This window comes from Ascaphus truei, chromosome 6, assembly GCF_040206685.1.
Source record: "Ascaphus truei isolate aAscTru1 chromosome 6, aAscTru1.hap1, whole genome shotgun sequence".
NCBI classification, from domain to species: Eukaryota; Metazoa; Chordata; class Amphibia; order Anura; family Ascaphidae; genus Ascaphus; species Ascaphus truei.
The window spans coordinates 53,530,616-53,602,704 of NC_134488.1; the positions used below are offsets into that span (position 1 = coordinate 53,530,616).

General features: G+C 43.1%; 1 protein-coding gene across 4 annotated transcripts; it reads right to left on the minus strand.

The window, feature by feature from the left end:
- Positions 1-2,887: 2,887 nt before the first annotated feature.
- On the minus strand, positions 2,888-38,127 carry MSANTD2 (Myb/SANT DNA binding domain containing 2). Of its 4 annotated transcripts, XR_012802168.1 has the most exons (7): positions 37,676-38,127; positions 22,044-22,296; positions 20,256-20,303; positions 16,986-17,102; positions 12,802-12,859; positions 11,091-12,182; positions 2,888-4,607 (listed from the first exon to the last, which is right to left on the minus strand). XR_012802168.1 is itself a non-coding variant. In XM_075604300.1 (6 exons), the coding sequence occupies exons 1-6, from the start codon at positions 38,114-38,116 to the stop codon at positions 11,342-11,344; spliced, it is 1,758 nt and encodes a 585-aa protein (XP_075460415.1). In that variant the 5' UTR covers positions 38,117-38,127; the 3' UTR covers positions 9,880-11,341. The 4 variants fall into 4 exon arrangements, 2 of the variants coding, with proteins under 2 accessions (XP_075460415.1, XP_075460416.1); XM_075604300.1 differs by lacking the exon at positions 2,888-4,607 and having other exon boundaries at positions 9,880-12,182; XM_075604301.1 differs by lacking the exons at positions 2,888-4,607; positions 16,986-17,102 and having other exon boundaries at positions 9,880-12,182.
- Between the last annotated feature and the right edge of the window lie 33,962 nt (positions 38,128-72,089).

Here is a 72,089-nt window from a genome sequence, read left to right on the forward strand (position 1 = left end):
AATCCCTTGTGTCCAAATACAGGACAATCCGGTTCAATACAGGACACCTGGCAACTGTACCTGCAACCACTGAACTGTGTGTGTGAGTTGCAGTCTGGTTCTAGTGCAGTTGGATTAAGTGTGGAATTATAACCAGGAGTTAAAATAAAAAAAGGTTTTAAACAAGTTATACTTAAGTACAGCAAATTGTAAGAACTTAATACTCTATAGTTGCAACAATGAGCAGGAATGAGAATGGAAAACAGCGCAAAATCTCATAGTGTAGTAACTATTAAATTGTATTGAAATATTCAGTCAGCAGGTGAGTATTGCACATACATCAGGGTAAGGATAAAAGAGCATGACATGTTAGGGACATGTTACCACAACGGCATCTACAGCAAACTCCCACATCGATCATCCGATCTCATGGGCAGTACCAGATGAAATGTCCAGAATCCCCTCTCCACGAACCACCGACTTTTGCTGGAAATGCTGTGGGTCCTGGTCTGCTAGGCTTCCTGCGGTGTGAGCGCTATTGCGTGGTCCTCCACACTGTCGGCGAATGCCGATGACACGTGCCAGAGTTTCAGCGACTGCCGATGACGTCACTGGTTCAGTCGCTGGTTATTGCGACCCGCTGGATGAAATGATCAAAACATCCTGTATAGCCGTACACTCAATGTAATAACAGTGTTCCTGGTATGTCCAATAAATGCAAAAGCATGCACTATATTGCTACAATTCCTATGTGTTTCATAGTTCTACTATTACTTCTTCAGGGGTTGGTGATTTCAAGTTCAAAAGCAATATATCTATACCCCGCAGAGTCTTATGATTGGATCAGCAGAGGAAGGCGTACTAACCCAATCACAGCAATGATTCCGTAGCTGATCTTAATAGAACAAACAAATTATACGATAATAAAATACATATATAAATATACCAACATTTTTAATGGCAATTTAAAAAAAGGGGGGTGGGGTGGAGGGCGTCACAGGAGACCAGGGGTTTACACCTTTATACCAGAATCATATAACTGAGCAAAACCAAGAAGTAAAAAAAATTCTGATTTATTCCTTCGAAACACGTACACACAAAGGATTAAAATATACAGAAGAAAACACACTTACTGGGGGTCTGGGCTACAAAACTAACCTTTCCTACTGTAGTTGAAATAGCACAGAAAACAAAGTCTTTAGGTTGACCGGGGGTTACCTGCAAAAGTCCTGGAAATCAATTTGACATGAGTACCAGTTGCCACCGCTGTATCTCTTCCGGAGCTGCCGAAATCCCTTGACCAGGAGAAAGTACCAAACGTCCTAGTACTCATTTTGGCGTGTAGTTCCAGCCGCGACCGCTACGTTCTCTTTTCAGAACTTGGCACCAAAAAGTGGGAATTTCTTGGCTTGAAATTTCTGAAGCCGGCTTGCGTTTATTTCTCCAAGAGCATCTTTTGGTGAGTTCGAATTTGCCGCAATTGTTTTGGCGCTTAGAATCTGAGGACCGGATTGGCTGCTGGCTTTCTTATAGTATTTCAGTCCCATTCATGAAATACTCCTGCCAATTGGAGCATGGGATAATTCTTACCAGCCAATCAGCGATCTGCCAGTCTCCTGAAGTCGGGCAAGGATGGATTAGACATGACAGGGGCATGCGCCAACTTGGCACCTCTGCCACCCGTGGAGTTAGGCATCTCAAGGTCTGGGCAAATGGTCGCCCGATGGCTTCCATTCAGCCCAGGACGAGGATACTAAAGTCTAACTCCTCCGCCCAAATGGTTTTCACACCGTGGCAATCTCTGTGGCCTTGAAGTCCGGGACCCAAGCAGACTTAGTGGCACCAACTTGGTAGCCAACTGGTCTCTCGGAACCCCAGCTCATATACAGTGCATAAAACATATACCATTATACACAATGTTAAAATAAAAATATTTCACACTTTCTTGAAGTCCATTGTTTACTAGGTTTGATTGAAAAGACACGCACGTTCAGTTTCAGCAATCCTAGACCTTCTATAAGAAAATGTTTTAAAAGTTGAACGAAATAATGCTTAGGTTCAGTTTCAGAGTTACATTTTTAAACACACAGGAATTTGGACTTAGACATGAAATCACCTTGCAACCTTATCGATGGTTGAAGCATCCCAAAACCTTTATACTTGGTTCTGGTGATCTGGGCATATACTGGGGAACCCTCACTAACTTAGGGAACCTCGACTGTACCCGGGATACACATATCTCTTTGCCCCATTTACCTTTCTGGTTTGTGCTCAAGCAGGGAAACTTGGTGGTGAGTCGCGCAACTGCTTTCCAGGGAAGACTTTGACCGGAGTGATGTGTCTATATGTCTCCGGAATATGACCTGATTCCCGGATACATTTTTGGGGTGACCAGCAACTCTGGATCCCTCCTACCTAGACACATTCTGAAAACACTTTTACCGCAAAGTCCCCCATGAAACTCATAGCCTGAGAATCTCCACTGGTTAGCACTCCTGGAAAGGGAAAACACACAAAAATCTTTATTGTCATTCAATACATTGATTGCAGGTACAATACACAGGTTGAAGAGCTGACACTCTAAAACAGGGCCCAGAGGTAATCAGCTGGGCATAATACCCTTATTGATGGCCTGGTTACCCCTTCACCGTCACAGGGGGGGGGGGTTTAGAAACAAAAATATATGTCAAACAATGTATAAAAAAATGGATACAAGTTAATTAAAATGCACAAAGCTCTAAAATGAAAGAAAACAGTTAGATACTATTTAAAGTATTTACTTCTGCAATATTGTATCAACCTATGAATAGGCTTGGGGGATTTATGAAAATCAATTAAACAAATTGGATTAAATCAGATTACAATGTTATTCAAATAGAATTTTTTTTTATTACATTATGGAGGTAAGAAATGAGTTAGAGCACAGAATAAGGATTAATGCATGCCACTAATAAAAGTTAAAACAATAATTATAATAGATTAAAAATAAATTAATATTCATGTTTAACGTTGGGAAAATAATGAGAATAGACACTGATCGGCTCAAAGTGATGGGTCTAACAAAATACATCTGACATTTAATATAGTGACTACACGTCAATCTTCATTTAGGCCCAATGAAGCCAAGGTTTTCAATTTATAAAGCCATAGGCTTTCTTGTTTTGATAAAGATTTAACTATCACCTCCTCGTCTCACTAGTGGGACTATTTGGATGCCCATATATTTAAGTTGGGAGGGATCACTATTATGTTTCATTTTGAAGTGTCTAGACACACTGTGTTTGTCAAAACCAAGTCTGATGCTCCTGCTATGCTCTAGGATTGTGTTTTTTAAATATCTCTTCGTGCGAACGATGTATTGATATCAGCACGGACATTGTAAGAGATATACCACATAAGTGGATTTACATGATATACAATCCTTTACCACATATTGTTCTTTTGTAATATTAGAGTGAAAGGGTTTCCTGTCAGGAAATATTTAATTACAGACTTTCCAGGGCAAGACGCAGTGTGGCGTGTGCCTTTGGTATTATGATAGCAAAATGGCGATTACTGTTAAAAGCGATCGAAACGTCTATGCCAAATGCAGTGAGAATAGTGCAATGTGTGGCTGTACGGCATAATAGTTATCCATTTAGAAGGCACTATTGATGGTGGGTCTATGTTTGAAATTGGGCCTGTTTCTACTACCAAGCTTCATAGAGCTAAGGAAAATAATGTGCCTGGAAACTTGGCAAATAGGTCCGTGATTCATTCAAAGATTATTTTAATGCCGAAGGTGCTGTCCCATGGTAATAGTGTTTAATAATTGTTAAAAACAAGTAATCAATAACTGTGTTAAATCTGAAGTCGTGATCCTGAATTTTATTTAATTGCCGTTTTAAATGAGAGATTGTACTGTGGCACCGATTATTCCTTTTATATTACAAAAATGATGTTGCATACTATTTTTCCTTGAGAGTAAATACATAGACATGGGGTTCAACAGCGCAAAAATGTATTACAAAAGTGCAATGGTAAAAAGTGAGAAACCGTACAAACAATATAAATTAACAAGTTCAACAATTTTAAATAACTTTTTTTTTTTTTTATATAAACTGTACATTGACGTTTTTGACGTTGGGCCCTTTTCTTCAAATTTTTCTACCGCCCTCAACACTATGTCTTGGATTTACTGCCGCACCTTCAATTTGGAGACCTGGTACAATTGTGTTTAGGTAACAAGGCTATTTAAGAATTCTGTCGCCTCGTTCACAGGGTCATCCTGGAACGCATGGGTCATGATTTGGAACTTTTTCTCTTCCAAATTTACTAACCGTCTTTTCAATTCTGTTGAGCCCTTTGCTCTTTTGGGCAGAGGTTCAGGGAATGTCGCTACACACCGATGTATTCCTCATCCAAGGTGAAGTCCTCGGATGCTCCATGTGTTTACTGGTGGCTCCAGATTTGAGATTGTCTTCGCCGGCATCATCTGGTCTTTCAGAAAGAACATAATCTTAAAGAACGGCCATGATGGGGTTGATTCTGGCACTCTGGGTCCGACGTCAGAGCGTGGTTGTTTCACTTTTTTTTAACTCTCCGGAAAGAGAGTCTCAAATTCTTTCACTCTGTCTGTGCTAATTTACCTTAAAAAAAAAAAAAAAAAAGTTATCAAATGGCTAATTGACAATTACTCAAAAACAAATGCACAATGCCATGCGATAACAGGAATCTAAAAACATAAATATACACTAAATCATGCAGGAGAAAGAACAAGCCATAAGCAAATAAAAAACAATGCACAATGCCATGCTGTATCAGGGACTTCTAACAGTGAGAAAAACTGCCTCTAAATCCAGCAGGGAGCTGCTTAATTGCTCAGGCAATTAACTATACTCCACCTGGCTAAATTAGAGCTCTAAGAAAAGCCTCCTGGTTGAAACAGGAGAGAGATTTCCTTAGCACAGTTACAACTGGGCTGACAGAAGGAGAGGAGAGTCTTGAGAGCACAAGAGTGCTGTCTTCTAAGATCAATACACCCAGACACGCAAAGATCTATATTTCCTGGACACAGAGGACCCAGGAACCTGCCAGGGACTGACATTAAGGGCCACCTGCTTTAAGGTACCGCTGACACTTTGGGGTGGTATTCTGGTAAGGGGCTTCCCCCCCCCCAGTATTACAGGTAGGGACTCGGGAGTGAGTTAGCCTGTACACAGGGATAGGTGTTTGTTGTTTTTGGATATTTTTGTTTGCTGTGCTGTTTAAAGGGAAAGGCTCAATAAAGCCATATGTTAAGCTGAGCACATACTTCAGAACCAGCTGCAAGGTCTGCATACACACCTACAGAATGCCGAGAAGCAGTGAACGCTGCAGGAAGAAAATCTGCAGGCTGCTAAAGAAGTAAAATTGCTACGGCAACATCTGAGAACAAAGTGTGTCCTTGCAGAGCAGCATGAAAAACTGAAGGCTACCCTAAGCATCACCAGAGCATCGCTGGAGGCCAAGCATAGCGACCAGGTGATCCAAAATATAGTGAAGGAGCCATTGATGCACCACACCAAGAGCAAGCTCCAGAAACATGATTCTCTCGCTGAGGAGCTAAACTTGTTAAAAAGGGAGAAAAGCAGCAGAGATTAAGAAATACTACAAAGCTCTTGTCCAAGTGAGGTTGGAGAGCGAAAGGTATCTGCGCAAACGCTCTGCAGCGCTCACCATACCGGCTGCCTACAGAGAAATGAAAACTAGTCAGCTAAATCGCCAGAATAAAGCAGCCTGCCTTCTCCAATTCATATGAAGAATGAAACGACAAAGAGAGAACTATGAACATTTGAAGCAGTGTGCAATTTTGCTCCAGTCAAAATGTTAGGAAGTATCTGCAGCAAAGATGCTTAAAAAAATAATTTAAAAAAAATAATAATAATAATAATACTAATATGAAGGCAGCTGCTTGTGTGATTCAATTCAGATCTAAGTCCTACGTCACGACCAAGCAAGCAGTGCATTGCGATAAGCGCACTCACAATGCCATCTCCGTACTACAATCGACTTTCCATACAATTCAGGAAAGAACAACCGAATTACGACTGAGAAACGCAATACCAGTACAGTCATGCTACTGTGGCCCCATGGCCCAAACCAGATTCCTCAGAAGGAAAATAGCCACAAGAAAGATTCAGTCTTTGGCTAGAATGAGGCAGAACTGTTTCGGTGAGCACACCTCTACAGCCAAAACATTTTTGTAGTCAACTAAAAGAGAGACCACGGAGGTCAATCAAAAGGGATAAAATCTCTGCCCACCTTGAACCACTCAGGAGTATGGATATGGAACCCGATGCAGGTGGTCACCCTAAACTCAGGGAAGAAAAGATCGCCCGACACAAGGGAAAACTCGTGACAAAGCAGTCAGAAGAAAGACTGTGCTTGGAAAAAGTCCTCCTCGAGCGACTGAAGGGTGCTGATCTAAAGCACCTTCTTGAGGAGACACTAATCACCTGGAGAAAGGGCTACAATCCCAGCGGGACTGAGGGTTCTCGTTCTCCATCCACTCTTATTTGAGCCGCAAGGATATCGAGTGAGAGTGGGAGGATGGGCTTTGGCCATGGTAAGCCTGAGCTTCCCACAAACAGGGGAGGTATGTAAAAGGAACTTATCACTGTTGGAGAGAAACTGCCTCTAAATCCAGCAGGGAACTGGTTAATTGCAGACAGGCAATTAACTAGACTCTACCTGGCTAAATTGAAGATCTAAGAAAAGCACCCTGGTGGAAACAGGAGAGAGATTTCCTTAGCACAGTTACAACTGGGCTGACAGAAGGAGAGGAGAGTCTTGAGAGCACAGGAGTACTGTATTCTGAGATCAAGACACCCAAAGACCTATATTTCCTGGACACAGAAGACCCAGGAACCTGCCAGAGTCTGAGATTAAGGGCCACCTGCTTTAAGGTACCGCTGAGACTTGAGTGGTTTGCTGTTGAGGGGCTTTCCCCCCCCCCCAGTCTTACAGATAGGGACTGGGGAGTGAGTTAGCCCTTACATAGGGATAGGTGTTTGTTGTTTTTGTATATTTTTTATTTGCTGTGCTATTTAAAGGGAAAGGCTCAATAAAGCCATGTCAATTTCATTTGAAATGGTCTCTGTTGTGCATACATCTTACACATGCAATAACAGGAGTCTGCAAAAATATATACTATGTCATGCAGAACACGCCTTGAGCAAATAAAAAAATAAAAAAGTACAATACCATGCAATAACAGGAGTCTGCAAACAAATATATACTATGTCATGCAAGAGAACACGCCTTGAGCAAATATATATAATAAAAAAAAAAAAAAAAAAAAGCACAATACCATGCAATAACAGGAGCCTGCAAAGATAAATATACACTGTCATGCAAGAGAACACGCTTTGAACTATTAAAAAACAGGATGCATTGAAATAAACATCCGACAAGCAAAAAATAAATAAAACTAAATACAGTATAACACGACTTGAACTACTAAAAAAAATGATACAATGGGATGCATTGAAATAAGCATTCTGCAAGCCAAAAAATAAGTTAATTAAAACTTATTTAACAAATTTACTTGCATGTAATGTACAACAAATCTGAAATGTCTCTCCTTAATTTTTCATGAACATTGCGATCATGATAGGACTAGAAACGTTGGTTCCATAATGGTTCTCTTTTGAAAACCTCTGAAATAAGGTTTTCTATGGTAGAGAATAGCACCACTTTTTAATTTTGCAAAAGTTATGTCTAAAAGCAGTTACCAGGCAGAATAGGTGAACTTATTTTTCATTGACTGCTGCTCACGTGACATGGCCACCGCACGGCAAATACAAACAATTTTGTCTCCTATTTTCAGTAGCGCTGCCTCTCATGCACTGTAGACATGTGCATTGGAGTTCCTGTGCTTGTGTTCAGCATGAGCGAAGTCGCACGTGCCGTTTGAGGTACTATGGACGTGGCCTTAGAAGGGGAAGAGGCAGGCAAGTGCTGAACTGACCCATCCCAATAATTTGCCAGATTGAGTGATATTGGCGTTGTCAGGGCAGGATTGGCAATGCTGGGGGTGACCGATTCTTCTAGCAGCAAGGGGAATAGCTCCTCCAGCACAGAGGGGACTCGGGATACTCTGAGACCAAAAAATGTTGTGGTGGTACGGGATTCCATTATTAGGTCAGAATGGGGCAATCTGTTGCTGTGATTGCATGAACCAAACACAGTTTGTTGTTTCCCAGAGGGGAGGGGGGAGCAAGGCTAAAGCGAACAAGAGTTAGAGAGGGGTGGGGTTGCAGAGCGAACAAGAGCTAGTGGGGGCAGCAGAGAGCAGACAAGGGCGTGAAAGGGGGCGAAAGCAAGAGGGAGCGACAGAGAAAAGAGGAGAGGGGGGCAAACTGGAGGCGAGAGAGGGCGAGCACGAAAAATATAAATCTATAACATTTTGTCTCTTGGTCTAAAGTTTGTATTTATGTGCTATATTGAAAAGGTAGTTTGCTATATATGCATTGCATACCTGTATATTATTTGGGTCTCAGACTAAACATATAATAGTGCCTAATTTACAAAATCCTAACTGTATGACAAAATTTTGAAAATACTTTCGGATTCTCAGCAATCTCATTTGTATGGATATAGGGAGAACATGGCACGGGTATTTTAATTATGTTGTATAATGCAAGACTATCATGATAGTTCTTTGCCATTTCAGATAACCAACTTTATTGCCCCCCTTGTCTGCCCATCAATAAAAATTATTCACCCTCATTATAGGAAGAACCTACAATTATAAAGTGTTTCTTTTTTTATATCGGGTGTATGCATTTTCTGGATGATTTTAATTGGAATTTTTTTCTTTTTTTTTCTGAACGATTCATTTAAACCTATTTTTCCAACCTCAGAGGTGTTCTTACAAAATAAAAGAATTATGTTTTTCCAGTGCTAAAAGATCTACTGAACAGTTCAAACGTGTTCACACCAAACTTAAGTAGAAGTTAAAAGCCATAAGACCATATGACGAAGTGCTGCTATGCCATAAGACACCAGGCATAAGTGAATGGTGTTACCTAGTGCAAGGTGTTAAGGTAGAGCACTGCTTCGTAAGTTTGGACCATAGTATTTTTGTTCCAAACCACACACAGCTCTGAGGGACATGTGGCTTAATTATATCTGGTCTGCAATTTTGGAAATAGCCAAATGATGTAGAGATGTAGCAGATGTTATTGCACCTGCTGGTGTGTTAGCCATGCTCCCATTCCATACACAGCTAATGCACGTTCAATAGTGCTGGCTCTCGCTAGCACATTGTTTGTCCTGCTGCAACACGTCAGTGGGAGCAATAATGGCTACTACATCTTTAATTTGGAAACAATAGATAGCTCTGGTGCATATCTACAGTACTGTATATGGCATTAAAAAGCTGCATTTTGCTGACATTTAAAGTAAATGCTTCAAAGGGTTCACATATTCAATACTCTACAACTTTATCAATCTAACTGTAAAATACTGTACCCACCTACACATAAGAGATCATCACTACATTAACCAAAATTCTTGACTTTATTTTGAACCACATTTTTATACATCAGCACTTAAAGTGAAGACTAGGTTACATAGCAACCCATGAAGCCTGTAGTGCTGAAAGTAGAAGTGCTCCTTGGTGACATATTGGAGATGCAATAAAGTGAAAACTCAGCCATGTAACATTTTCTCCATCATTGCTTTTGATTTTAATATTAAAACATGTTTAAAAGCCTTGGCCCAACGGCTTAGCTCAGACAGAACACATGAAATATACAATGCATACTGCTTTTGTTTGGGGATAATTAGGGAATAAACTTAAATATGGTATGTAGCAGCTACTCAAACACTGTAATACTCAGGACTGTGCAAGAAGCCAGTTCTTTATATAGATATATATTTAAAAAAAAAAAACCCCCATTAAAAATCGATATTAAAAAAAAAAAAAGGGCAGAAAGAAAAATAAAATACAAAATTGTGTTTAAAACAATCAAAAATACTGAAGGATTCTACAATAAAATGTCCCTACAATGTGAAATGGTAAAGATATATAACTTTTTGGTCATATACAGATTTCCATATTTTACAAAGGGAAACTGAACATGTCATTTTCATTGTGAGACAAGCATGCATCATTGAGCAACACACCTACACATTGTCCCACGAATCAAAATGTTTGGTGTAACCGAACCTCAAAAAGCCTTTGAATCACAGGTGTACTAACCTGACAAATTTGGCCTATACATCAACTTTTGTGCATTATTATTAAAAAAAAAAAAAAAAAAACCCGGAGAAATTGGCTTGAGTTCTTGGCTTTTTGTGGGTAGCCCGAGTACTTTAATTTTTTGTATCAGAGGCAGTAAAAAGGCACTGGAAACCTTTGCTGGCCTATAAGCTGTACTTGAAGGTGCCATGCACAAAGTACGGTACATGTCAAAGCCAATGTACTGTGTTCAAATAGGGCAAACAAAATAAAAACAACATTAGGAGCAGTTTATCGAAACTGAAAAGTTTATGGCATGTCACAATCTTTACGTTCAAGTTTATAAAACAAGTGCCAGCAGCTCATGGTGATTCTGAGATAGGTAGATCAGAATTTAGTTTACACCAGACAGGATAGCTACTTTTATAGCCAGGATAACTTTTAAACTACAAGTATTAATTTGAATGCACTTCTCTTGGATGGGTTTTAATGCCATAAGAATGCCAACTAGCAAACAAACCAATACTTGCTTTAATGATTTATAAAAAATTAAAAAAATGATATGGCAACACAGCTAATGGAGTGGATACAGTACGTCACAGAAACAAAAGTCTTTGCAGGCAACACTGGCTGGAAATAGTAAAAACACTTAAATGGGTAAAAAAAAGTGATTATCTAAATTATATACAATATTAGCTAATTGGGTTAGGCAGAGACAACTTTTTTAATGCGTCTCAAGACTGAATGTCATCATTCATTACTCGTTCCCCAAGGCGTGTTTTAACACAAAGACAGATACATGTATGTAAAAATGAAACATTGTGAAAAAGAGCTAAAAACAAAAAATACAGTATTTCCTTTGAAAATGAAATTATAAGCTATGTCCAATGTGGAATGTACTTACAGCAATTTATATCAGGGCTCTACAATAAAATTATCTTTTATAAAAACACTATTTGACCACCCATACACATAATGTCCCACTTGCTCAGGACACAATCTTCAAACACATAGTTGAAGTTCAAAAGGTTTTGGACGATTTCTTCAATTATGAGACAGTCAATTTAAAAAAAAATCCATTCACAGTTCAAGAGCAAACCCTGGTGAAATGGGAAGCTTTATCTGTAGAGCCCTAATCCTTATAAAGGATAAGATTCATTTGTTGAACTTTAAAGGGTACCCAATGGCTTTTTCCAGGCACTCAACTAGAGATCCAGCGGACAGGAAATCTCTTTCCACTTCAACAAATTTGATGTAGATAGTCTTGGGTGACACTCCAGGTTCTACTTTGCAGTTTTGTGCCAAAAATCCATTGATACTAGCCCACTCTTTGCTTTGGTTCTTGATGGTGGACTGGAAATGAAAAAATAAGCACTGCTGTAGAGTTATGCTCTCTGCAATGCCAAGATAACAATAGTTAATTTTGGTAGTTATTGTATCAGATTTCGAGGCATGCCCCAGAGCATTTTCACAATTACCATGACTCTCATTAACTAAATCGACAATTCCATGGTCTACAACTGATTTGCCACGTATTTCTTCGTAACCAATGGCATAAAGCCCAGGACTTTTCGGAATACCGCCAGGTAACAAATATTGGACAATATCACCTCCAATCGGCTTGGAATGAGCTATGGGTATCCAGTCAATCTCCATGTTTAGCTCAAGGCATCGTGCTTCACTAATTGTAATTTCCAAAAACTTATAATACACATTTTTCCAGTTCATTTTCTGTACTCTGGTCATGACGACTCTGCCCTCTGGCTTCTCAGGATTGAAGTACTCTCTAAGCCGTTTTCCAAGAGGGACCTGTGAACTTATTTCAGCATAATGATACCGAATATCTTCTTTCCACCGAGTATTGTAACCAATGCCAAAGATTGCCAGTTTGTTAGAGAGATGAAGTCTAGAAAAATCTGTCCAGCTTTGAAAAAGCTCCCACTTTAGCTGCACAGACTCCAAAATGTGCATAATAGTTTGCAATGTATCTCTCTTCCTAAAAGAAGAAAACAGTCGTTTAACACAGATTAATAAACTTGATTAAATATTCAATATAAAATAGTTATCACACTAATTTAAATGAGAACAAAATGATTACAAAGGATTAGCACAAAATATACTTTCCAAAACATAAATGAGTTAACAAAAAAACCATGTTAAATGTTATGCAAAACAAAAAGCAAAAATCAGTTTTAAATTATTTATGCAAAAGGTTGGACATCTTTTTAGAAAGGAAAGGTATACAGGGATATACCAAATAAGAATACACGGGAAGGATGTTGATCAAGGGATTAATCTGATTGCCAATTCATGGAGTCGGGAAAGAATTTATTTTTCCCCTTATGAGATATCATGGATGATATGACACTGGGCGTTTTGTTTGCCTTCCTCTGGATCAATAAGCAAGTATAGATATAGGATAAAGTATCTGTTGTCTAAATTTAGCATAGGTTGAACGAATGTCTTTTTTTCAAATCTCATCTACTATTTTACTATTCCCCTGCCCTCCCCCCCCCCCAATCTCTTACTGAAGGACCAGAAAACACAAACAATAACCAGCTAAAATTTATATACATGATATTCTCTCTCAAAAGAAAAACAAAACAGCAACTTACTGCATCTCTTCTGAAGACTCTTTATTCTTCTGTGGTCTCTTTGGAATACTTATTTCATCTAAAACAAAAATAAGAATGTTACCTTTGAAAGTAAGATAAAAAGTAATTTTAAACCTAGAATTCAAACAGCATATTACAAAATAAAAAACAAGGCAATTCCACTTCCCCTTGTAGGGTTACTTTTGTGAAAATCCGGGTAGAATGCCTAAATTTGCTGAAATAAAAATGTTATATACAGCATGGATTTCCATTGCTTGAGAATAAAAAGGGGCGACCCGCGTAGCACAGGGTGACGTCCATTTGAACATTTTCTTTTGTCGTCAACTATATATGATTTCTTCTAATAATTTCCATTCTAGGTGTATAAAAAAAAAATATATAAACAAATAATCACTGGACGTGTTGGGGAACTGTACAAGGTTAGCCTGTAGAGAAGACAAAAAGGCTTTGTAATAACTGGTGCTTAAAGAGAGTGCTAGGTTTTTTAAGACCACTCTTGTTCCTTCTTCAGGCTTATTACAATAGAATAGTGGTGGCCAATCAGTGGCATACGGCAGCATTTGGAATGGCCCGCATCGATCACCCTGTGCACCTGGCCGGTGCTGGAAGTCAGGCCCGACTTTAGCATCCACTCGCAGGGCCCCAGCACTATCGCGGGGACAGTGTAGCACTATAGCAATACAACACATATATAAAAGTGTATTAAAAGGGACCACATGTAGTAATAGTAGTAGTAGTAGTAGTAGTACCCAAATATTAAGAAGCAAGATTGCTAAAGTCAACATATACTTATATCCACTCCTGTGCATCACACTGTGGGGCAACCAGCCAAGGGATGTGCAACTCTCAAATTGTTCACCATGCTTTGCCTTTCAAGTCAGTTAAGATGGACCCTCGCTGCAGTACCCATCACTTGAGCTTAAAGATGCAATCACTGGTATTTATTTTTGTTACTTTTTTTGCCGCTTCTCTTCCACCGTCTCAGGGACCTACATGGAGGTCCCTTTAAGAATAAGTATTAACCAATCACACATCCCCTATTGTTGGGGGGTGCAGGGCAGATGCGACACACTCAAGGTTTGCGATGGAATTTAATATATATTTTCCTTTTTCACCTACATGGCAGGGGGCACACTTGGGTTTAGCTCCAGCTCTGGCCAGAATAGGACAGAAAAGCTTTCCTGCAGATAGTACTTACTGTAAGTATCTTCCTCCTCTACCTGCAGGCAGTCTTTTTCTGTCCTACCTGGCCAATGGGTGTTATTTTTTGGCTTGCCCAACTACCTCCCTCTTTTTTGGGGTGGGAGGGGGGGGGGAAGAGAGAAGAGAGTAAGTCAATACCAGGGGGGAGGTGGGGGGGGGGGGGGGGAAAGAGAGAGAAGAGAGTAAGTCAATACCAGGGGGGGGGGTCAGTTTTTCTCCCACACTTCTGCCCTATGAAGCTCCTGATGTCGCACTCCGAGTGGCAATTCAGAGGGCCTTCTGAGACCAGGGCTTCCTGCAGAAGCACTTTGCTCAGCGGTGGCAATTCTCTTTATCCTCTGGAAAAGCAGCATGGAGCAGTGTTTGCTGCTCTCCAGTCTTAATTATGGTACTGTATTCTAACCCAGACGCAAAAGGTGACATATTAGGGCTTCCCCTCTGATACCTTCCAGATTAAGAGTGGTACTAGACATGGGTGTCCTCTTTCGCCCTATGCATGGAACCATTAGCACCCCAAATTAAAGATCAATCGCATAAATTAGCTTTATATGCAGATGATGTCATACTGGTACTGTGAAGACCTCTAACCTTCCTGCCCAAACTCTTCAATTTACAAGGTAAATGTAATAGAATATCAGGCTTAAAAATAAGCCAGGAGGAGAAGGAGGGGGGCTTGGAGCACAGCAAATAAAATGACAGGCTGGCGGCAGTAGCAGCGTGCAAAAACTTTAATGCGGCAACATAGCCATAATAAAACAGGACAATTCTCTGACGCATTTCGTCTAAGAGACTTTTTCAACTCTTTGAAAAAGTCTCTTAGACGAAACGCGTCAGATAATTGTCCTGTTTTATTATGGCTATGTTGCCGCATTAAAATTTTTGCACGCTGCTACTGCCGCCAGCCTGTCATTTTATTTGCTGTGCTCCAAGCCCCCCTCCTTCCCCTCCTGCTTACTCACCTGCTCTGGGACGGATGCACGCCTTAAGGAGAGCAGAGGTGAGGTCCCCTTCTCTGGAACGGACAGCCTGCAGGCACCACCGAGCCAGCTACACGAGTCTCTGTACTCCCTGCTCGAGGACCCGCCGGGAACACGTGACCCGCCACAGAAGGAACCGCCGGATGGGACAAGCACTCCGGTCAGGTTAGAGGTCACTTTCCCTTTTTAGCGGCTATCCCAATTATGGATCATTGTGTCTGAATGAAGTGATTTGAACTGTTCCTATACATAGGGGTACATATCTCACTGCTCTCACTCATTACCAATTTGGCAAATCTGCCTTACCATGGCTACACTGAGGATTTAACAGTCCTCAAACCAACACCAATTTGAAGCACCCTCTTAGGGGTTCACTCCCTTAACTACCTTAAAAATAAGCCAAGCTAAATCAGAAGCCCTAAATGTGAATCTGCCCAAGGAAAAACTGATTTCTATTAACTTTAACTGGCAACCAGTTGACATTAAGTATTTAGGTATCAACATCACTAGTAGCTACAATACTCTATACAGGGAGAACTACCCCAGTCTATTACAAAAAGCTGAAAGGAGATGTAGGGGAGTGGTCCTCATATAGCATCTCTTAGTTTTTAAGGATGTGCTGTATCAAGATAAATCTGCTTCCCCGACTTCTCTATTTATTCCAAACCCTGCCAGTACCAGTTGTGCTGAGGGATATACGTATGGTACAGAAGTCAGTATCTAAATTTATTTGGAAAGGCAAGACCCCGAGAGTTAAGAGTAACATTTTAAGGAGACAATTCTGGGAGAGGGAGGTTTGGGGGGAGCATGCAGTACCTTGCCTGTTGCTGCCACCAACTATAGGACATCCCAATTATGTCAAATTTCACAATGGCATACAAACTCATCACAGAAACGTTGGGTGGAGCTGGAAGGCGAGATGTGCTCTCCTTTAGCATTACATAATATGATTTGGTCCCCAAAAAAGATGCATAGATCTATAGCCGCTTTCCTCGATGACCAATTCGCTAGCAGTTTGGGAGGCCCCCAAATTTAGGTGCTCCAAGACCTCAAAAACACACTAAATGACTCCAATACTTGATAACCTTGACTTTGCTCTTGCGCTGAATAGTGGGGATTTTAACATTTGGAATCAAAAAGGGTATTGTAGACGCAAGGATCTGGAAGGTAGAATAGGTATCAAACCTTCAGCCAAATTAAGTAAAACAAAGACATCCCTAACTCAATTTTTTAGGTCCCTCCAGATCCGGGCTTTTTATAACAAAATGACTCCCTGCCCTCCTTTGACGAATTTCAAAAAGCTCTGTATATTTGTGACGGTGAAGGGGTACCCAGACCATGAAATAAAGGCATTCTGCTCGGCTGGGTTCCCCAGAGTCAGATAAATTGACTGTAGAGTGTCAGTTCTGCAGCCCAGGGCTGGCTGCAGTTCTATTAATATGTAATGATATGTCTAAAATGCACCCGCTAGGAATAAGGGGCCTCTAGCACTGTTTAAAGGGTTAATTGGATAAACGTGCCTGTGGTTATGTGGTCGAGGCTGGCATTACAACACTATCACTGTGTAACCGCGGACAAGCAAGGGAAGCCTTAACCGCAAGCTAAATCGGTTAAGTGGTCTGCGGTCACGAAAGGATGCCGGATTGCAACAATTTATATGTGGTCTCATTCAATTAAGGTCAATTGGTAAAGTGCATCTGCGGTTATTGATTGAGGCCAAGCATTGCAACATTGCATCCCGACCCCAAACCGGGGAAAAGTTTAACCACAAACCACATCATAGCCCTCACATAATTAAGCAGCTAACTTGATAGGAAGGTCCTACCTTTCTAATTTTTGGTATGCAGAGTGCTAGGGGGTAGACATAATCTAGTATAGTTCTGAGACTAACATTTATTTAAAGGCATACATGAGAAGTAGCTTGGAGTTTAGTATTTTAAAGTTATAGGAAACGGGACATTTACATTTCAGTCAGGCAAGACAGCAGATACATTAAGCATTCACCATTGTCATTTATGATCAGGGATGAGTCATGTATAATGTCCGGGCTTCTGAGACTCCCTGTGGAGCCGACTCCAGTGTGTCTGCAAAAGTCCGGGGCTTCAAAAGACACCGACCGACCTGGGGAAAGTGCTAAATGTCAGGAGATAGATATATATATATTTTATTATTCCCCCACTGTCTGTTTATTGTTCACTCCCTATCCCAGTGTTCCCTGTCCCCTACCACCCTCACTGTAGGGTTTTTGTCTACCCACTAGTGCCACATCACTCCAGGTTTAACTTTATTATCTTGTGCCTACATTAAATTATTTACTTTGGCATTTACCGTGTTGGATCTATTATTCTCTAGTCAGTGAGTGCTAGAACCTTAGTTTGTATTTACAATATTAGAAACAGATACAAGTGGACTAACCTCTCAATTATACATGGAAGTGATCAGTTCTGGCACTGGGTACTAAGGGAAGCTCTCTTATATAGCTAAGTGGGATGCAGACCTAGGGGAAGTACTTGAATTGGAAGATTAGGAAGCAATCTTACTTGCAGCTTCGAAAAGCTCAATCTGCACGACCTTAAAGGAAACGCATATAAAAAGGTCATAATGAGGTGGTATCTTACTCCAATTAAATTATAAAAATTCATCCTGGGTTACTCCCCATTGTGCCCGAGACAGTGTGGAGAGCTAGCGGACTTGTTGCACATGCTGTGGTCTTGCCCTCGTTTGACTCCCTTATGGGAACAAACTAAGGATTGGCTGCAGAGGATTTTGAGCCTCGTAATCCCCATGGACCCGTGGCTATTCCTACTGAACAGACCTTTACAGGGTGCATCAAGAGCAAGTTCTAATCGCCCACTTTTCGTTGGCAACAAGGTGTGAGATTGCGACATTGTGGAAACAGAAGGAAATTCCAACTGTGGCCAAAATTAGGAGCAAAATTTGGTTTGTGTGCCAGATGGAGAAATTGAAAAGCTTGGTGAATGATTATGGCAATAAATTCCAAAAAGTCTGGCTGCCTTGGCTGGCCCAGACTGACATCCCAGGAGTGAATGCCACAACGATATTGCTTTGATAACTCTAGGTGCGTTCTCCTTTGACTTGCGATACGGGTCTCAAGACCAAAAAGCTCAGGATTGGAACCGGAAAGAAATAACCAAAACAAGAGGACTAGACCAAATACTGGAGACAACACAAGTTAGGTTAACGAAAATAGAATAGACCTTCAACACAAACCCCCCCATCCTCCCTCATTTCCCACTGGTTATTTATCTATGATTTGTATATGATTTTCATGTTGATCAATAATGCCGATTGCATCTTGATTGAATGTATAGAATATGTTTAAACCAAGAATACTAATAAAATGTAAGTTACAAAAAAAAATAAAAAAATGATAGGGTTCAAGATCCATGCCATCTTTGCATGTATTTGTGTGTGTGCCTAGTTCACCTTTGGTGGATTTCTTGTACTGGTTTTACCCGATAAATAAATTGCCTTATTTTTTTTAAAATAAATAAAAGTGAAGTTGAAAAGAACATATTCCTTATAAAAATCGGGGCCTGCCCACTATGCGAGCCAATCAGCAGTTGGCTGTATGAGGTAGGAGGGTAAAAAGAAAAACTTGCCATTTGGCTTGTGGCAGGAAGGTCAGAGAGACAGAGAGGCAGCCCAACTTAAATTGCAACTGCATCTGAAATTCAGGAAACACCTCCAAGTATACAGGAGTATATCAAACAGTGCATGCCGGGCTGAACTAGCCACTTTCCTGTACTGCCCACTGTAAACAAGAGAGCTCACCTAAACGGCCATCAACAGTCTTAATGTTACAGAGCAATGAAAAACTAGGAGCTCCTCACTAAACCCTGTGCCATCAAACAACTTGTCCGCTCACTGACAGAACAAAACCACACACAGATCAACAGCCTGCCAACAAAACAAAATCAACTCAAAAATCGGCAGCGAAATTAAGGAGCAGTATGCGACTACGTGGAAAATTATATCCAGCGATCAAAAGAAGCTTGAGACCTATCACAGCCAACAGAGAGAGAGCGAGAGAGCACACAACCTACTGAAGGTCAATGACCCTAAGCAGAGACAGACCTTGTGCCAGCACAGAATGGGCGCCCACAGCTTGGAAATAGAAACACAGAGAGAGAAACTGGAAGCCCAGGGTGATAAGACTGTGCCAGCGATCTGAGCTAGGAGAGATAGAAGTTGAAACACTGCCTGCTGCGCTGTATAAAATACTCTGAAGTGAGGTGTGTCCACTTTAATAAACTTCTGGATAAGATCTGTTAGTTTCTCATAGTCTTTTCTCTTTTCATTGTTTTTCCGTGCAAAACAATGTCATTTACAAATACATACATACAGCTGAACCCCGTTATAACGCGGACCTTGGGGGCCACAGAATGAGACCGCGTTATAACCAGATTCGTGTTAAAAATTTAGCCGCGTGATACCGGCATCTAGATCTCTCTCCTCTTTGCAGCTGTCAGCCCTCTTGCGCGGCGTTGCAGAGGAGGGTCACAAGTCACATCCCCTACACTTTTTTTTTAAACATTCAATTCAATGCTTTATTGATAACGGACACACACACCTACACCATGTTGGAATTGAACATTAATACATTTTAAATAATACACATGCAGGGATCGAACTCAGGACCTTCCATATACTGGTATCAATGCTTTGTGACAAGACAGACCGTATAAATATATTTATCCTCTACAGCACATTGTCAAGCTCCAGAGTTGAACTGCATTCATTTCAGCACCAGTGACCCCGTGCTTCCTAAGATACTAACCTCAGTAGGGGGTGCTGATAGCAAGTTCAGCTGTACTAGTTGGGGTTATGATGGCCGTTTAAATGTCCCGCGGGCCAATAGGAAGCCGTGACATAATAAGTTTCAGCTTCCTATTGGGCTACCAGCACCCGGAGTTATGTATCTGGGGAACAAGGGATCCTCCAAGCTGAAATTAACGTGGTTCAGCTCCGGACATATCGTGCTTCCCATCTAGGGAGGAATTTCTTTTGGAGGGCATATGCTCCTTTAAGTAGTAATTCTTTGATTACACTCCATTTAGAATAAAGGCATTGACCAATATTAGATTAGGTACCCCTTTGCCAGCGCCCACACATCACCCTTTTCATGTAGATACTTAGTAAGAGTATAAAAGGGATTACAGACATACAAAAATATTCTATTGCTCAATTCTTTGCCAAAATATGGACCAGCTTGAAGTGCACTCAAGAGAGAAGGAAGTAGTAATACAGTACCGTTGTTTGGGGCACTCTGTACTGCAGGCTTCTGGACCACCCACGGTGCTAGAAAAAAATAAAACAACAACTTGTTTGCGGTCTCGTGTTCCGATTACAATTTGGATCTTTAACTTTTTGTTTAATATTCAACTTACCCTTCATTAAGTAATTGTGTGAAGTTTATAATTTAACATTATTCCTGACCAAGTGATGCCACATGTTCCAACACCAGATAACGATACAGTAAGGTGATGCAGGCACACAACGTGTTTGAAGTCAGTACTTAGCTGCCGGTGCACTGTAAAACAGTGAATCCACAGGTCCCAGAATAGGACTTTGTCAAGGGGAGGGCACTCACCTTGACAAGGCAGTGTAACCATGCCGTAATGTTGGAATTTTGGCTAAATAAATTGTGGTGAAAAAGTCTGTGTGTCTGCATTTTCCCGATCCCCAACACAAGATAACACCTTGAGTGGGTAGTGGTTTACCTTTAGAGATATGAGAATACTACAGGGAAAGAGCCTAGTTATTTCCAGTTCCACAAAACATATATTCAGTACCAAAATCTATTTTAGTTTTTTTCTGCCATACCAAAATCAAAGTAATCCAGCAACCGTGAAGGTCGCCTCTTGGGTGCTGGATTAGACTTCAATTCTGGTTTGAGACTGTGTTTTGGAATTTTATTGTACTGCTGTCATTTGGTGTGTAAAATTCTCATGTTTATTCTCTTCGGTCCCATTCTCTGCAGTAGATCCCCAGCGCACACCGGCTCCTTACGTTTAGATTTACTGGTGCCGATTTATCCCCCAATTTGGACAAGTGCTCTCACATACATTGTGCTCCATTAGTAATGTTGCATTTGTGTACGTTTAACACCATACTGTATTTCACTATAGACCACTCTACTGTGGTTAATTGTTCCATCCTCTTATTCTGCACTGTGGCCCCTTGAGCACAGCCACATCCCCCCTCACCCTAATATATATCTGGTTTTGCCTATCGGTTTTTATTGCTCGTGAAAGGCTCAAGTTGGAGCCGAAATGTTGAGCTAATAAAATTCATTTTTTTGAGTGCCTGTTTTTTTTTTTTTGCTTACTGTACGGCATGCACCCAGATTAAGCAATTTGCTATAGTGAGTTGAGATATATAGATATATAGATATATATACACACACAGTGTTCGACAAATCCATTCACCTACAGGCCCGTGGCGACCTCCTCATGGCCGCCCAAGCATGGCGGGATTGGGGGCGGGTAGATTTTTTGGTGATTTGGCAGTGTGTGTGTGTGTGTGTGTGTGTGTGTGTGTGTGTGTGTGTGTGTGTGTGTGTGTGTGTGTGTGTGTGTGTGTGTGTGTGTGTGTGTGTGTGTGTGTGTGTGTATATATATATATATATATATATATATATATATATATATATATATATATATATATATATATATATATATATATATATATATTTATATATTTATATATATATATATATATATATTTATATTCTAGGTTTATTTTGAGAATATTACAGTTATTGTGGTCTAAACATTGAAAGAACATTGCTAGCACAAAACATTTTTTCAAAATATATTCAGTACTATTGGACAAAAACACCCTCAGCACTCAAACATACACAATAAAATGCCAACTAATTCAGTGTATAATGCATAGAATTGGGTGAGATATACAAGGAAACAGTTATTGTAAATAAATATAAAATACTGCTTAAAATCAGGAAGAACAATCTACCCAATTTACGATAAACTCACTAAAGAACTATCACTGGTTAGAATTTCAAATGACAGTTCTTACCCAAATCTTCTCCAGGAAAGCTCTGAATATCTTGACTGTGATTTGCCCAGTCATCCTGTGAATAATCCTCCATGGTACTTCCATCTGATTCCATCTCTTGATACAAGCCACTGCTGTTGATTAGCACAGGCTGGCATTGTTGCGTGTCCCATCCTCCTTGCCCAAACACCTGCTCCAACTGTTCAAAGGTGTAGCTGCTTTTTCTTTTGCCAACACCGTGTTCTTTCACTCGACTGTAACACCTGCGAAGAGTCTGAGACAAGGTAAAAGGTTTTAACATTCGGAATGGAAGGTCATAAAATTAAAATTCAAGATATTAAGGTGATGCTGTGTGTCATTTGCATGTAATTTCCCAGAATGCCTGGCTGCTGTGAAAGCATTGTATGCAAAGAGTTAATGAGGAAAGACAGGGTTGCAGCCCTGTCAGACGTGTATGTGCTCAAGTGTGGTATTTTTAATTTGCAGTACACAAGATATTAAGAGAATAATTGGCTCCTTGCGAAGAGCAGGACATAGTGCAAGATCAGAAAATAAATATTTAACGCTTACTTCTTGAACAAATTAAGATGCTATTATTTTATTACCACAAAATGTGCAATTCTCTTGTATTTTACATCATTGCAATACTGAACTATTTTGTCATACTGAACAGCTAAACAAGACAGTTAATTATGAAAATGTTTTCTAAGTAATTGGTGCCTTTTCCCCCACATTGAATAGGTAAAGATAGTTTTTGTAATATTATCTTATTAGCATTATTGTAGAGATCTTTTCGTTGCTGTAAACATTCCAACAGTCGCACATGTTTAGCAAGTTAAGTTTTGCTAATTTTACACATCACAAAAGCTACAATTACTCTAAATTGGGTAAAATTGTTTAAGCTTTTGCCATACATTCACTTTAATTTGCAGTATATGCAAGGTCATGTGACCTTGCATATTTTGATCACCTAAAATCCTAGATTATTTGCCACCTCTTTCCAAATTAAATTCTACAGCACCCACCTTATTTGTTACCTGACTTGGCAGTGTACCCTTGGCTTGTCAACGGACTGCTTACTGCAGCCAAAAGGACGGACACTTTCTCTTAACTTCCATTTACTACTAACCTCTCTATATTTCCCCTTTCTGACAATCACATTATTCCATTTAGGATCCATTCTAACACAGCAAGCAATTGACACACACACACAAAAAAAACCACACTATTAAGGATGTTTGCAGATTTGTCCGGGCTGTTATTCCTGGTAAATTAGCTTACATTTTTTATTATAGGCAGGAAATTCAAAAATTCTCAGGTTGCAAAATAGAAGCTTTACAGTCGCAAGAAACCTTTTCTGCTTTAATTTCTCAGCTAAAATATTTGTCACTGATGGATAGTTTAACTTTAAAGTATAGGGTATTACCAGCAAAATGTTTTAAGGATTTTACTCGTTACCACACTGCCCATTCCTCGACTCATCCACTAGTGCCATACATATTATAAATAGTCAAGGTAGAACACACAACCTTAACTAGTTTAATAGAATTAAAAACATAGAATTAAGCCTCAGTCTAATGGATTTTTGGGGGATACAAGCAGCCCAGACTACTAATGAAGATCATAAAACATGAAGTACAGAGACCACTAATGCAAAAAGTAGCAATCCCTCCCAATTTTTTTTTTTATTACCTGAATTTAGGGATTGAAAAATTCCAGACGCCTGGTCACCGGGCACTTAAAATGTCCATCCAGTCACATGTATGTTGCAGTGCTGACTGATGTCAGTCACTGCAGAGACAGGCAACAGTGCTCCACATCATGCTTTGCTAGCGCAACATCAAAGCAGGATAGGGCGCGCTATGACTGACTGGTCAGTCAGTACTGCGTCACTTAGTCTGGCAGGGGGGCGAGGTGGTGGGGAAGGGGGGTCTGTCACAGATACACACAGCCCAGGAGAGGCTTGAGTGCCATGACAAACTTTGGCTCCTAAAAATTAAATCTATCTCCAACATTTGTAAATATAGTTATAGTAAGCTCAGAACCCAAACCGACTACACATACATGTGTGTTATTTGGAGTGCTACTGGGTTTTTGACCGTAGGTATACAAGAGACAAAAAGGCCCCAAAGCTACATCGAACGTGACAAATCATTTAGTACATTAATATATATTTTATCTATATTCCTTTCTTCAGAAATATAGGTCCTGTAGTGCAATAATACTTTGGCCAAAATATTGTTTATGGCGAAATGTAAATTAGTAACGCTTTTGGGAGGTCTTATAGCCCCTCCTCCTAAGTTTAAGCTCACACATCCTAATTAAATCAGGGGGTCCTGGAACACACATCCCTTCTTCCTCCCCCCCAGTAGGGAGGGGAGGTGCTGCCGTCACCGCCGTTATGGGAAGTCTACACAGTGCGAGAAATAGTTTACGAACCCCAATGATAATTAGGAAAAATCCATTGTTTTTCCATAACCTTCTTGATTCAAAACCAGTCTTTTCTTAAAATATTCAATAAGGTTTATAGTAACCAATTCCATGTCTTTTGAAACAAAACTATGAATAAATTAGACAAACTATGAGTAATAAAGAGTCGGGGTATGTGCAAAGTAAGTTAAACCCTTGTTTTTCCAGCTAAATGAAAGGGGATAATTAGAATCAGGTAGATCTTCAAGGGTGTGTTTTGGAGGAGCCCCACCCTATATAAAAAGGATCAACTTTGCGAGTTTGGTCTTCACCATACAGACGTGTGGGAAACCATCATGTCGTGATCAAAATAAATCTGAGGGCCTCAGAAAAGCAGTTATTGATGTTTAGTTTAGAAAGAGTTACAAAACCATTTCTAAGGATTTGGGGCTCCACCAATCTACTGGTCAGACAAATGGAGAAAGTTCAAGACCAAAGTCACTCTACCCAGGAGTGGTCGTCCTACCAAAATCTACCCAAGAACCAACCGGCAAATCATCCAGAAAGTCACAAGGAACCCCAAAGTAATATCCAAGGATCTGCAGGCAACTCTTGCCATGGCCAATTTGAGTGTTCATGACTCAACTACCAGAAAACAAAATGCTATTCATGGAAGGATAGCCAGGAGGAAACCACTGCTCTCCGAAAAAAAACATTGCTGCCAGTTTAAAGTTTGCCAAATAGCACAGGATGAGCCACAAGACTTCTGGAACAAAGCTCTTTGGACAGACAAGTCAAAAGGTAGAACTTTTTGGCCTCAATGAGAAATGTTATTTTTGGCGAAAACCAAAACACTGCACAAGAGGCCATCAACGACGTCAGTGTTGCCAGCTTGCAACAGCACCAGTCACCGGAGAGGAGAAAGTCAGTGAGGGATTCCGCAGAGGACTCCCACGCACGGTACGCATGTGCTGAGGGAGCTCGGCGCATGCGGAGGGCTCCGGCGAGCATGGAAAGCATGCACAGAGGATTCCACCGCAGCAGCATAGGGACAGACACACACACAGTTAGTATAAATATAGAAGTGCAAATAGCTCAAATGGAGAATATATACACACACACACACACACACACACACACACAGTAGAGGTAAATATGGCTGCTGTTAGTACAGGTCAAGCCTGCCATTACCCATACCTGTCAATAATACAATGTATTATATGTATTATGTCTGTATCTTGTCTGGTTCCAGCAGTTCAGGGACCAGGGGTTGATTGTTTTTAGTTGGAAAGTTGCCAAGATTGTCTGCAATCTTTCCAAGTAACCATTTGTATGTTGCATTTCTACCCACCAATCAGGGTGCGGGCATGTAGCCAGCACCCGGCCCCGAATGTTGCAACATGGTGGGTTAAGGGTATAAACAGATGGGGAGGGAGACACCTAGCTAGCTTCAGTTCCAGCTCAGCTTTGGCTGTTAGCTCTCTCTCCTGGCTTCAAGGATTCCAGCTGCAGTGCCAGCTCCTATACGGGTCCCAGGCAGGAGGTCCAGTCTAGTCAGATCCAAGACCAGTTCATGCAAGCACTGCAGTGGAGGGTAACAGGGAAAATCTCTTTAGGGAGGTCCCTGCAACTAGGCCTGCAGGGTATCCCCAGTTGGGTGTATGTGTATAGTTGTGGATACTTGTGAGGGAAGGGGGTAACCAGGTTATCTAATTAGGTTAAGCCCTCTGGTTACACCTGAATCTGTGGGATCTCTGGTAGCTACATAAGCACCATAAGCCAGTGACCAGGGATAATACATGGTGAAAATAAAGTGATCCCTGCTTTTTTCTGTGTTCATGTTCCCTTGGCCCTAGAACTGTGAGATTTATTGTGTGTCAGTTTTAGGGGGGGGGGGGGGAGGAGATATTTGGGGAGAAATACAATTATTTTGTTTGCAGGAGTGTGGGGGACGAGTTACCGGTCGGTAGTCCTTTAATTCTCCCCAGTGAGCAGGCATGATTTGCCGGTATGCGGGGTGAAATACACCTGGGTGAATTACACAGGGCAACCGAGTGTCCCACAGACGCCTGGATTTCGATCCCAAATCCATTTCCCTTATGAAGTACAGCTCAACCCCGTTATAGCGCGATCCACTTATAAACGCAGACTAATCGTGGCTCCCGTTTTTAAAAAGTTAGGCTGCATTTTCCCCCCCCAAAGCTTTATTGCTAACGGACACACACACACACACTCACTCCCCTGCACATCACATACCATCCGCCTGCAAATCACGCCCCCTGCACATCCCATCCCCCCTTCCTGTACATCACATAACGCAATACTCCCTTGCACATCATCTTTGGTGGAGCTCCGTCCAGCTGCCGAAACGCCCGCCTGGCCCCGCTCCCGCAATGAAGGCCGCAACAGCAGTTAAGAGGTGTCTGCTACAGGGGGGAAAGCTGGGGTCCGGCAGTCTGACACGGAGTTGTCGGCCTCGGGACAGCTAGAGCCTGGCCAGAGGTCAGGCCCAACTGCCAGCGCTGGCGGGGCCCCCCACAGCCTCCGTGCCAATTGTCTCAGTCCTCCCTCCCCCCCATCAGCAGCCCTGCATTGGGGTTAGGTAGAGGAGAAAGCTGGTTTAAGTCACTATCCAGTGGAACCGGAACAAACTAGATGCACTTTTTTTATATGCTATGGGAGACACACACACACACACACACACACACACACACACACACACACACACACACTATCCAGTTATATTGCTTTAGTTTGTCTTCCTGTGAACGTCCTTATCAACTGGTTTTGGTAAACTGTGATTTGTTTATGACCAGACGTCTACTTGGGAAAGGATCGCATGAAGTCGCTGGTTCCCTGGCCAAGTCTGCTGCTGCTTTTGGAGGTTAGGAGAAGTGGAGCGGTTGGAAAGGAATAGGAGCTAAATTAAAAGATGCCGACTTTGCTACGGAGCCACACAGCTTAAATTAGGGTTCTTACTGCCATCTGTGGATCTATTTTAGCTCTCCCATTTCGTCCCTACAGAAAGGAAGGAAAGAAACGGAAATAATCATTTTATCATTCCTTTATTCTTAGACTGTGATTGAGCAAGCTTTAAAAATAGAGTTGTCACACACACACACACACACACACACACACACACAAACCACAACCCCATCGCCCACTCCCCGCGATGGCTGACCCGTGGTGTCGGATACCCTGCTCCCGGAAAGTCCTGATTGCGGTGGCCATTTTTTCCCCGCGATCCCGGTTATAACGCGGTCTCATTATGTGGACCTCGAACAGTGTTATAATGGGGTTCAGCTACATAAGGTTCCCCAGTGTGTATACTTTATAATGTTTTAAGACATTTGCTGTAAGACTCTATACAGTCAGCCAAGGCATCAGCATAGACGCCAGCATGTCTGTATAGAGTCAGAAGTTCAAAGAGCAGAGAATGTCCAGAGGTGAGAAGACCGTTTGGTGGGCGAGGAAGGGCGAACTGCCAGGTCCGCAGAACAAAGGACATCCTGTGGGGACACCTTTTGTATCTGCCAGACTTGGTGGAGCCTGTACAGTAGGTGGCAATGATTTAGCCGGGTGAGATACAGCTAGTAGGTGCTTCATCCATTGGCTAAATCATATTTCCTGCTCACCCGGCTTGGCACGCCTCCTCTTCTGACGTCAGCCAAAGGACGATCCCCTATTCATATTGGCTTGCGGGGAGGAATTCCCATGCTCTGATTGGTCGCTCCTCCTAACTCCATGCTAAGGATACCATAGCGGAGTGTATGTAAGGAGATGGCCGAGTCAGGCAACCAAACCATCCTGTGACTTGAGTCGAAGCAAGGGCAGGTTTTGCAAAGTTGCTCTGTTCGAAATAGCCGAGCAACAGGCTTCGTTTTAAAGCTAGAAAAGCCTGCCTCGCAGAGACTAAGGCCCGTCTTTTGCAGCCACGTTCTACAAATCGAACTAGCGGTCGAGACCAGAAATTTTTGCCGAAATCAGTTCCAGGAGCACCGGGACTAGGTCCCGGTCAGGAGTTTCTGTGGAATCTCGGTCCAGGACAACCGGAACAAGTTCCGATAAGGGTAAGCCCTTGCAAGCTGGCGCTCTGCACCTAGGAAAGGCTAGAACTCAAGTAAGTGTGTATATTTCTGTATTTTGTGTTTTGTTTTATTTCCGAGGATTTATCCAAATAAACCCCATTTTATTTCATTGCCCTGTTTTACCCATTGAATGATCCCAAAAATATAAAGTGTTAAAAGACCTGATCTACCATGACAATATTTTTCAATAAATGCATTTTTATAAACTCTTGTTTCGATCTGGCGATATTGATCCTTGGTATTAGTACTGGTCTCCTGTGACAGGCTATTTTCTGGTGGGAAAGAGGTGGGATTGCCAGGCTCAGCACCGATATTCTTTAGGGAATATCTGTCCTGATTGAGGTCTCCATTTTGAAGACCACAGAACTCAGAGTTACAACTGTACAGTACTCAGACACACATTCTTACCAGTCTCTGTAGCTTAGTCAATGTATAGACAAGACAACAAGGATGTTGGCCAAGTATCGGTCCTTGACCAAAGGACTGTATTGTACTTGTGTAAGGAGTGCAGAATAGCTACAGGGAACTGTGACAAGGAACAGCTTATCATGGCCTGGTAGCGTATGAGGCACAGTGCTCAGAGCTGAGGCACTGGCCAGCCCTGAGGTAGTTCCGGGCCCCCCCGGACTACAGGAAATCACCCGCCGGCTTCAGCGAGGATTCGGTGGGGCCGCCTGCAGAAGAGATGGACATCCAGCATGTGCTGGATGATTTTGGCAGCAAGACTGCCGCTGCTGAATGAGTCGCTATGCTCCAGCTCCCGAGTCCTCGCACCTACCTCGGATCGAGGTCCAGATCGTCCTCTGGATGTCAGAGGTCCCAGGCCAGTAGGGCACCCCGACTCACGTATGGCAGCTTCGCAACGTTCAGCGAGGACATGGACGGATATCTGCGGTCCTTTGAGAACTATTGCAAAATGCATGCCTTAGCCGAGGAAGACTGGGTCAAATACCTGGTCCCTCAGGTACGCGGCAAAGCAGCCATGGCACACCATGAGAAGGAGGAAGATACAAGGGGCTACCCGGTTAAGGAGGTTCATCTGGCACGGTATGCTGACTTGGGTTGACTCCGATGCAGCTACGAGGAGGACGATGCCCTAGCTGTGGCCTCGGGGCAAAAGTCGCCGTGATCCCGACCCAACATCAGCTGTTGTTCAGAGTCCCAATCCTGAACTTATCACTTCCCAGATCTTGCAGCCTGCAGTCCTGGACACAGCAGAGAAGGCAGACCGGGTAAGACGAGTAGAGCCTACCTTGACTTAGACCGATATCCCCGACTGTGAGACTAGGGCCAATGGGCCGGAGAAGTCAGATGTTCCGGGATGCCTTACGGACGGACCCGAGCTTGGAGGGCATGAAACAGTGTTCCGCTTAACCGTCCGAGTCCAGATCAGATCCTGTGGCGCCATGGACTCGCCGGAAAAAAGCCCCGGACAGCAAAATGTCAGGTGCTGGTACAAAGTCAGTATTGGGCACAGTTGTTACACCTAGCATATGCGATTCCCGCTGGCAGGGCATCAGGGGGTTACCCGTATGAGAGCCAGGTTGACCCAGAGTTTCTACTGGCCAGGGGTATCATGGGAGGCATAGGCGTTCTGCCAAACCTAGGATGTCTGCCAGCGTGTGGGGAGGCAAGGCGAGCGGGCGAAAGCCCCCCTGAGGCACAGGAGTCTACCGGCTTCTCAACCCTCAAGCTTCTATATGGGCGCCAGGTCCCTGGACCTGTTCCAAGAGGGATGGGAGGGGGGGGGGGGGAAATCACCACAACGGATGCGACAGTGCTCCAGTATGTGGTGGAGCTCCGAGATGGGTTGGCAGATATGATAGGATTAGCGCAGGCTGACCTCAAGGGCGCTCAGACTAGGCAGAAGCGCTGGTAAGAGAAATACCCGTAGTAGAGAGTTCATCCTGGGGCAGCAGGTGCTTTTTCTGTAGCCGACTCGCCATTACAAACTCCTAGCTGCCTGGTCCAGCCCTTATGCAGTAATCCAGCGGGTGAACGAGTCAAATTACATGGTAGCTCTGGATCAGGAGTTAGGTAGACATCAGAGCTACCACATCAACATGTTAAAAGAATAATCATGAGTGGGCTGGTGGGGAGTAGCCCACAATTGGGAGATGCAGCAAGCAGAGCTCTGCCCGATCCCCTATTAGAGACTAAGCAGGGAGGCTCTGTAGAGGATGTGGGGGATAGAGTCCCAGCTTGTGGCTTCCCAACGGAAGCAGGCTCGAGAGTTTCTAGGAAGGTATGGGAGTCTGTTCACGGACAAGCCAGGATGGACTCACCTCACTGATCATCCGGTCAACACTGGTTATCAGAGACCGCTCCGTAAGACCGCGTACAGAGTATCTTTGGAGGTAAAGCGGAGCATGGAGGAAGAGAGATTGAGATGTTAGAGATGGGGTGATCTCCAGGTCGCAGAGTCCCTGGGCCTCCCCAGTGGTCCTTGTTCCCAAAAAAGACAGAACCACCCAGTCCTGTGAAGACTACCGGCAGTTAAATGACCAGACTGTGTCAGAAGCCTATCCCATGCCTCAGATGGATGACCTGTTAGACGAGCTTGCCGGGGCAAGGTGTCTGACCACCATGGATCTGAGCCGTGGGTACTGGCAGATCCAATTGACACAGGAGGCGCGGGAGAAGTCGGTCTTCATCACCCCAAGTGGCTTGTACGAATTTTCCGTCATGCCATTTGGGATGAAGAACGCATCGGCTACCTTCCAGCATCTGGTCAATCGCCTACTGGACGGAATGTAGGGGTATGCCAGGGATTAGACGACTTGGTAGTCTTTAGTAATTCCTGGGCTGACCATCTTACCCACCTAGCGGCGTTCCTAACCCGCATCCAGGAGGCCGGGCTCACACTAAAGCCAGCCAAATAGGGATGGCAGAACTTGTATACCTCAGGCACAGGGTAGGCAGTGGGGCATCTCAAACCGAGCCCACCAAGGTGGAAGTCATTGTGGGGTGGCCAGTTCCCAAAACCAAGAAACAGGTGCTAGCCTTTCTGGGAACTACAACTCAGGCCAAACCCTTGACCGAAAAACAGACAAAGATGCCCAAAGATACTTCCAATGTGACAAAAATACACAGTGCAATACCTATATACCAAGTTGGCAGGTCAGTTTCATTTTGCCAGGTTACAACAGATCCAATGTGATCATTCTTCCTTTAATTATACAGGTTAATAAGAATTTTAAACCAGGGAGTGTTAGGACCTGCTACGGTCATGCCTTGAAAGTGGCAGCAGGCTTAAGACACTTTGGCCAAAGGGTTAAACTAAATGACCCTTTTATCAAGAGAATATATAGGTATTGCACTGTGTATTTTTGTTACATTGGAAGTAGCTTTGGGCATCTGTGTGTGTTTTTTGTTGTATACATTTAGCCACACCCACTAGCACTCCTTTTGACACAAATACATATATACAGTGGTTGATCCATCCAAAAATCTACTCGCCAAACCAAAAAAAATCTACTCGCCACCTAGTCCCGCTCCCAATCCCGCCCTGCTTGGTGTCGGCCATGAGGAGGTCGCCACAGGGTAAAATCCAGTCGCCATGGGCCTGTATTTTAATGGATTTGTCGAACACTGCATATTATATAACACTCTGATGACAAGGTTACCGTGCAAGGGAGCCTCTTTTTAGTCAGGTCGGTCAAGGGTTTGAACACACAGATACCCAACAAGCTCTGAGAAACCCCTAATTAATTATATATATATATATATATATATATATATATATATATATATATATTATGTGGTAATGGTAGGGGTTTCTCAGAGCTTGTTGGGTATCTGTGTATTCAAACCCTTGACCGACCTGACTAAAAAGAGGCTCCCTTGCACGGTAACCTTGTCATCAGAGTGTTAGGGAGCCTTCTAGGCTCTCAAAGCTACCGTGGCAATGCAAATGGACTTTCCTGGCAGAACCATGCAAAGCCAGCCTAACCTTGACCTTGAGGCGTCACGCTTGCAGATGAACACATTGGAGACGCTACCCCAGAGCTCTCCACTTAAGGAGGGGGGGGGGGTAAGTAAGCCTGCCATTACCCATACCTTTCAATAATACAGTGTATTATGTTATATATGTATTGTCTGTATCTTGCCTGGTTCCAGCAGTTCAGGGACCAGGGGTTAATTGTTTTTCAGTTGGAAAGTTGCAAAGATTGTCTGACACCTTTCCAAGTAACCATTTGTATGTTGCATTTCTACCCACCAATCAGGGTGCGGGCATGTAGCCAGCACCTGACCCTGAATGTTGCAACATGGTGGGTTAAGGGGATAAACAGGTGGGAAGGGAGACCCCTCGCCAGCTTCAGTTCCAGCTCAGCTTTGGCTGTCAGCTCTCTCCTGGCTGCAAGGATTCCAGCTGCAGTGCCAGTTCCTATACGGGTCCCAGACAGGAGGTCCAGTCTGGTCAGATCCAAGACCAGTTCATGTAAGTACTGCAGTGGAGGGTAACAGGGGAAATCTCTCTAGGGATGTCCCTGCAACTAGACCTGCAGGGTATCCCCAGTTGGGCATGCGTCTGTGTATATTTATAGTTGTGGACAGTGTTTTCCAATAAATTATTCATTTAAATTTGCACTTATTGAGTAGTGGGTGTGGAGGTCTCGCTCAGCTGCAACCCGCCGTTGCAAGATTTCACCACTACCACTTTTTAGAAATGTGTTAGCAACAGGAAACAAGCGCAAGAGACAATAGTGTAATATTGATATATTTGCTGGTAAAACTCACAGTAAATATCGCGTGCACAAGATAGACAGATAGGAGCACGTGCATTTCAAGTGAAACGGTGTTTTGTTAATGAAATTGTATTTTGTTGTTTTGATTGAATGAAAGACAAATATAATTACAATTTCAGTGACAAAACAAAGAAGTTTCACTTAGAATACGCATGCTCGGCCCACACTTTTTTTTTTTTTTTTTTTTTTTTAAACACATCTGGCCCCCGAACTACAAGACCCAGCAGGCAGCCAACAAACTACAAATGACGTCACTTCAGCTACACACTTCCATCTCCATGAAGGAGATTTGTGCTATGAAATTTTAGTATGTGCAGGTGACTGCAAAGAAGTCTCACTTCAAAATTGAATAGTATTTTTCATTGTGGTCTCACTCATCAGCTGGTCTTCCAATCCGATCCTCTCTTCTAGCAGCAAAGCTGGGGGAAGCTCCTGACACCGCCGGTACTGTTCCTTCTGCTTTGAAACACAGAGGGCTATCTTTTGGAGGTTGTGGTCCTTTTTGTTAATCTGTCGATCCGTAGTCTCGTAGAGTCTATGGGCACAAAGGATTAGAACTACCGGAGTAGAAGGAAGGAGCCATCTCGGTGGCATCCAGAGCTTCCCCCTGGGTTGAAGCTATAAGAGAGTAACAAATTGGAAGACCAACTGATGAGTGAGACCAGACTGAAAATATTATTCAATTGCTTTTTTCAACTTTATTCCCCCGTGAGTGCGATACTTACCGTGTGATGAGTTTTAATCAGCAAATATATACACGGAATGTAGTGGGTTTGGGTTTTGATCTAAGACTAATGTCGAAATGTAAGCTTGTAACAACTTTGGGAGGTTTTGTGACCCACTCAGTTTAAGCTCATCCATCCCACTTAATCAGTGGGTTCTGGAACACAAGTGTATGAATAGCTTAAGAAATCTCTTCCCCCTCGGGGAGTGAAGGTTCATTTGCGGTGGCTGCTGCTGCAAGCACAGGCAGTATATATTTATTTTTTATTCATTATTTCCCCCCCCTATAATTATTAGGGCAGTTCTGTTTTTTCAACCAGTTTTAACTGCACTGTAGCTTATACATAGCGCTTCTTAAATTGTAACCCTTTAGACACTGCATGTATGTCATGTACCCTATGGCTGTGTTTCATCACGTCTCTCTGCAGTAGAAGAAATACTTACAGTAAAATATTGGTAGTGTAGGACCTACTGAAATGCGTATACCGGTTTTAGGCTTAAAATATTTTGGCCAAAATAATAAACTAAGGGACACATTTATTAAGGATATAGATAAAATACATATTAATGTACTAAATGATTTGCCAAGTTGGGTGTAGCATTGGGGACTTGTTTTTTCTTTCTTCCCCCTTTCCTCTTCCCATATTTTTTATCAGTCCCTGAACCACAGGATTCCCAAACCCCTGGTTCCCAAGATACTACAAACCTTTTTTTTTTTTTAAACCCTTACAAACACCCCAGGTTAAGGTGAATAAGCCCCCCCCCCCCGCGCCCCAGAGATAGAGAGAGATATATAGATATATGCCAGAGCATACTTATAAACATACGGTCTAGGATAAAGAAATCCTGCACGACCAGTTCAATCCTGGCACCATTGTTACAGAGAAGTGCTGACTGGACCGACCTGTCAGTCACCACTGCGACCGGCAAACTACCCTGCTTAAAGCTGTTGCCAGTCTCATTTCTGTGAAAAGATCTGTATTAAATTTAAACATTAGACATCTATATCATATAGACCTTACACCTGCTGTACAGACCGAAGTTTCTGAATGTCTTCGGTATATCATCCTGGATGGTCCTTCACTGACTCAACTTAACATGTCAAAAACAGAGCGCCTCACATTTTCTCCCAAACCTGGCCCTACTACCACCTACATTACTGTTTGAAGCACTATCATACACCCAGTATCACAAGCATGCTGCCTAGGGGTCAAACTTGACTCCTCTCTCATTCAAAATGTAGGGGGGAAAAAAAAACGGTTATCCCCCCCCCCCCCCCCCCCCAATATTACAAAGATACGCCCTTTCCTCTGTTGCTCACTACTAAAACTGACAGGCCCTTATTCTCTCCTGTCTCGACTACTGTAACCTCCTGCCGTCTGGCCTTCCTGCCTCTCACCTGTCTCCCCTACAAATCTATCCTAAACGCTCCTGCCAGAATCACTTTACTTTTTCCTAAATGTGGCTCAGCGTCTCCCCTGCTGAAATCCCTCTCCTGGCTTCCTATCAAATCCGGTAACAGACACACACTTTAAATGCTAAGTCCCCACTAGCGCTGATCGGGCTGCGCTTGCGGAGACTTACATATATATGTAAGTCCCCGCTCACGCGGTGCGCATGCACATGCTCAGCCGCGATCGGCGCTTACATAAACAAAAAAGCTATACTTCCCCGCGCGCTCAGCTGGCCCGCAATGCCGCCCCCTCCCCGCTTGCGTAATCGGAGGACACCCGGCGTTCATGCTTGGGAGTGCTCTCCAAGCATGAGCGTGCTCAGCACCAGCGGGGACTTGGCCTAAAGCTTTACACGCTTCTGCCCCTCCTTAGATCTTAGCCCTCATTTCTCGCTATACACCATCCTGCTCAAGGATGTCTTCGCTCTACCCCTCGTGTGTCCAGGCCACGCTGCGGTCATTGAAAAAAAATCAAATGGACTTCCAGCGATCAAGCCATCGCGTCGCTCCTACTATAAAACGCACGCAGCGGATTCAATTTATTTGTTTTGACGCAACATCGCGTCGCCGGGACTTTAAGCGCAGCCTAAGGCTTTGCCTATAGTGCCGGCGACCGCGAAATGATGGGTGACGTAACCCGTTGCCGAAAGTTATTTTTCGCCGGTCGGCCGCGGATTCCCGCAAATTTGATTTGTTCAAGGGCCATCACGTGACGCAACGGCCCTTGAAAAATCAAATTTTGCCGGAGGCAGGTTTTCGCGACGCTTATAGTGCACGCGGCGGCGGCAATGCTTTTGGGCGAATTCGTGTCGCCGGCACTAGAAGCACGGCCTAAGGCAGCGATTATATTGCAGGCGCGCGCAACGGAGTGCAAGGAGTCTTGCCTGTCACCTGAGCGATCCGTGAACTCTGATGGGGAGGCGTGGCGTCACCAGGCTGGTTCGCCTTCATTGGCTGAACCGCTCACGCGATATGAAAAAACTAAATTAGCCTCTTCAAAATTATGCCGGGCACTATGGCTGGCCTGATAGATGATGTATGCCGTTTGTGCCGGACACACACTACAAATGCAGCCTAAAGCCCTCACCGACTACTCCACACCTCTGAAATGCCCCTCCTCTCAATATCCGACTAGCACCCTCTCTATCCACATCTTAAAACCCACCTCCTAAGCAAAGCATACGAGTAGCTCCGTGGCTGATACTATACACTTCATACATCGACTGTGCCCCTTGCAGACGCACTTACCAGAACACCTTCCTACTCTCTATACTGTATATTCTTCCTACTGACCAATTAGGATTGCAAGCTCTTCGGGGCAGGGACTCCTTTTCCTACATGTTACTTTTATGGTCTGAAGCATTTCTTCCCATTATGTTATTTATATCATTTGTTATTTATGATTGTCACGTGTATTATTGCTGTGAAGCGCTATGTACATCAATGGCTATTAAATAAAGACATACATACATATTAACTTACAGGTAAGCTTCAGTGTGAAAGACTGCACTTTGGTAATTTCATGCCAGTTGCTCGTGCATCAGAGTCCAAGGGCCACATTAAAGCCCTTCATGGGCCGCTAATTGAAGAGTCTGAATTTTCAAAAACATTTCAATTGGCATGGTACCTCTACTACCAAGATATTAAATAGAATATAAAACAAACATTATCTTATCAATAGCAAAACAATAGGTTGAAGATATTTTATTACTTGGCATCTAAAAAACAACATACATTGTATGATCATATGGATTCACTTATTTAAAATCAAAATTACTTAAACTGCTAATGCATTGTATATATTCGGTCTCCATCTCAATGATGGTTAGATATATAAAATATACACACACTGTTAATCTAACAATATAAATAACTTCGTCCATAAAACGAAGTCTTCATTAATCTAAAAGGCAGTACCAGATTTTGGGGGGGATTTGTTCAATCAAGTAGAACCAGGGAAAGTATTTAGGTTTTATAAAGAGGTTTGAAGACAATAGGAAACACTACACGGGGCATGCATTGTGTAGCAGAAAAATAGCACAAAGGATGAAATCCCGGGCACCTCTAGAAATAACCTGCGAGGTACTGATATACAACTGCTATTCTGGGCGCTTTGTTGAACACAGCGGGTCAATGAGATAGATGGATGGATGGACGGGTTATTCGCGGCACATGGACGCGCCAAAACAATGGGTGGGGAAACAGGAGACCTGATGACATCGGGGCCGTTACCTTCATTCTCTCCCGGCACTGGGAAGGGGTTCTCTCATAGCCCAGCTCTGCCAGCGCCCTGGATACCCGGTCATACATAGCAGGCCCTGGTGCTTTGCTTCCAAATATGGTGCCGGCTCCTTCCAGCTGCTGATATCGAGCCTCCACAAGCCGCTCATTGCCCCACACGGCTATGAGCGCGTTGGTCTCGGCTGGAGTCCACGACATCCCCCGGCATGCAGTGGAGAAAGAGACTGAAGGCGAAGCGCCGCTCAGGCCTGTGGTAGCAGCGCCGGTAGTCCCAGCATTAAGTGGGGATGAACGGCTCGGAGTGGAAGGGTTAGAGAGAGAGCGATTCCCGTCGCTGAGACCCGGGGAAAGCGGAGATAACACTTCGCTCTTCGGAATTTTTAAACAAGACGTAGCCTCGTTCGGAAGCTCCGAATTACAGGGCGCCGCCATCTTCCCTCTTGTGTGGGGCCGGAAATGACGCAGCCGAGGAGGAGCTGAAGTATTTTTAGATGTGTGGTGCCCGGGCTCTGAGGCCGCGGCATGGGAGACAGAGCTGGGGTTTATTTGGGAGATGGGAGAGGGCTCATTAGGTTGGTATGAGGAATAGCGTGTCAAAGAGATGTAGCAACTTGTAAATGAATGTGTGCGACCCTTTAAATGGTACAGACTGTCCATAATTGGGCGCGTGGAGATAGGCAAAAATTAGTTCCTCTGTCACTGGGATGCATTCGTTCAGAAACTATCGAGTTCCTCTTAGGAACGCACCATAACATATACAATCTATTATGTGCGAGGATCCTATTATATACGAATATCTTTTTATTAATATACTGGTATTATTGGATTTGTTTGTATAAGTGATGATGAATCCCCAATAATCCCCTGTTCATTTATAAAATGTCATTGATCTTCAATTTGCTGTCATTAGTTGAAGGGTTTGAGCTTCAGCCCATAGACAGGAGCTCTCCTGTACTCTCACACATACGCAGACATTAGTACAATAGGCACATCTTTTTTTAATAGGTATAGGGTGTAAAACATATATACAGTACTTTCTATTACAGACCTGTCAAATCAGACTGATTTTTAGGTGAAGTCTCAGACTACAACAATAGTGCCTCACTGATAAAAATGTAGTCGGTAATCCCTAAATCTAATTGATTAGACTGCAAGGTAAAACCGTCTGGTGGCTTTACCATATTTACCAAGCAGTCTTGTGTCATATTAAGGCACCTTCTGGTGCTGGAAGACATTTTACAGCCCGTTCAAATGAATGGATTGTAAGGTGTCTTCCAATACCGAAATTTGTAATACCGGTATGTTAAAATAATGCTATATAAATATGGCCATATAGCCCTATTTCTGTAGCTCTCGTCCCTACTTGTCCCCATAAACATAAGTGAGGTCACCCTCTTGATAAAACCAACGTACAGTTGTACATATTTATATTGTGGCAAGAGTGTACAGTATGTTGCACTTTACATAGATAATACATAGTCATATCGCAAGGTAGAACAATACAAAATTGGGATATGTGCATCATATATAAAGGTACATTTCGTGTTGGGAGAGAGTCAAAGTACATGTTAAGTGCATTAGGGTAGCAAAGTTATTTTTTGACCTATTTGTTAAGAATGTGAGCTTTCACACTGGTTTTGAATAAAGTGTGAGAAAAAAAATGAGTGGATAGTGTGAAGAAGGAAGTTCCAGAAGTAGGGAGCACCCATACGTAAGAGGGCAGTAGAAATAAAGGGTACAGAGAAGAGTGAATTCAGCAGAGGGGAGCATGGATGTTGCGAGAGATTACAGTTGAAATGTAAAAGGAGCTAAAGGAATTAAGAGCCTTGAAGAAAAGGAGCATGATTTTATAGGTAATGCACAATTCCAACCTCTCTCATCCTGTCTCTCCCATCTCCCAATTTAGGTAAAAACATATCTCAAATTGTCTGTCTGTCCTTCAACCATCAACCCCTGCTGTCTATTTAGTTCAATTTAGGTAATAACATATCTCAAATTGTCTGTCTGTCCTGCAACCATCCCTTGAAGTCTTAATTTAATTTAGCTTTCACACGTGTTGGTTTTTGTAAGATGGGTGTTGTCCTGCCCATCTGCTTTAATGTCCCTCACATGTAAGTTGATTTGGCCAGCCAAGTGACTTTTTTTAAAGAGTATATAAGCAAAGCCACAGCAGCCATAGCTGTTTTGCAGCCACATGCTTGAAATATAAATGCTTAAAGTAGAATGTTACATGAAGTTTAAAAAGGAGTGGAAAAGTGGACAACACCTACTGCTTCTGATTCCTGCATTTGATCTACGCTGGAAAGGAGGATATCATCCAAGACTGCACATCTCAACACTTAACTCTTGCTGTGATGCCGCCTTTACTTTTTATCTTTGCTGTAACCTCACTTATTTTCAAAATATGCACTTCCTTCCACCAGCCTCCTTATGTCTCTAACTCTATTCATATCTCTCCATCTCTCCTTTCTTCACCACTTCTCAGTTCACATGAACTACTTTCTTACCTGCGCCCTCTGACACCACACAGCTATTTCCTCTGCACTAAATCAAACCCCTACAAATCATCCTCACACATTCTCTTTCTACCCATGCTTCTCCTCCTTGCTTCTGGGGATAAAATCTTTCCCAATCCTGGCCCCTGCCTTATTTCTACATGCTCTCGTCCTCACCTTCCAAATGCAACCTCTACTCCTTCTGGTGTCAACAGCTCCAACCTCATACCCATCCCCTGCCACCCTCCCTCCTATCTCTCTTTCTCCTGTGCCCTTTGGAATGCTCGCTCCCTTTCTAACAAGTTCCTCTCTGTGCATGACTTCTTTCTCTCTAACTCTCTGCTTCTATTTGCTATAACTGAGACCTGGCTCACTCAGTCTGACTCTGCTCTGGAAGCTGCCCTCTCCTATGGTGGCCTTTCCTTCTCCCACACTCCGCGCCCTGATGGCAGGGGTGGAGGCGTGGGGCTCCTGCTCTCCTCTCTCTGCCGTTACCGAACCCTTCCTATTCCCCGATCTCTCGCTTTTCCCTCCTTTGAGGTTCACACAATCCAGATCTTCTCGCCTCTCCCTGTCCACGTGGCGGTCATCTATCGCCCACCTACCTCTACTCATCCCCCTTCTGCCTTTCTCTCTCACTTTGAATTCTGGCTCTCTTTCTTGCTCTCCTCAGACTCCCCTGTTCTTCTCCTTGGGGACTTCAATTGTCACATTGATGACCCCTCTCTCCCTTGGGCTTCCCGCTTTCTCTCTCTAACCTCTTCTTTTGGCCTTCAACAGTGGACTGCAGCCAGCACCCACAAAGATGGCCACTACCTAGACCTGGTTTTCACTAAAAACTTTTCTCTCACCGATTTCTCCTTTTCCTCTCTCTGACCATCACCTCATCTCATTTTCTCTCTCTCTCGCTTCTCCCCATCTCCATCTCGCCCTCGTTTTTGCAGAAACCTGCGCTCTATTAACCTACCAGCTTTTGATTCCACTTTATGCTCCTCTTTCTCCTCTCTCAGTTCTGTCTCAGATCCTGACAACCTGGTCAGGAACTACAACTCTGCCTTATCTTCCTCTCTTGATCTACATGCCCCGCTTTCTCTCTGCCGTCCTCGCCCTTCTAACCCCAGACCCTGGCTAAATTCCCACAGACGCATGAGGCGTTCCTCCACTTGCTCCTCTGAACGCCTCTGGAGGAAATCTCATACACTCGCAGACTTCCTTCACTACAAATTTATGCTATCCTGTTTCAACTCTGCCCTCTCTCAGGCTAAACAAACCTACTTTTCATCACTAATCAACACACACAAGTCTAACCCACGCCGACTCTTTTCTGTCTTTGACTCTCTACTCAGACCACCCTCGGCTGCCTCCTCTTCTTCCTCCATCTCACCTCAGGACTTTGCTGACTTTTTAAAGGAAAAGGTAGAATCCATACGTCAGAACATCCCATCTGTTGCCTCCTCCCATTCCACACCGATTACTAACTCTCCTGCCTTTCTTGACTCTTTTTCTGCTATCTCAGAGGAGGATGTGTCACTACTGATCTCCTCTTCTCCCTCTACCACCTGCCCTCTTGATCCCATTCCTTCCCATCTCCTAAAACCTCTTGCTCCTTCTATAATCCCTACGCTCACATAGATTTTGAACTCTTCCCTCTACTCTGATACCTTTCCATCCTCCTTCAAGCATGCAACCGTTATACCAGTACTCAAAAACAGCAAGCTTGACCCTACCTGTCCTTCTAACTATAGACCTGTCTCCCTCCTGCCTTTTGCATCTAAACTCCTTGAACGTCTTGTATTCTCTTGATTGCTACACTTTCTCAACACCTATTCTCTTCTAGACCCTCTACAATCTGGCTTCCGCACTGCTCACTCGACTGAAACAGCTCTCACTAAAATAACCGACGACCTTCATGCTGCCAAAGACAGAGGTCATTACACTCTGCTAATATTACTCGACCTCTCTGCAGCATTTGACACCGTGGACCACCCTCTTCTCCTCCACATTCTCCATACTCTTGGTATTCGTAACAAATCTCTATCCTGGATCTCCTCTTACCTTTCCCATCATACTTTCGGTGTCTCTTTTGCTAACACCTGCTCTATTGATCTCTCTGTGGGTGAACCCCAGGGCTCTGTCCTGGGACCCCTTCTCTTTTCTCTTTACACACTCTCTCTAGGTGACCTTATCACATCTTTTGGGTTTAAATATCACCTCTATGCTGACGACACACAAATTTACATTTCAACCCCTGACCTTACACCTACTATACAGGCCAAAGTTTCTGAATGTCTCTCTGGAATATCATCCTGGATGGCCATCCGCCGACTGAAACGTAACGTGGCAAAAACAGAGCTCCTTATACTTCCTCCCAACCCTGGCCTTACTATCTCCTTCCACATTACTGTTGGAAATACGATCATTCACCCAGTAGCCCAAGCACGCTGCCTAGGGGTCACACTCGATTCCTCTCTCACATTCTCCTCTCACATTCAAAACATTTCTAAAACTTGTCGCTTTTTCCTCCGCAATATCACAAAGATACGCCCTTTCCTATGTTACTTGACTGCTAAAACTCTGACTCAGGCCCTCATTCTCTCCCGTCTTGATTACTGCAACCTCCTATTGTCCGGCCTTCCTGCCTCTCACCTGTCTCCCCTACAATCTATCCTAAACGCTGCTGCCAGAATTACGCTACTCTCCTAAATCTGTCTCCGCGTCTCTCCTCCTGAAATCCCTCTCCTGGCTTCCGATCAAATCCCGCATCTCACACTCAATTCTCCTCACTTTTAAAGCTTTACACTCTTCTGCCCTACCTTACATCTCAGCCTTAATTTCTCGCTATGCACCTTTCCGACTCTTGCGTTCTTGTCAAGGATGTCTTCTTTCTACCCCCTTTGTATCTAAAGCCCTCTCCCGCCTTAAACCTTTCTCACTGACTGCCCCGCACCTCTGGAATGCCGACTAGCACCCGCTCTATCCACCTTTAAGACCCACCTTAAGACACATTTGCTTAAAGAAGCATATGAATAGCACTGTGGATAATCCTGGACACATGATACATAAAGCTTGGCCCCCTGCAGATGCACTTACTAGAATTCCCTCCTACTGTCTCTGTACGTTCTCCCTACCTACCAATTAGATTGTAAGCTCCTCGGAGCAGGGACTCTTCCTTAATGTTACTTTTATGTCTAAAGCACTTATTCCCATGACCTGTTATTTATACATTATTTGTTATTTATATGATTACAACACGTATTACTACTGTGAAGTGCTATGTACATTTTTGGCGCTATATAAATAAAGACATACAATACAATCCCTTTTCTCTCTCTTTCCATTATTTTCCCTCTCTCTCCCATCCTTTCTCTATCTTTCCCTCCCATCCCATCTCTCTCTCCCATCCTCTGCCTCTTCAATCCTCTCTATTTCTCTCCCCCATCCTTTCTCTCTGTCTCCCATCCTTTCTCTCTCTCTTCCATCCTTTCTCTCTGTCCTTTCTCCTCTCTCCCAAATTTTCTCTCTATCCCATCCTTTCTCTCTCGATCCCATCCTTTCTCTCTCTCTCTCTCTCTCTCTCTCTCTCTCTCTCTCTCTCTCTTCCATCCTCTCTCCCATCCGTTTCACTTTCCATTCTTTTCTCTCTCCCATCCCATCTCTCCCATCCTCTCTCTCTTCAATCCTCTCTCTATCTCTCTCTTCCATCCTCTCTGTCTCCCATCCTTTCTCTTTCTCTCCCATCCTTTCTCTCTCTCTTTCTCTCCCATCCTCTCTCTCTTTCTCTCCCATCCTCTCTCTGTCCTCCCATCTTTTCTCTCTCTATCCCACCCTTTCTCTCTCTCTAGCCCACCCTTTCTCTCTCTATCCCATCCTTTCTCTCTCTTCCATCCTTTCTCTCTCTCTCTTTCCTATCCTTTCTCTCTCTTCCATCCTTTCTATCTCTTCCATCTTTTCTCTCTCTCATGCTTTCTCTCTCTCCAATCCTTTCTTCTCTCCCATCCTCTCTCTCCCATCCTCTCTCTCTCCCATCCTCTCCCTCCCTCCTCTCCCCAATCCATTCTCTCCCCAATCCATTCTCTCTCTCCCCAATCCTTTGTCTCTCTCTCCCCCCAATCCTTTGTCTCTCTCTCTCCCCCCAATCCTTTGTCTCTCTCCCCCCAATCATTTGTCTCTCTCTCCCCAATCCTTTGTCTCTCTCTCCCCAATCCTTTGTCTCTCTCTTCCCAATCCCTTCTGTTCCTCTCCCCAATCCGTTGTCATTTCTGAGGTCCTCAGAGATTTATTTGGAATGTGGCTTGACATGTTTCCACACACCTGTATGGTGAAGACCAAACCCACAATGTTTCTGATTTGGAGGGTGAGGCCTCCAAAACTCACACCTGAAGATCTACCTAATTATTTAAACACCCGATTCTAATTATCCTTTTTTATTTAGCTGATAAGAAAGGGCTTCACTTTCTTTTTCACATAGAAAAAATAGGAAGTGAATCCAAGATGGGTGCTTTTTCACATACCCTGACTCTTAATTATTCATTGTTTGTCTATTTCATACATCATTTTGTTTCAAAAGACATGGAATTAGTTCATTGTCACGGTAGACCAGGTCTTTTTACACCATTTATATTTAAGGGATCAGTCAATAGGCAAAACAAAGCAGTGAAATAAAAGGAGGTTTATTCAGAGAAGACCACTGAAATACACAGAAATACAAATTACAAAAATATACAAACTCTTACTGGGGTCTGGTCTATGAGATCTACCTTTCCTAGGTGCAGGGCACCCGCTTGCTTGGCCTTAACCTGATACACTTGACATGTATTATAATTTCTACTGTTACGTAGTATATATTTTTTACTTTAATATAATTAAAATTGATTTTAAATAAACAATCATATCATTTAATACATTGAGTGCTTGTAGAAGGGTGTGCTTTTTCTAGTTTTCACCATTGGCCTTAACCTGAACAGAACCTTGTTCCGGTCGTCCTGGCCCGAAATACAAGAGAAAATCCTGACCGGGAACTAGTCCTGAATCCCCTGGAACCGATTTCAGCAGAAAATCTTGATCTCGACTGCTAGTTCGATTTTGAGAACTTGGTCGCAAAAGAGGGACTTAGTCTCTGCGAGGCAGGCTTTTCTAGCTTCAAAACGAAGCCGGTTGCTTTGCTATTTCGAACAAAGCAACTTTGAAATGCCTACAAATACAAAATAAAAGTCCCGGCGCTACAAATGTCCCAGATACCGTGATCCAAATGGAAAGTCCTGGATGAAAAATTCTCAGATGGATGGTACAGGATATTTTCACAGAGTCCCAGGGAGTTGATAATTCCCTTTAACGATGTCCGCAGTGATTAAGATAATATCTTGTGCGTTCAAGGGAGAGAATCTGTAACTGTGTCTCTGCTCTGTCTCAGTGTTTCACGGATCCCACGTGACCGGCAGCAGTGATCTCTTATTCCATGCAGCGACCAGCACTCACAGGGGACGTAAGTCAAGCATGTCATGCAGGAACAGAGGATTGACACAATGGTGTAATACGTTTACACTTTATTAAAAAACTTTAAAACACAAATCACCCACACTTACAGTAAATGGGGGATGACGATATGACTCACGGATGCCGTCCGCCACTTGTCTGCAGCCTGATGCACACTAGGGAGCCTTCCTGAATGGCGTTCTCAGAAACTCCTAGCCGATGACGTCAGCGGCAGGGCAGTGCAGGTACGCTCTCACAGCATCGGCACGACTATGGTGGCTGGACTGGCTCAAACACTTGGCTCCTCCTCCCTACGCGTTTCGTGACTCTGCGTCACTTCCTCAGGGGATGGGGGAGCCTAGTGGGAGCTGTGTTATATACCATTGCATATCAAGAGAGTCCACCCACAAATGGGAGGTCCTGGACTTGATTTCAATGTGAGCTGGAGTTGGGCAATTAGCAGCAATTGGGATCTAGGTGGCTGCTGGGATCAATTGCATTATGGTGAGCATGCAAACCTTTACTACATCCAATTAAAATATATTACTTGCATGATTACATGGTGGATACTATTGATTGAAACACAAACATATATATTGTTATATGCCTGTTCAACATACATCAGTATAGCACAACAGTATAAATTACATTGTGGATGTTATTGAAACACAAACATGTATATTATTACATCCTGTTTAACAATGCATATACTATTCTCACCTTAAGATGAAAATCAACTGGAAATAAAATAATTGATGGAACTTAAAATTAGAACTGATAGAAATTAATTAAGAATAAACATTCTACGTATCTTTTAAAAAAGCTGCCAAATCGAAATCAATATTTAAACCTAGGGGAGACAGAGTTCTAAGTGTATATATCCAGTAACTTTCCTTTCTAGAAACAAGATTTAATCTGTCCCCCCCACGCCAAGTACCCTTTGGATTGTCAATGCCCATGCAGATTAACCCCTGTGGGTCCTGGTTATGTTTAATTTTGAAATGATTTGAGACACTATGGGTCTCTAGGCCCCTCTTGATGTTATATACGTGTTCAGCGAACCGTCGCTTGAGGGGCCTACCAGTGCGCCCCACATATTGCAACCCACATGGGCATTGCAGGAGGTATACACAAAAGTTGGTTTTGCAATTTATGAATGTCTCAATTTCAAATTCCTTTTTAGTGACACTGGATTTGAACATTTTGGTTTTTACACTGTACTTACAACCAATACAATTTTGACATACATAATATCCCTTAAGGCCATTCAGCCAAGTGACATGGCGGTCCCTGAGATTGTCAATAGGACAGCTCGGAGCTAGAGAGGACTTTAGATTCCTAGCCCTTCTATATACAATCTTGGGTTTGTCGGGAAGGCAGGTTTTTAATAGGGGATCTCGTTGGAGGATACTCCAATACTTATTAAATGTTTTAGATATGACTGGGGCCAACCCACTATACTGAGTGATGAAAAAGGGAAATTGTTGTTCTGTCCCTTGCCCTGATGTTGTGGCTTTTCTAGTTATTAGAGTGGCCCTGTCAATTTTGCTGACCTCTGTAATGGCTGAATCTAACTCACTATTTCTGTACTCTCTATCTAAGAATTTTTCTTTGAGATCCTTAACCTGTTGCTGGTAAACTGAATCTTCCGAACAATTTCTCTTGATTCGTAGTGCTTGGCCCTTCGGGATATTCTGAAGCCACCTTGGATGATGGTGGCTTGATGCCAATAAATACGTATTGGCATCAACCTCTTTATGGTATGTTTTGGTGTGGATAGTGTTATCAACTATATAAAGGGTGAGGTCAAGAAAATTAATAGTGGACTTATGATGATTAAATGTAAACCTTAAGTTCCATGTGTTGGTATTTAGATATTCCTGGAACTTTCCCAGTTCATCTGATGACCCCCTCCAGACACACAGCACATCGTCAATATATCTTTTCCAGAGCACCAGGTTTGCACTGAAGGGGTTAGAGGACCATATATGATCCTCCTCCCAGATGGACATAAATAAGTTCGCGTAGTTGGGTGCAAACCTGGTGCCCATTGCGGTGCCGCATGTCTGGAGGTAGTATTCACGGTTGTAGCTGAAATAGTTGTGGGTCAGGATAAATTTGATCCCATCTAAGATGAACTGTTTCAGATTATCATCTACCTCCGCATCTTTGTCCAAAACTCGTCTAATAGCATCCAGTCCCATCTGGTGATTGATCACCGTGTATAATGAGACTACGTCGCATGTGACCCAGCAGAGTTCACTGGTCCAAGTTAGATCCTGTATCAGGGTTATCACATGCGAGGTGTCTCTCAGGTAAGATGGAACCTGGACCACATAGGGTTGGAGAAGATGGTCTAGGAACTGAGAGAGATTAGATGTCAGCGATCGTATCCCAGATATTATGGGACGGCCAGGGGGTCTCTCAAGATTTTTATGGATCTTCGGGATGAAGTAAAACACTGGTATTCTTGGTTGTTCTATAGACAAGAACTCTAGTTCTTGTGTTGTGATAATTCCATCCCGAAGACCTTGATTCAAATGAGTCACCATTTCGTTTTTAAAGGAGTTGGTGGGGTTGCTATCTAGTTTCAAATAGGTAGTGGTGTCTCCCAGTATTCTAAGTGACTCTTCTTGATAATATGAAGAGTTCATCACTACCACCCCTCCCCCTTTGTCGGCCGCCTTGATAACTATATTGTTATTAGTTTCAAGGGATTTGACAGCTTTTTTCTCTTCCTGACTTAGATTTTGCCTATGGCATTTGAAGTCTACACTAGCTTTTTCTAGGTCAGAGATGACCATCTCAGCAAAAGTGTCTACAAAGCTTCCTTTCATCCCTTTGGGGTAAAAGGTGGACACATTTTTAAAGGGTGTTAGTGGGGTTTTTTTTGGCGTTTTGGACAAACTTGGCATAACGACCCCTCTGCTTACCGCATCTCTCATGTAATATTTTTTAAGACTAATCTTTCTCAGGAATCTGTGGACATCCACAAACGTGTTGAACATATTAGGTCCGTTCACGGGGGCAAAATTAAGACCTCGTGATAGGACATCCAGTTCAATCTGTTTTAGGGGAGTGTCGCTAATGTTAAATACATTGCTCTTTACCACTTTCTCCCGTGCTCTGGTCTTCTTCTTTCTCTGTCTCTTCTTAGTCCCTCCTCTATTCCCTCTGAATCGTCCATTCTGGACCTTTTCCTTTCTGGGTTTTGTCTGCCTGGTTGAGGCCTGGGACCTCTCCACCTTTCTTGCAGTGGAGCCCGACCTGAGCGATGTTCTAAAAAAGAAGTCTGTTTCTGATTTGACTCATCTTGTCCTATATGCGGTCTGTCTACTGGTGACCTATCACGATAATGCTGTTCTATAGGGGGTTCATCCACATGGCCCCTAGTATCCCTTGAATTGACTCTATCACGTCTAATGTTTTTCTTTTTGGATTTATTTTGATGAATAAAGGGATTGGCATCCAGTTTATTGGATGCTTCCCCCTTATTTTCTCCTATCTGGCCTTCGGATTTATCGCTTTTGGTAGAGTCAATTCTATCTCTAAAGGGACCTATTGTTGGTATTCCCTGATGTTTATCCCTATCTGTTTCGCTAATCATGATGGTTTTATCCGTTTTCCAATTTCTTTGTTTATTTTCATCATAGTCCTTTTTGTCTCTCATAAATTTTTTATGTTTATTTAATTTGACCTCCTTCTCTGTTTTGTCTATTCTTTGAGATACTTTCTCTTCCAATGTTTTGTATTCAGCTAATTCAATAAAAGGTTCTAATTGTTCTTTTATAAGATTGATTTCTTTATCTAAAATGTCTAATGTGGTACTTCTACGTTTTAAAAGTAATTGTATCAAATCCACTGAACATGTATCCAGTATGAAATTCCATTCCTTTAGAAAACCCTCATCCTCAGAATCTGAAGTTGGGGGTTTTAGGACTCTAAGGCCTCTTGGTATCCTCTTATGTTCTAGATATTTTCTGAGTGCTATGGTCTCCCATGTTTGCCTCATCTCCTGAGTTAATAGTTTCTCTAATTTGGAAAACTGGGAATCTAGGCTATCTTGCTCGGGATCCATAGGGTCATTAGTGTCATTGAAGTGTATACCTCCTGCAATGCCCATGTGGGTTGCAATATGTGGGGCGCACTGGTAGGCCCCTCAAGCGACGGTTCGCTGAACACGTATATAACATCAAGAGGGGCCTAGAGACCCATAGTGTCTCAAATCATTTCAAAATTAAACATAACCAGGACCCACAGGGGTTAATCTGCATGGGCATTGACAATCCAAAGGGTACTTGGCGTGGGGGGGACAGATTAAATCTTGTTTCTAGAAAGGAAAGTTACTGGATATATACACTTAGAACTCTGTCTCCCCTAGGTTTAAATATTGATTTCGATTTGGCAGCTTTTTTAAAAGATACGTAGAATGTTTATTCTTAATTAATTTCTATCAGTTCTAATTTTAAGTTCCATCAATTATTTTATTTCCAGTTGATTTTCATCTTAAGGTGAGAATAGTATATGCATTGTTAAACAGGATGTAATAATATACATGTTTGTGTTTCAATAACATCCACAATGTAATTTATACTGTTGTGCTATACTGATGTATGTTGAACAGGCATATAACAATATATATGTTTGTGTTTCAATCAATAGTATCCACCATGTAATCATGCAAGTAATATATTTTAATTGGATGTAGTAAAGGTTTGCATGATTAGCATGCTCACCATAATGCAATTGATCCCAGCAGCCACCTAGATCCCAATTGCTGCTAATTGCCCAACTCCAGCTCACATTGAAATCAAGTCCAGGACCTCCCATTTGTGGGTGGACTCTCTTGATATGCAATGGTATATAACACAGCTCCCACTAGGCTCCCCCATCCCCTGAGGAAGTGACGCAGAGTCACGAAACGCGTAGGGAGGAGGAGCCAAGTGTTTGAGCCAGTCCAGCCACCATAGTCGTGCCGATGCTGTGAGAGCGTACCTGCACCGCCCTGCCGCTGACGTCATCGGCTAGGAGTTTCAGAGAACGCCATTCAGGAAGGCTCCCTAGTGTGCATCAGGCTGCAGACAAGTGGCGGACGGCATCCGTGAGTCATATCGTCACCCCCCATTTACTGTAAGTGTGGGTGATTTGTGTTTTAAAGTTTTTTAATAAAGTGTAAACGTATTACACCATTGTGTCAATCCTCTGTTCCTGCATGACATGCCTGACTTACGTCTCCTGTGAGTGCTGGTCGCTGCATGGAATAAGAGATCACTGCTGCCGGTTACGTGGGATCCGTGAAACACTGAGACAGAGCAGAGACACAGTTACAGATTCTCTCCCTTGAACGCACAAGATATTATCTTAATCACTGCGGACATCGTTAAAGGGAATTATCAACTCCCTGGGACTCTGTGAAAATATCCTGTACCATCCATCTGAGAATTTTTCATCCAGGACTTTCCATTTGGATCACGGTATCTGGGACATTTGTAGCGCCGGGACTTTTATTTTGTATTTGTATTTATTTCACAGGTTGGGAAGATCTGTTTATTAGTTTCTCTGGCAGCTTGTACACCACTTAGAAGTGGTTTTCACTCACATTGAGTGATCACGTTCACATCACCAATTCATTGCCATTTTTCACACTATTGTGAGTTAATTGCACATTGTAGATTAGCGCTTGTTAAGGGTATTATTGTTGTTTGTAACTTTGAAATGCCTGCTTCATCGACTCAAGCCTCGGCTGTCTCCTTACATACCCTCCGCTGTTCTATGTTCAGCATGGAGGTATGGGGAGCAACCTATCAGCGTGGAAATTCCTCCCTGCCAGCCAATAGAAAGAGGGGATCGTTCTTTGGCTGACATCAGAGGAGGGGGCGTGCCAAGCCGGCTCAGGATGCCCCGTGGGCAGGACATACGAATTGACCAATGGGAAACGCGCCAACATTCTGCCGCTTCCCCCTCAGTCAACATATTGCCACCTGGGCAGGCTCCACTAAGTCTGGTTAACCAGAGGGTCCTCCTCACAGGGGGTCTCTGTTCTCTGGATCCAGTACTCCACCCTGCAACATCCACTTAGCACCCCGACACCTCTCAACATCTTGTCTCCTTTTTCATCTACGAACTCTATGCAAACTAGCTGGCACCTTAAACATATGCCCTGGCGGACTACATAAAGCCTTATAGGATATGTAAAAACACAATAAAGTAAATTTTATTAAAGAATATACTTTGGGGGACCTTATACTTATAAGGGAAATAACGTGGGGATATTTGGGCTCGAAATCCAGGAGACTGGGAAGCCCCGGTTGTAATTCACCCCACTTATTGGCAAATCATGCCTGCTCGCTGAGGAGAATTAAACGACCACCGGCAACTTTGACCACCGAACTTCTGGAAACAAAATAATTGCATTTCCATCCAAATATCCCCTCTAAAACTGAAACACACAGAATGTCACAGTTCTAGGGCTAAGGGAATATGAAATAGGAAAAAACAGGGTCATTTTATTTTCAACATATATCATCCCTGGTTCCTGGCTTATGGTGTATTATGCAGCTACCAGGGACCCCACGGTTTCAGGGGTAACAGAGGGCTTAACCTTTATTATATAGCCTGGTTATCCCCTCCATCACAAGTATCCACAACTATACATATACACAGGCACATATTCCCAACTGGGGATACCCAGCAGGCATTTTACAGCATGTATTATCCCTGGTCCCTGGCTTATGGAGGTACCAGAGACCCCACGGGTTCAGAGGTAACCAGAAGGCTTAACCTTTATTAGATAGCCTGGTTACCCTCTCCCTTCATATTCACATAAAGCCTATTGGATATTTAAGAAAAGAAGTATGGTTGTGAAAAAAAGGCTAAGCACAGCAAAAAGACGGGGTTGGAGGCAGGTAAAATTAATTAATGGGCTTAACGGCCAAAAAAACGAACAAACAGTATAGGTCCTCTGACGCATTTCTCGCCATGGAGGGGCTTTATCAAAAAGCTTACTCTTTGATAAAGCGCCTCCACGGCGAGAAACGCGTCAGAGGACATATCTTGTTTGTTTGTTCATTTTTTGGGCTGTTATGCCCATTAAACAATTAATTTACCTGCCTCCAGCCCTTCGTCTTTTTGCTGTGCTCAGCCTTTTTTCACAACCATACACCTGTATATTCAACTGGGATTGAAGCATGCGCATCGGAACCAGGCTGCATCACCTGCATTGTAAGTACTTCTATTTACTCTGGCGTACAGCCGAAATATTTAACACTCCGCCAGTGTGGTCACGGTATTTCCACTCACCCAGAACAGAGTAGCAGGAGGTGGCAGACGCGCCCCCACGGGGGGGGGGGGGGAGCTCCATTATCGCGGGGCCCGTTCTTAGGCAGCTTAGATCCTTTCTCCCTTCATCCCTTTGTCATCCTCCGCATAGGACATCAGGTGAGGTTGTCACCGCATTATCCCACATACAAACTGGGCACAATAGATGGACTATAGATCTACCTTATTTACTGCTCATTGTTTATGGCTCCAAACATTTTCCATATATGAACATTGCTCTTATTTTTATGAACATGGTTATGTATGCATTTCAACCACTCCGTTTTGGAAGCACCAATCAGGGATTTATTTCCCATGTTTTTATCTACATTGGATATTTAAGAGTGGTTTTGATTCAAGAAGGTTATCATGGAAAAACTATGGAATTTCTGTAATTATCATTGCGGTTCACAAACTTTTTCTTGCCACTGTATAAGATTGTGTAATGTGCATACATGTGCATTGAGGCTGCCGTACACGCTGTAGATAGATCATTAATAATGAAGACTGAAAAGAGTAGGGTGCCCAAAAGACAACATTGGGGGACCCCATAGGTGACATCCAAGGGCATAGAGTTAAAGCCTGAGATAGACACAAATTGAAATCTACCCAATGAGTGAAACCAATTTAAAGCATGCTCCCCTATACCAGAGCACTGAAGCTTGTTTAACAAGAAAAAACCATTGCAAAATCTAGGAATATTTCACCAGTTAGTTATCCTGGTTCAATTCCACAGTGAGGGGCCTATTCAAGAAGCTTCAATGTTATCACTACAACATCAAACGTGTTGGCATGTTCCTACTGTACAGTGTGAAATTTGTGTAAAAACGGTATTCAGTAGGTGGTGGTGAAGACTTAATAGGTATCTCCCACTAAATTAGGGAGAGATGCCTGTGCTTAAAAAGGAATACTTCAGGTTTCACTCAGGCTGCTGTTTCATTCAGACTGCAGTCTTTATTTGCAGCATATTCTTTTTTGCCCTATCTTATTAGTGTTCATTATTCATAGGTTATCTGTCTCTATGCATTTTGTTTGCTCCCTCCCCCAGTACTGGGAAAGCTGTGTGGGTTGCCTCCTCTGGCAGTTAATTTAACCTTCTGTGGTTAGACCAGCGGTGCGCAAACTGGGGGGCGCAAGAATGCCTGCGGGGGGGGGGGGGGCGGCGGTTTACAGAGGCCCGCACGCTTCCCGAAGGCACTTATAGTTGTGAAAAAGAAAGTACACCCTCTTTGAATTCTATGGTTTTACATATCAGGACATAATAACAATCATCTGCTCCTTAGCAGGTCTTAAAATGAGGTAAATACAACCTCAGATGAACAACAACACATGACATATTACACCGTGTCATGATTTATTTAACTAAAATAAAGCCAAAATGGAGAAGCTATGTGTGAAAATCTAAGTACACCCTAACTGCTTCCATAGGAATTAAGATGCAAAGTAGCAGACAGGTGCTGCTAATCAAATGCCCTTGATTAATTGATCATCAGCAAGTGTGACCACCTCCATAAAAGCCAAAGTTTTAGCAGTTTGCTAGTCTGGAGCATTCAGGTGTGTGTTAAGACAATGCCAAGAAGGAAAGACATCAGCAATGATCTTAGAGAAGCAATTGTTGCTGCCCATCAATCTGGGAAGGGTTATAAGGGCATTTCCAAACAATTGAAAGTCCATGATTCTACAGTGAGAAAGATTATTCAAAAGTGGAAAACATTCAAGACAGTTGCCAGTCTTCCCATTAGTGGACGTCCCAGCAAATTCACCCCAAGGTCAGACTGTGCAAAGTTCAGAAAAATTGCAAAAAACCCAAGAGTTATATCTCAGACTCTACAGGCCTCAGTTAGCATGTTAAATGTTAAAGTTCATGACAGTACAATTAGAAAAAGACTGAACAAATATGGTTTGTTTGGAAGGGTTGCCAGGAGAAAGCCTCTTCTCCCTAAAAAGAACATGGCAGCACGGCTTATGTTTGCAAGGTTGCATCTGAACAAACCATAAGACTTCTGGAACAATATCCTTTGGACAGACGAGACCAAAGTGGAGATGTTTGGCCATAATGCACAGCGCCACGTTTGGCGAAAACCTAACACAGCATATCGGCACAAACACCTCATACCAACTGTCAAGCACGGTGGTGGATGGGTGATGATTTGGGCTTGTTTTGCAGCCACAGGACCTGGGAACCTTGCAGTCATTGAGTCGACCATGAACTCCTCTGTATACCAAAGTATTCTAGAGTCAGATGTGAGGCCATCTGTTCGACAGCTAAAGCTTGGTCGAAATTGGGTCATGTAACAGGACAATGATCCCAAAGAACACCAGCAAATCTACAATAGAATGGCTGAAAAAGAAAAGAATCAAGGTGTTGCAATGGCCCAGTCAATGTCCAGACCTCAACCCGATTGAAATGCTGTGACTGGACCTTAAGAGAGCTGTGCATAAACAAATGCCCACAAACCTCAATGAACTGAAGCAACGTTGTAAAGAAAAGTGGGGCAAAATTCCTCCAAAATGATGTGAGTGACTGATTAAATCATACAGAAAACGATTACTTCAAGTTATTGCTGCTAAAGGTGGTTCTACAAGCTATTGGAATCATAAGGTATACTTCGTTTTTCACACATGGCTTCTCCATTTTGGATTTATTTTTATTAAATAAATCATGACACAGTGTAATATGTCATGTGTTGTTGTTCATCTGAGGTTGTATTTACCTAATTTTAAGACCTGCTAGTGAACCGATGATTGTTCTTATGTCCTGATATGTACAACCATAGAATTCATAGAGGGTGTACTTTCTTTTTCACACCACTGTATATATACATATATACGAAACAAAAATAGATCAAGGTGACTGCTGCTGCTCCATAAACAAAAAATGGGAAAATTCACCAGCAAGAGGTAACTAAAAACACTTTATTAGAGCTACTTAAAAAAACATGGATGTACAGAAAACGTTTCACGGCCCCCTAATGGCGCTCTTCAAGGAGTTAATGATTGAGGGTGGTAGAAAATATTTTATACCACCCATCACAAGAAAAGGCAACTGATGCCAATTAGTGATAATAAGCATACAAAGAAAAAGACTAAAAATACACAAAACGAGAGATGACACAAAAGAAGAAAGAAGGAAGAAAAAAAGAAGAGAAGAATACCAACACAATAGAGAAAAATAAAAATAGAATCAAATTGTATGATTGTAATCAGTCCCAAGCTGACTTATCTGGGTAGACATTTATAGCGTGCAGCAACTTACTTATAAATGAAAGTTATTATATAACTGCACATATGGGTAATTGATTTAAAACAGTTACTAACAATACAACGTTTATATTTAATGTAATTTCCAAAATAGTCGGAACTGACAGTTCAAAAATAGAAACTCTCTGAACACATTTCATTTGCAATCAAAATCGATAATAGCAGACATTGTATAGGGATACAAGAGTGCCATCATGTGGCCAAAACAGGCACTATCCTATAGTTGTTCTGAGCCCCAAGTTGAAACATCTAGAGTAGACATTTAAATTATGTAGCAACCCACAAATATTTGTAAGCTACACATCCTAGTGATACATCTAAAGCAGTTGCTAACATTCAATATTTCTTATGTGTACATTTAATTTGTTATCTAAAGTGGTAAAAATTGGAACAAAGAAAAAGTTTTAAAGGCAAAAACTAATTAGGCACATTCAATTGACGATCAAATAGATCATATTAAAAATAATAAAATATATATATATATGAGTGCTGTTACACATGAGATGTAATTTAAATTATACTGTACCGATATGATGTAAACCCATTGTTATATTTTTGCAAATAAAAAGCAATTTTCTTCAAAATTCATTTATCTTTCATAGTAGGTTTAGTTAGGGTAACTCATGAGACATATACAACGAATCTGTTATCAAAACAGTCAATTTTGGGCACTTTGTGTAATGAGTAGTAAAAAGTAGAAGGATGATAGATACTATGTTATAGGAAAATAGGTTATTATGGTGTTTTAAACAACTCTATGGATACAATTCTGTACAGAATGAAACACGAGGCTGTTAAGCCACAAACTCTCCCATAGGAAATATTTCAAATCCCGTTCTGTATTCAGACCTTTAGGTATTAAAGTATCAAGTGAAAATATCCAGAAAGTCTCTCTTTTTTATAAGGCGTTTATCCTGTCTCCACCCCGTATGTGTGGTTTAACATGTTCTAGTGCCACATATTTGAAATTGCTCAAACTCCCTTGTTTACAAGTGCTGATGTGTTTAGACACTGGGTGTGTTTGATCTTTTTTAGTTATTAATCTCATGTGTTCCAACACTCTTTGTTTGAATGGCCTTGTAGTCAAGCTGACATAGCGCTTATCGCAGCCACAAATAAGCATATATATAACATACTCTGTGTTACAAGTTATACAAGAGAATGTTATAAACCTTACTTATTTCTTACTGAAAGTTTTTGTTTTCTGTACAAATTTGCAAATCTTACATTTGCCAAAGGGGTAGCAGCCAAGCAAATTGGGAAACAATTCATTGTGAGTGTTTTAGGTGATTTAGGCATACTGGGTGATAAAATGTTTGCCAATGTCTCTGATTTTTGGAATACAAATTTAGGATCTACTGCAACCATTTCTTTAAGCAAAGGATCTGTCGCTAATATCTTCAATATACTATTGATTTTATAATATTTGCTTGGTTACTAAACCTAGTGATAAAGAAAGGAAGATCTTGGATAACATTCTGACCATCACTCCCATAAGTAATCTTTTTCCTCCTACTTAAGTACAATATGTATATGGATCAGATTTTATTAGATTTCCCCTTTTTCAGATTTGGCACTTTGATAGGCCTCATTGAGAGTCCGAGGATCATACCCCCTGGCTTTAAATCTTTCAAAGAGCTCTACTGATCTTTGTTCAAAATTAGCCATAGTAGAGCAATTACGACGAAGACGTAAAAATTGTCCTTGTGGTATGCCTCGGAACAAGCTTTTATTGTGACAACTATCGGCGTGTAGTAGAGTATTGCGAGCATTAGGTTTCCTGTAAATATCAGAATAGACCCTCATATCCATATCAATATATAAACAGAGGTCTAAAAAATGAATATGGGGAGAGTGAGAGTGATGTGTATTGTATTGTATGTCTTTATTTATATAGCGCCATTGTGGCGAACATGGGGTTAATCAGGCCTTAATAAAGGTATTATACTCGGCTGATTAATCCCACCTTGTATTGGGAGTGAAGGGGTTAAAAGTATATGCATGACACTGATGTATTTGCCCCTGTCCCAGCCTTCTTAACCCCAGTTTGCAAGCTGTTCCCTGTCTGCAATGATAGAAATACATGCAACCTGTGCTATATGGTTTTTAGGCACAAGATGGCGTTGTGAGCGCCGAAGACAGCGCTGATTGAAGAAGCGTGGCTGAGACTGGGAGGTCTGTTTGAAGTATAGGTATCCAATTTCAACCATTTGACCTCGTAACCGCAAGTTCAATTGAATAAGTGGCTTGCGGTTAGATTTGAAGTGGTTTTCTGATAAAATGTATCCATACCTTATTAGCTCGCGTAACTTGAAAGGCAGAAAGTCTATTGCCGTGGGAAGCCGGTCAATTGACGTGAGAATTAGGTGAACTTGGCTTCCCACCAGCAAGCCTTTCAATTAAGCAGGCTAACTCGAGAACGGACACAGCTAGCACTCAAATTTTTGGTGTGCAAGCCCAATAAATAAACCACTCACACCCATATAAAAATTACAGGCAGGAACAGTTTTTTCTGTAAGCCCGGGAAAAATCCTTTGGCATGTAAATATGCCAGCGGTGAATGAGCTGAGGGTATTTTCCTTCCTGCACTTCAAAGACCCCCTGTTAAGTGGGAGACTGTAAGTCTAGTGAAGACATTTTGTTGAGACTAGAAGATGTAGTGGTGAGTCCCAATACATTACTTATAGGATTAGATGTGGAAGGGTTGTATACCAGTATTCCCCACCCAGTTGGACTCAAAGCAGTGATGCGTTTCCTTATCCAGCGTGACTTGCTATGCACATAATGATTTTATCATTCAACTGTTAGATTTTGTGTTAACAAGGAACTACTTCCTTTTTGATCAGAAGATATACCATCAGATCCAGGGCACCGCTATGGGGACCACTTGTGCTCCCACCTATGCCAATTTATATCTAGGCTGGTGGGAGGAAACGGTGGTTTTCAGCGATGCCCTGGCGGAATACACAGAACATGTTGAGTGGTGGGGCCGCTACATCGATGACATTATAATGTTATGGAGCGGCCCCAAACAACTTCTATGCCAATTTGTGAGTATACTGAATACTAATGATCACAACCTAAAACTTACGATGGAGGTGAATGAAACGAATTTGAATTTTTTGGATCTAACTGTCTCTAAACAAGCGGATGGGAGACTAACTACTACTATATTTAGGAAGACTACAGCTACAAATAATCTCTTACGCGCAGACAGTCACCACCCTGGGCATATAATCAGGAACATACCCACCGGCCAATACCTGAGGTTGCGCAGGAACTGCTCAACCATACAGGAGTATAAACAGCAGGCGGTGGATACGGACATGAGATTTGCCGAACGTGGCTATTCCAAAAATTCAATCAAAAAGGCATTTAGAAGGGCAAGAGACACATCACGCACACAGCTTTTGGGCGATAGACAACAAATGGTGTCACAAGATAATAAAATTATCAGATTTATTGGTGATTTCAATAACCAGTGGGATGGATTACGTGGCATTTTTAACAAACACTGGCACATCCTGATGAATGACTCTGACTTAAGACAGGTGCTGCAAGAGAGGCCCACCATGACCTGTAGAAGGGTGAAAAACTTAAAAGATAGATTAGTTCAAAGCCATTTTACAACACAGAAACAGAGAACATGGTTAGGTGATAGGCGACCGACGGGTTCTTATCCATGTGGTCGCTGTCGAGCGTGCCCTTTCATGAAGGCTACTAAGAGTTTCCCAGACAAATTGGATACTACTGTATTTACCATCAAGGACTTTATTAATTGTCTCACAGTAGGGGTGATATATCTTATCACCTGTAGATGTGGCATGCGATATGTGGGTAAGACACATCGAGCATTGAAGGTGAGGGTCCTTGAACATCTTGGATCCATTAGGAACACCTCAGACACCCCAGTCGCACGCCACATCCACACTGAACATAATGGTGATCCCCAGTATCTCACATTCTGTGCAATAGAACATCTACCATGGGGGCCACGTAAAGGGGACTGGGATAAGCGTCTGATGCAGCGTGAGTGCAGATGGATCTTCACGCTTCAGACGCTTTACCCAAAAGGACTTAATGAGGGGTATATCTACTCCCCCTTTTTATGACACCCCCACCTAACCATCTCTGTTTTACTGCTAGGCGATATATGTTCCCCTTTTCGCGATCCACTCAGTCAGACCAGTAGACCTCTTAACCAGGAGCATTCTGATTAATAGTGTTATTAGGGGATTCGGGTATACAGGTGGGGTCTTATACTCCACATGACCGTTTTGACTCCTAGAGGCGGTCATTTAATGTTCACACATTTCTACATCTCCACACACCTACTGGCTGACAGTGAGCCCATTCTATCAGAATAATGAGAGGGTATTCCATATAATGTATGGATACCCAGACATTTACCCTATGCACCACCACTAGTAGGGAGCAACCTATATCTGTACCCCGCAGGATCTTTATTAAATCTATGGCATAATGCTTTCGTTAACTATATGAGGTCAATATGATACTCATTACTGCCCCTCATATTGCAAACAGCAAGAGGGACGCATGTGATACACTTACCTTATATGTAGATTATCACTGGCACACAAAGTGTTAATTTCGGCCTAAACCGTAGCCAGGATTCAACTGCACGATTCACCTCCCGTGGTGCTGATTGGCCCGTTCGCAAAGCCACTCCTCCGGCCGACTTACATAAAGCACAAGTGAAGTGGCTTTCTTTCTACTCCTCCTTACCTTGACAAAGCGCAGGTGTGCGAAACGATCGTCGGTGATTTTATGACGTCGCATTCGTGACGTCATCAGAGAGCGCGGGGCATGGAGTAATGTGTGAGCAGCATATGCCACGAATGCCAGGTTGTATACTGCCGAATTAGGGCTGCTGCATTGTATGAGAGTTTTTGCATTGCAGATTCGCCTTGCTGACACTTTAATTTATGCACTGATGATAGATTGTATCTTCATTAGAGGTTATAGTGTTGGGACCTTGCCTGGGGGGAGCTTGATACAGTATTTGATACTCTAAGCCAGGGCTGCACAACATACGGCCCGCGACGGACCCCCTTCAACCCCCCCTTCTTTAAACCCCCTTCCCTGGTAGGGAAAGGACACATTCCAGTAGGAGCGCGCGCTCTCACCTAACCTCCTCCCTCCTCCAGTACGGGGACGCGCTCTAGCAGTGTAGCGCGACCCGGAACTTCCGGGTCTGCTGCTAGAGCGCGCATCCCTCTCGCTTCCCTGTCGCAGCTAACGTTGTACGTGGGGCGGCGTTATCTGGGCGAGCCGGCCGCTGATTGGTCTCTCGGGTGCGTGACGAGCGAAAGAGACAGACAGCGGATAGGGTGATATCGCTGTCGCCGTCATTGTAGCCGGTTGTGTCTCGCGGCCTGGGTGGTTGGTGAAGCTTCAGCAGGAGCCGCAGCAAAGAGGGAGCGCGAGGTGAGGGAGGACATGCGCGAGGCTTAAGCAGGGGCTGCTGACATGGGAAGGGGGCTGCGGGGCTGCTGACATGGGAGGGAGGCTGTGGGGCTGCTGACATGGGAGGGGGGCTGCTGACATGGGAGGGGGGCTGCTGACATGGGAGGGGGCTGCTGACATGGGAGGGGAGTGGGGGGCTGCTGACATGGGAGGAGGGGGGTGGGGGGCTGCTGACATGGGAGGAGGGGGGTGGCGGACTGCTGACATGGAATGGGCTGGGGGGCTGCTAACATATGGGGGGGCTGCTGAAATGGAAGGGGCTGGGGGGGACTGCTGAAATGGAAGGGGCTGGGGGGGCTGCTGAAATGGGCTGTGGGGCTCGACTCTGTTTTCTTTGTGAGGGGGGAGAGTGGTGTGAGTTGCAGGGGGGGGTGGGGGTGGGGGAGAGTGGTGTGAGTTGCAGGGAGGGGTGGGTGGGGAGAGTGGTGTGTGTTGCAGGGGGGGGTGAGAGGGGAGAGTGGTGTGAGTTGCAGGAAGGGGGGGGGGAGAGTGATGTGAGTTGCAGGGGGGGGGTGGGAGTGATGTGAGTTGCAGGGGGGTGGGAGTGATGTGAGTTGCAGGGGGTGGTGGAAGTGATGTGAGTTGCAGGGGGGGGAGTGATGTGAGTTGCAGGGGGGTGGGAGTGATGTAAGTTGCAGAGGGGGAGAGTGATGTGAGTTGCAGGGGGGGTGGGAGTGATGTGAGTTGCAGGGGGGTGGGAGTGATGTGAGGTGCAGGAGGGGGGGTGGGAGTGATGTGAGGTGCAGGGGGGGTGATGTGAGGTGCAGGGGGGGGTGATGTGAGGTGCAGGGGGGGAGAGTGATGTGAGTTGCAGGGGTGGGTGGGAGTGATGTGAGTTGCAGGGGGGGAGAGTGATGTGAGTTGCAGGGGGGTGGGAGTGATGTGAGTTGCAGGGGGGTGGGAGAGATGTGAGGTGCAGTGGGGAGAGTGATGTGAGGTGCAGGGGGGAGTGGGATGTGTGTGGTGTGCGGGGGAGTGGGATGTGTGTGGTGTGCAGGGGGGGTGGGATGTGTGTGGTGTGCAGGGGGTTATTGTGTGTTTGATGTGGAGGGGGAGTATTATGTGTGTGGGTGAGGGGGAGAGATGGGGGTATGAGAGATAGATGGGGAGTATCGCAAAGGTTGATAGTGAGGGGTTCTGGGGGAGATATGAGGATGATGATGAGAGGTGCTGGAGGAGAGATGATGATGATAGGTGCTGGAGGAGAAATGATGATGATGATGAGGATTTTACCCGTGCGGCCCAATTTTTTTTTCCTTGGAGCAGTTCGGCCCTTCTCACTTTACGAGTTGTGCAAGCCTGCTCTAAGCAAAGATCTACAGTATGCCCCTCAAAAAGGATGCAGTAATGGTGTGCCTTTATGTACCCACGGATTCTGGCAGATATATGCTCTGATAAACACTAACAGCCTTTTATATATATAGGTTGGGCGTGTTACAAGTCCTGTTTATGACTGAGACATTTACACACCTCACTTGGCACGAGAGATTTAGTGCCTGATAAGAGGGTTTATACAGTACATAGGATTGTTATGACGCATTAATTGCAATTTATATATTTGTTAGCTGTGCTCTTACAGCAACCAATATAGGATCACATTGCTCACTCCACTCCATGTACCCACTCCCTGTTTCTTTTAATATTTGTATTAGTCTTTGCATAACTGTTTATTAAAAAGTATTTTAACTGTATTTCACTAAATGGTATATGGGGTTTACCCAGGGATTGAATTCTTCCTAGCCATTTATTAGTATAGGGGAGTGCAAATAGGAATTCTTTTGGGTTATCCTTTAACCCTCTCCCGTCTTGCTATATGTACCTGGTTCCCGTATGCACCCCTTATCTACACATATATATTAATTCTGTACATTTGGAGAGCGGCAATACCTTTTGTTTCATAGTCTAGTGAAGTGACAGGAATGAAAAGCCTCAAAGATCCAAAGTGTGAAAATGGCCGGATTCTTGCTGAGTGCCAGATCCCGAGCCATTGACACCTTGAGGCCAAACCCCAGACTAAGGGTCACCAGTAAAGGGGTGTATCCCAGGTATGCTAAGTCGCATGGGTGTCAAGCTGACACATGCGCTTTGCAAACCGGAAAGCCTTTTTGCCCGGTTTTGCAAACTACGGGCAAAATGGAGATTGCTGGGTTAAATATTCCCACGGAGGGGATTGGGCATGCATGTTATAGATAGGTCTGTAAACCCTATAAAACTGCCCACCGAGCTATCCCCGGTGTGATTCGGGACTTTTCCAAACTTTGCACAAGATTCTGTTCGAGTACAGTGGTAGCGGTTCCAGGACGCAAGGGGTTAATAACATAGCAACCAAGGATTTACGCCAAACTCCAGAATTCGTTAGCCATGGTGACTCCCTGTAAGGAATCTGGTGTCTCAGCGCCTGCAGCGCAATTCCCACATACCTCCGTTGTCTGCCACTGGCACTCTGGCTCCTCGCCATCACAGGATTGCACCAACCGAAGAGGTGCCTGTTGAACCGCAGCCTCTGCGTGTGTCTCCGGCTCCGCGCTCTATGCGCACACATGCGTCTGTCACTGACCCCATGCGCATCCACGCGTCAGTCACTGAATCCACGCACACGTACGCCAGCCCCAGACGTTATGTGCATGCATTCCCAGCTTACAGAGCACACGCCTAACAGAGCACTTTTAACCACTGCTCCTGCAGTGAGGCGTCGCCCCCAAGCATCACACAGTTCCATGCAAATCAATGACTACACTCAGCTGGGATGTAACACCTCCCTCCTATCAGGGAGGACTCCTTGCAGTCTTCCAGGCCTGCCCCCTTTTCCCATTGGCCTGCCCAGCCTTATTATGCCTGTGCTTTCCCATCACTCGTCGCTCGACATAGTTCTGTATGGAAGCATTTGACTACTCTCTCAGTGACTCCTCAGGTATTGACGCGGATTGTACGACTACCCCCTCTGGCTCTCGACTTTGGCTCTACTTGGACTTCGTGACTTTTGGCATCCCTGATACACGGCTTATACCTTCGACCTTCCGCAACTCTACAATCCCTGACCTTGGCAACGGCAATAACTACTCTTCCTCTACTACCGGTACCGGCAAGTATTGTCTTCCTTACTATACCTGGCCTGGCAACACTAACACCACACTCCGGACACGCTCCCTTTGCTGCGGGTGCGTGTATCCCTACGTCCCACCTCAGCACAGGGGATGGACCTGGTCTGCGGGCAGCACCGGCGTAACACTCCCGAGCTAACTCTAACGAACAAGAACAAAATTCCTTCATTTGGCAGTGTTATTAGATCAACAACTTGCGATCTAGTCAAACGGACTTTAAATCAGAGACTGCATTTCTTGCGCTTTCTTGCAACGGACAATTTATTTTGTTTCCCCATCCCAGTAAGTGTTGTATTAAGTGTATTCTGAAGTTGTCGTGTGTTTGTCTATTAAGGAAATAAATGACAATTTATTTTGCCCTCCTTGTTGTGTTTAATCGAGAATCCCAAAAATATGAAAGTGTTAATAAGTACTGGTCCACCGTGACAGCCATTAATGTACATAGCGCTTCCCAGTAGTAATACATGTGACAATCATATAAATAACAAATAATATAAATTAAGGGTCATAGGAATAAGTGCTTCAGACATAAAAGTAACATTTAGGAAGAGGAGTCCCTGCTCCGAGTAGCTTACAATCTAATTGGTATGTAGGAGAAACGTACAGAGACAGTGGGAGGGCATATTGGTAAGTGCTTCTGCAGGGGGCCAATCTTTATGTATCGTGTGTATAGTATTAGCCACGGTGCTACTCATATGCTTCTTTAAGCAAGTGTGTCTTAAGGTTGGTCTTAAAGGTGTATAGAGAGGGTGCTAGTCGGGTATTGAGGGGAAGGGCATTCCAGAGGTGTGGGGTAGTCAGTGAGAAAGGTTTAAGATGGGAGAGGGCTTTAGATACAAATGGGGTAGAGAGAAGACATCCTTGAGCAGAACACAAGAGTCAGGATGGTGCATAATGAGATATTAGGGCTGAGATGTAAGGACGAACAGAAGAGTGTAAAGCTTTAAAAGTGAGGAGGAGAATTGAGTGCGAGATGTGGGATTTGATAGGAAGCCAGGAGAGTGATTTCAGCAGGGGAGATACTGAGACAGATTTACGAAAAAGGAGAGTGATTCTGACAGCAGCATTTAGGATAGATTGTAGGGCAGACAGGTGAGAGGCAGGAAGGCAGAACAGCAGGAGGTTACAGTAATCAAGGCGGGAGAGAATGAGGGCCTGAGTCAGAGTTTTAGCAGTCAAGCAACAGAGGAAAGGGCATATCTTTGTAATATTACGGAGGAAAAAGTGACAGGTTTTAGAGATGTTTTGAATGTAAGAGGAGAATGTGAGAGATGATTCGAGTGTGACCCCCCAGGCAGCGTGCTTGGACTACTGGGTGAATGATGGTACTTCAAACAGTAATGTGGAAGGAGGTAGTAAGGCCAGGTTTGGAAGGAAGTATGAGGAGCTCTGTTTTTGCCATGTTACGTTTAAGTCGGCAGAGGGCCACCCAGGAGGATATCGTAGAGAGACATTATGAAACTTTGGTATGTACCGCAGGTGTAAGGTCTGGTGTTGAAAAGTAATTTTGTGTGTCGTCAGCATAGAGGTGATATTTAAACCCAAGGGATGTGATTAGGTCACCTACAGAAAGTGTGTACAGAGAAAAGAGAAGAGGTCCCAGGACAGAACCCTGCGGCACCCCCACAGAGAGATCTATGGAGGTGTTAGCAGAAGAGACACTGAAAGTACGATGGGAGAGGTAAGAGGAGATCCAGGATAGAGCTTTGTTACGAACACCAAGAGTATTGAGAATGTGAAGGAGTAGAGGGTGGACCACAGTGTCGAATGCTGCAGAGAGGTCGAGTAATATGAGCAGAGTGTAATGACCTCTGTCTTTGGCAGCATGGAGGTCATTAGTTATTTTAGTGAGGGCTGTTTCAGTCAAGTGAGCAGTGCGGAAGCCAAATTGTAGGTGGCTAGGAGAGAATGGGTGTTGAGAAAGTGGAGCAAGCGGGAGAATACAAGAAGTTCAAGGAGTTTAGAGGCAAAAGGCAGGAGGGAGACAGGTTGATAGTTAGAAAGGTAGGTAGGGTAAAGCTGTTTTTGAGTAATGGTATAACGGTTGCATGCTTGAAGGAGGAGGGAGAGGTACCAGAGTAGAGGGAGGTGTAAAATATGTGTGTTAGCGAAGGGATTATAGTAGGAACAAGATGTTTTAGGAGATGAGAGGGAATGGGGTCAAGAGGGCAAGTGGTAGAGGGAGAAGAGGAGATTAGCAGTGACACATCCTCCTCTGTGACAGTGGAAAAAGAGTCAGTCAGGCAGGAGGAGAGTTAGGAGTGTTGTAGGATGGGAGGAGGAAACACAAGGGATGTTCTGACGAATGGATTCCACCTTTTCCTTGAAATAGTCAGCAAAGTCCTGAGGTGAAATGGAGGAAGAAGAGGCAGCTGGGGGTGGTTTGAGTAGAGAGTCAAAGACAGAGAAGAGTCGGGGTGGGTTAGATTTGTGTGTGTTGATTAGTGAAGAAAAGTTGGTTTGTTTAGCCTGAGAGAGAGCAGAGTTGAAACGGGATAGCATAAATTTGTAGTGAAGGAAGTCTGCGAGAGATGTGTGAAAGAAAGATTACAGGGATTAGTGTTGATTATATTAATGAATGAGTGCAACTTTTCAGTAGTACCTGTCCATACAATCAGAAGGTCGTCTATATAACGGCGATAAGTAGTGATTAAATGTCGGAAGGTATTTCTGATAATACTGGATCTGAATCCATATCGCCCGAACCATGTCACCGGTGGTACCCCCTGTTCCAGGGTTATGCCCCTTAACTGAGATACACCCGGTTCATTTTACGCAGTGGTCCCATCGTAGATCATTGGTGGGAGGAAGGAGCGTTCACCACTGAGGAGAAAGCAGAAACTCTCTTTAAGAGAGTGAGTGAGATAAAGATGGGAGTTCGCATCCCCAAAGGTTCCCCTAGTCTGTACAGAAAGGCTAAGCCAAAGGACCCAGGGTTCTGTGTATTACCTGGCAAGGGAAGGGGTAGAAAGATTGTAAAGTTAAGCAGAGCTGACCGAGCTATAAGAGCTAGATTCCGGCAGTCTCATGGGTATTATTTCCCATAGGTTCCTGAACCAATTATGCAGGAAATAGATGACCACAGGCGGGAATGGTTACATTTAGCTGTAATTGACTACTTACAGTGCAAAACAAGTCATAAAGAATTCCTCACAGAGTCCCTAATATGTTCTATTATGGGGGAGTAGATGATAGGTACTTGTATATTTATGGACAGGGCGGAAGTACGCCAAGAAGCTGGAGTACCCAAAATCTACTCCGTTTGGGTAGAAGATTTTGATGGGCGGCCTATTAAAAAGCCGGACCCTAGGTATTATAATTAGAAAGTTCTGGTAGTATTGTTAATTGTCTACACCATCACTGATATCAGTGGATGGCATGCATTAATTATGTTTGTGATTTCTGTCATTCTGCAGGCTTCCAGGATGACAGACGGTGCAGTAAATTTGGACCCAAACGGATTTGCACCCAAGGGAGAATATAACAGGGTATGTTCCATAAGTATCTGTTTCTCTCCACATAGTGTATCTGCTATGTAAGTCCTGTTAAGTTCCAGGCATTAGCAGGTTAATCTATGGGCCAGTGATCCCCCTTCTGCTTCCCTTGAAAGTGAATTAAGGTAGGTGGTGACTCATGGCCTGTGTTCAGTCCACTTGTAGGTGGGTACAGTCCATGAGCCCGCCCCTTCTAGAGTTTTCAAGGGGAGTAGCCAAAAGTTAGTAGTTCTTCCTCTCAGCTCCTCAGAGAGTGAGGAGGGAGAGAGGTTTCCCTCTCAGCTCTTTAGGGAGTGAGGGTGTCTGCCTCTGAGCTCTTCAGAGAGTGAGGAGGAAGAGAAGGTCCTTGTCCTCTGCTCCTCAGTGAGAGAGGATGAAGCTGTCTGCCTTCCCCATGGCTGGGCAAGCATGCTCACTTTAGGCTGGCTGGCTAGAGACCACCAGGATCAGAGCCCTACTGATGGGTATGCACCTTCTAGAGAGCCTGGGGCTAGTGGAGAATGTGATGTGCTGCAAAGAAGAGCTGATGCAGCATGCCCTGCAATAAAATCCGTTCAAAGATACCTCTGCCTCTGGTGTCAGTTCCTGGACAGGAGGGATATGATTGTGCAGTGATTGGGGCTGACACTCACACTTCGTGGGTTCCATCACCGTTGGAGGCGCTGACACAAACCCAGAAGAACCCAGAGACCTGTTGAGCCACTCCCGTTCCTGTCTCCTTAACATCTGGCAGACCACTCAGAACTCCTGCAAGCCTACAGGTAGAGCACCACACACACCTGGTAATATGCCTACTCCCAAACACTGGTCCCTAAGTGAGGTTGGGGGGGGGGGGGAACCGTGTAACACATACGATATCATAATACTTGTGAAGCAGAATTACCTCTCGTTTTGTAGCTAGGATATAGTCAAATTAATTCTGTTTTCTATTGAGTCCACTTCATATCTATTTTCTTCTTGAATTCTTCTTGAAGAATGAATTTATGAAGTAGAAGTTTTCACATTCTGAAAATGCTACTGATCGTTTACCAACTGATACTAATACTTATATTAATTCAATCCAAAACACCTTATATGTAATTTACAAGGCATCAGCATAGGGTCACTGAAAGTTCAGTAGTGTTCTCAGATTAAATTTGGTTAAGGTGTTCTTGTACAAAAGTCACTGATTTTAAATTTGAGATAAATGTACATTGGATGATAAATAATACCCTCACACTTCTATTTGTTTCCCATGACAGAAAAGAAGTCATCAGTTTGAAGCTTATTATTCATATTTCTTAATAAAATCCTAACCTGCTAAATCATTAATCATGGCCCACAATAGAACAGCAGGAGGTCTGTGCAGGAAAGAGAGAAACTTGGGAGCAATATGAGTGACCTGTCTGGAAATAATTGCCAGTGTAAAGTATAACATAGTCTGCAATGATACCATACAAAGTGCCTTTGCGTATCAGGAAACTGAAAGTACTCACAATCTTTACTTTTATTACACGGTTCATGTTTTTTAAAGTTTAATAGCGTTTCACATTTATGCTTAACTATGGAAAGCACAAAACAAATTTAAAAAAAGTATGGAATACCTGCTTCTTGCGTTAAGGCTAGTAATATGTTTATACCTAAATACGAAAATAAACATATTATAAATCCAATGTTTTAGTATCAGGGCTGAACTTTAAAGCAATATTTTTTTTTAAAGCAGTTAGCCTGAAATAAATACCTCGAATCAAAACCTTATCAAACAGAAAACTAATGAAGGGTTTCACTAATGAAGGAAATGATCAGGAGGATGAAAGTCAACATAAAAGGCAAGTGTGCAAACAGGTAAATTAAGTGAAACGGTACAGGCATATGCAGAATTTAACTGTACAGGCATATGCAGAATTGAGCCATTTATGCTAATAGAGATGATTGTGAGAAGAAATAGGTTTTTAAGTTAAAGGTATTTCCCAAGAGACATCAAAGTTTGTTAGCCCTAAAATGCAGTATTTTACCAAGTTGATAACACACCTTAAAAGTACGTATGCAAGTCATCAACTTGGTACCTCTTCAGATAACACATTTTTCACAGTGGCCGATAAAATTAGAAAACACAACAAATTTACAAATGTTAATACCAGTTGACAAGTCCGAATATTTATTCATACCTAGGTAACGTGAAACGGTACCACCATTTATATCACCTACCCCAGGAATGTCTTAGACCCATCTTATCTTTGTTTAGATTGGCCATTATAATGGCAATTAAATACATTGGCTAGATTACCTAAACTAACATGGAATAGGTGATAACACATAACATATACATTAACAAATATATTAACATCTTAGTAGCTAAAGTGGTCAGCTAGTCATGGGTTCCCATGAGTAACTGACTACTAAGAGCTACTGAAGGGTTAATATTAAACTCAAACTACACCTCCCCCATTGGCTACTTAAGTGGCTAGTAAAGCTTTGCCATGCAATGCATTACTAACCGCTAAACCAAACAAGTTGTTAACCCCTACCACCATCCCTCACAGGGAGCCTAACTGCCCTCCCCTAATCTGTCTACAATTGTGTGCTTCTGTACATTACCATTTATTCAACCTGGATAATAATATGTACATGTGAAGAATGGACAAATAGTAACATAAAACATAGAAAATGTATATCACAAATAATAGTTTTTAGTAATGCCCGTAATATATGTTTTTTATTTTCTCCTAGATTTTTCAGTGGTATTGGTGATGACCTGGTACATGGGTCATGGCTTAGGAAGTAGGCTTGGATTCTCTTATGGTGTTTGTACTGGAATACTTTCTGCTGTTGATGAAGTTGACATATCAATAAAATAAAGGGATGAAATGATCTCCTTCATAAAAACACTCAGTGAAGAACCTCGGGTACTAACAGCTGTAGTGTGCCATATCCACAGGATACATCGCTTGCAATAAAGTGCTGGGCAATGTCACAAATGTACTTATTTTTTATTATCAATGTTTTGGTGAAGATGCACTTTTGTCAATATATATATAAAATCCAAAATAGCTACACACCAGTATTTATAATCAGTAGGGATATCAAACACGCGAAATGGCACAAAGGGGATTTGTCAGTAACGTCTGCCTTATTGTGAAAAGTGTACATGACTCCTAAAATGATGTGAAAACCAAAAAATTTCAGGTGATTAATCTAAGTCTCCTCCCTTAATGTAATACGTGTTTGTGAATTATAGAAATATTGATAATAAAAAATAATTATATTAGCCAAGTTGCCCAGCACTTTATTGCAAACGATGAAGTTGACATACATATAGTAGGCATTGTATGAAGTGTTTGACCCCTCATGACTTTAATGCCCACTCTAATTACATTATATTGAAATTGATGCTGCATGTCTCACATTTGTTTCCTACTTCTAAACATGCCAAACCACCTGGTTTGCACTGCCAACTTCGGAGCTATGAGAATAGACCCCTCAGTGTAGCAGTTAAAAATGTATGAAGTCACTGTATTTAATATGCATTTTCCTTTCTGTAACATTGTGCATCAGAAACCACATTAGCGAATATGATCCCCACGATACAATACATAAACCACGCTATGTTAGACTTAGGAGCCTATTCTTGTAGCTCTGAATTTGTCAGTGCCAAACCAGGAGGTTTCTCAGGTTTAGAAGTAGCAAAATGAAATGTGAGAAAAAGCCTATTCTCTATTGCAAATCTCATCTTCTAACTCGCATCTTCTAAATCGCTTCTGCAAAAAGTGACAAGGTTCAACAGCCAAAACACATGAAT

Coding starts and splice junctions, on each gene's coding strand:
- MSANTD2 (XM_075604300.1), bottom strand. CDS start 38,116: ATGGCGGCGCCCTGTAATTCGGAGCTTCCGAACGAGGCTACGTCTTGT. Junction 20,304..22,043: donor CTTTCCTGGAGAAGATTTGG/GTAAGAACTGTC, acceptor ATTTTTTTCTAG/CACCGTGGGTGGTCCAGAAG. Junction 12,183..12,801: donor GAGTCTTCAGAAGAGATGCA/GTAAGTTGCTGT, acceptor TTCTTCTTTTAG/GAAGAGAGATACATTGCAAA.